The sequence below is a fragment of the Helobdella robusta genome, assembly GCF_000326865.2.
Source record: "Helobdella robusta unplaced genomic scaffold HELROscaffold_2, whole genome shotgun sequence".
Taxonomy (NCBI): Eukaryota; Metazoa; Annelida; class Clitellata; order Rhynchobdellida; family Glossiphoniidae; genus Helobdella; species Helobdella robusta.
The window spans coordinates 4,876,596-4,948,684 of record NW_008704083.1 but is presented as its reverse complement, the minus strand read 5'-3'; the positions used below and the strand labels follow the sequence as shown (position 1 = coordinate 4,948,684).

Genomic DNA, 72,089 nt, shown 5'->3' with positions numbered 1-72,089 from the left:
AATCATGGAGCTTCGCAGGTAGCAATTAAGCCGGTGGGTCAAAATATCTGCATCAAGACCTGTTGTATAAACTATTGTTGTTGTGTTATGTTATGCTGTGTTGGGTAATGTTACGTTACGTTACGTTATGTTATAAACTAAATAATGATTTATAAAAATAATTTTATCCTTCATCTTTATGATTATTATTAATATGATTATAATTATGATTATTATTATAATTATTATGATTGTTGTTGTTGTTGCGCGAGTATTACGCAGGAAAGAGAACTTCCTGCTTATAAGCATTGCGATCACGAATTGACTGAAAACATCGGCAATAACGTCCCGCTGATCAAACGCGCGCTTCCACCATCATCACTACAAACTCATCATACTTTCAGTTATCATCGTCATCGGTATCTTCATCTTCTCATTGCTTACAGTCATCGTCAGTGTCATCATCTTCTTCATCTTATTATTTACTGTATCGTTCCATCTTTAATTCTCCTCGACGACATCACTATCACCATTTGAACTGTTATTACAATCGTCATCATTAACATTTTCAAAATTAATAATTTTACCAGAAACCTATTAAATAAAAAATTTAATTTAACCAATTTTTTGTAAAAAATATTTGGTACTTAACCAATTCTATAAAGTTATAAGCAGTGCTGTAAAATAATTCAGCAAACATTCTTCCACATAGAAGCGACACTTACACAAACTTGTCTTGAATACACAAAAGTGATTAAACATGCCCATTGCACACGTACACACACACACACACACACACACACACACATACACACACACAGACCACATACTTCACACGCACATGTACACACGCTAAATTTCTGGGTAATGGTCAATTTAAGAAATTGTTGGTTCCCATCACATAGTTAAGTGCATTCAGCCAACATGATGAACGTGAATTGCTCCTAATAAGCAACAAATAATCAACTGCTTGTTAAAAGTTCATAAACTAATATGAGTTAGGGACGCTTTCTCTGTGGCAAACTTCCAAGTAGATTGACACTATTTAAATTTATAAATAGCATAAAAAAATCGAAGAACTGACAATCGAGCTCAGCTACATATAAATAATCGAATGAGACGGTATACAAATTTCAACAAACTTCCATACAAAATTAAATACCAGAAAAATAATATAGTGTTGATATCACACTTTTGGTAGATTAGTAAATAATTTTTTAACCGAACAGACTAAACTACCAAACATACTTTTATCTTATGTATGTGTGTGTCAAACTGATCATTGGTTAGCATTCCAATACTTTTTCTGTTCCAGTGTTGAAGTTCTTAGCAATGATTTATTATTTGTTTAAATTTAAGAAATTTCTGCAAAATATTTTATTATTCTTTGTAGTTCAGACCTCAATTTCGTTTAGATTACTTACTCCATTTATATTTGTTAAAATTGCCAGTTACATCAGCTTCTGCGTATGAGCCTTTAGCTGCCCTTTTCTTTATATATTTATTAAGATGAAACTAAAACAACTACATAAAGTAATGAAAAAAGGCGAAAGCAACCCCGTATACCTCCGTGAAAGACGTTATTCCAATTTGCTACTGAAATTTGATCGTCTTTAACACACAAACACACACCAAAACACACACACACACAAACGCAAACAGACACATGCACAGCACACGCAACATTATCAGTGTAATATCCAAGCAAACAAACAAACCTGAAGGCAGAATATCGCTGTGCATGGAACTCGTGTTTGCACAGGCATATAACGTTACAAGTTTGTAAATAAACGCCCTATTAAATGTCTTCAAGATACAAAATAATAAATTATACACTTCATACGTTCAAATGTCTACCTGTGTGGCAAGCATAAGAAAAAAACGAATAGAAATGTTAAATTAGAATTATATAAAAATAAACATCTTCCATTCAATCAACAAGCATCATCATCCAGCCATGGTCACCGAGCTAGCTCAGTCGTAGAGGTGTCATGTCTCGCACTGCTATTACGCAAAAACATGGTTCGAATACTCTCTGTGCGAAACTCATATTCGCATGGTTCGGTGCTTGCGCGTGCAAAGTCCTGTGGCGTGGATAGTATTATTACAGCTTGGCACAAAAGTTTTTAATTACACGTGTTGAATAACATGTAAACAACTCAAATTTGACAGAGCTAGAGTTATAAAGAATAAAAATATCATCCAATTGTAAATGTCCTGTGGCGTGGATAGTACTATTACAGCTTGGCACAAAAGTTTTTAATTACACGTGTTGAATAACATGTAAGCAACTTGAATTTGACAGAGCTAGAGTAATGTAGAATAAAAATATCATCCAATTGTAAATGTTGTTTAAACTTCAAGATTGTACACTAATATCGTCGCTTCTATGGCCTTGTCAAATGAAGAGCTATGAACATACATTTGAGTTAATCAAGTTTTTTCAGTCAAAGAAACTTTTAAGTAACTTTGGATATAATTTTGCAATCCTGTGGAGCAAGATACAAAGGTAAGGAAAAACTAACTTTATTAAAGATGTGTTGATAGATCCATTGAGACCATTCAAATAACTTTTTGAAACCTACCTAATTGAACTGTTCATTATTTGTCTCTCCTTCTATATATACTGTGTATATATAGAAGGAGAGACAAATAATAAAGTGAAATAATGAAGACAAATAATGATTCCTACTAATACCTAATATCAATATTTGCCAAGTTCATCATTCATAAATGTTGCACCCCATCAAATGGTTCGTAAAGTTTTACAATTACTCACACACATATTCGTTTTCACACATTTCAGAGAGCATTAAATTTATAAACGCTAATTTTGTAAAAAAAAAACTATCTGTAAATAAATTTATGTGGAATATCTAAAACAGGTTAGAATAAATTATTTAAAACATTCAATCTGAACGCTTTCTAATTCCACACGTACGTACATTCGCACACGCTCATTGACACATTGTACAGCACGTCTAATTCAATTGAATTTAACGATATTGCCAAATAAAGAACGAACTACTTACTACGCGTTGCATCGAGTTGTTGTTGTTGTTGTTACTGGAGCGTGGAGATTGCACTTTTGCACCTATTTCCATCACTTTCATTATCTTGCTGGTTCACCGTAAGCGTGAATCGAATGTTTGCTCGATAATGACAGTACATAATGCAACTTGTGCCCAAGTATGTTATGCACTCAGTGGTGTCTGTTTGTGTGTGTATGTGGTGTGTGTGTGTGTGTGTGTGTGTGTGTGTGTGTGTGTGTGTGTGTGTGTGTGTGTGTGTGTGAGCATACAAAGAGCGTCGTGCGGGTTTAAAGCACTATGTATTGAACTTGTTGAGAGTTGGTTGTGGGTGGATGTTTGTAACACTAAGGCAAGCGCAAAATTACAAACTCTTTTCTTGTTGTGTTTTCGTTTGATTTCCTATTTGATATTTTGATATTTATTGATATTTGATACTTGATATTTTTATTTTGCCGAGAAATAAAAAAAACTGTCCCATTATTTTGAAAGCTTCATTGTTGTTAGTCTGAATTTCACATTTTTGTGCCACATTGTCTAACTTGTAAAATATCTCATCTTATGAGCACGTAATGATATTGACGTCTGCAAATAATTTTGTCGTAACTATGAAATATCGAAGTATTGATTTTCAAAAATGTCATCATATGCCATCTGTCATTGAACATAAAATTAATCGTTATAAATAAGAGAATTTTTTAAAATCAACAAATTACTTTCTCAGCTGTTGTGCAACTGTTTGGCCTGGTGTCCTTCATGATGACGGTCAACGAACTGTCCAACTATCTGCAAGAGCATCAGTCCTTCCCGACCTCACGCTACAAAATTCATTACGACCTTGGCTTCTACGCCGCCATACTTCTCTTCATCGCAACCAACATGGCTGCCGTTATTACGTCATTCAATTTGGATGGAGAGATCGGCAGAGATAGAGAGAATGGCTTATTTGAGTGAATGATTGATGTGATTATTGAGTAGTTAGTAACATTGTTGAGTAGTTGATTGATTGAGTGATTGATGTTGAATGCTGTGCAAGGGCGAAACTCCTGATAATGATAATCGTTTTTTTATAAATTATACAAATTAAAAATTAATATGGAGTAGAAAACAAGCATCAGCAACATGTACTTTCAAACACGACAGCCGATCAAACAGTTGAAATTCTCTAAACGATTGCCTATCTCCATCCAGCGAACGTTTTGAAAAACTTTTCGCATTTTCGAAGTTACTAATCAAAGCTTATTAAAACATTTTTAAAAATTTTTGAATGTTATTGAATTTTTTGTACTGAAATATTTTATTGCAATTGATTTATCACTAACGAGCTTCCTACCTTTCATCTCTACAGACAGTCATCTTCACGGTCTTGATAGACCTACAACTAACTGCGAGTTTTTATTTATTTTTAGACACATGTACTGTTTGAGTTGTAGGGTTAATGACATAAGCTGTTAAAATTGTCAAAATTTTTATTAAAAATATTTTAAACTACGAATAATCTAAAGATAATATGTAATCCAACAAGGAACATCAAATTCTTGAAAAAAAATTTTTTCAACGATGAAACAGAAACAGGTTGATCCCCCCGAAATGATTTCTTTCAGGGCTGGGCAAACAACGGCTCGCGATGTGGCCCACGAAGCCATTTTATGCGGCCCGCGAGGTCTTGTTTGCCAAAATAGGTCATCACAAGATATTATGACCAAAAAAAGGAGCCAAAAATTTAAAAAAAAATTCTCTCCCGGGTGGTCGAAAAAATTAGCTTTTTAAATACAAATGCGGTCCTTCAAACGTAAAATAGTTTTCAATGTGGCCCTCACAGCAAAAAGTTTGCCCACTCCTTGTCCACAATGATTAATTTCATTGTTAAAAGTCATTAACCATTACCTTTACAATGTTAAAATAATTGCAAAAATAATAACCTTTAATGTTTGAACTACATAAGTAATTATATATATATATATATATATATATATATATATATATATATATATATATATATATATATATATATATATATGTTGGTGATAGACCATAATTTTTACAATATTCTATAAATTCTACCGAATGTTTGGCGTTAATATGTTTGTAGTTCAAGAAGATATCAAGGAATTGTGACAAATTTTATTATCAATTAATGCACAAAAGCAATATCATCATATTTTTTATTTCAGGTATATTATTATGATTGTTTTTATTGTTAATATAACAATAATAATTATTATTATTTATCCTTAGTTATAGTTCGGTGTTGTGAGTGTAATAAATAACATCTGTCCTATGAAAAATGTTACCTTTTCAAATCATTTCTCATTTATTTGAAATAATTATTTAATAATTTAATAATAATAAAATATAATTTATTTGAAATAATTGAATTGAAATATCGTGTTTTTAAGTAACTTTTCATATGCATATATTTATGTTAAAATGCGCAATTTATATATATATATATATATTATTCAAAATTTATTAAATTATTATTTTTTTTTAATTTTATTACAAAATTGTAAAAGTTTGTTTTGCATTGATGTTATTTTGCAAATTTTATAAGCATTTATATTTAAAGGTAGAAAGCAATAAAGAATGCACTGAACAGTGCTTGAAATTACATAAAATTCCTCGTTTTAACTGACTACAAGAAGTAGTGTTTATTTATTTTATATTCGTGATTTTACAGTTGATGAATTAAACACGTTCAGTATATTTGCAATTGGTTTTTGATCAAAATGTAATAACATCATTTTTGACACAGCATAAAAAATATAGCATAACTTCAAACTAAACAATTTATTTAATTATTCTAGCTAGCTTGATTGATCTTTGTTGCCAGTGTTATTATTATTATTGTTGTTATTATTATTATTACTGTTTTTGTTGTTATTATTATTATTGTTATCGTTAATGCAAAGAAAGTTACTAAACAATCGTGATAATATTGAATAGAGCAACATCAACACATTTAACAAACAGACGCCTCACATCTTTCACCCGCCATCATTATTTTCGGAAGCATGAAGCAAACCAGAAACTCAAAAGTTGAGAAAATGAAGTGTATGAAATGAAAATGAAGCTATGTGTCGGGCTTCCTTTTTAATCGAACTACGTTTTATAATAATGAATAAAAAAACAATCAGACCATCGCTGTAAAAACAGAGATAAATTAGCAAGAAAGGCATGAGTTGAAAAAGAAATTATTGAGGATATGTAGTGGACGGCTGTTGATCTGATTCTCTACAGAAGCAATTTATATTTTCTATAAATTTGTAATTTAAACGGTATTTTATAAGTTCAATTAATGATAATAATTTATATATCTCAATAACACTTATCCGTTCAATCGAGAATACGAAAGATTAAAACATCATCAAAGTCAAATGACAGAATAGAAAATTAGACATTCGTTCGTAGTCTGCTGCAATTAAAATCATTTTAAACCACTTGGTCCTTTTTGCTGAATTGAAAACTATGATATTAAAGTATCTGTGTTTAAACGTTTCGAGGAGAAAATTTATTCAAACATTTATTTGAGCTTTTGCAAGATAACCTATGGGAAACAGAGCAACTTTCATTCAAAATTAGATTTGAATTTCAACGGGTCGAGGAGTTTCTAATGGTTGTCCTTTTGCGATTTGATCTTATTTTAAATATTCTAATTTAAATGACTAATTGCATAATGTTTTCAGGTAACATTTTAAAGGAAAAAAGTTACGCGTTTTATTTTGCACAAGTTCAATTTATTCTTTGAAATCGTTTACATAACGTTAATGAATTCTTGAGAAACATGACTAAGCTTTTACCTTTATTTTCGGAACAAGTGGTTGCAAATCTGTCAAAAACTTGTGTTTGTGAATGCAATGGCGAAACCTCTTTTGTGCGTTATATGAGTTTGAATGGTATAATTATTATACGTCGAATTGATACAATACATTATACAACAACCTTACACCCAACTGTCGTAATAATATGGTTCTAAACAAATATCCCAACTAATTAATTTCAATATTTTTATTTCCACATGTTAATTTACATAAAAAAATGTAATACATACGAAATATGTGACTTTCTATGCAAATGAATAATAATAATGAGATCTTCAGAGAAAGAGAGAGTCACAAGCTGATAAATAAGATGACGCGCCTCATGCATACAACAGCTTGCAACACTATGATCTTTACGCTGTTTAAATAAGCTCAATCTATATTTCTACGCTTGTAATGAACATGTACAGCACATGTGTTATAGAAGCTTATATTTGCCGATGAACTGTATGTAACAGTTAGTGAATAGAATTATATGTATTTATAATTATTTATGTTTGATACTTATCCAGCAATCATGAATATGTATTAGTCTTATTATGTACTTACTATTAAATTGAAGTCTGCATACATTTATTTATTTATTATAATTAACCAAGTGCATGTGTATATGTCCCTAACATTTTTTGGTTCGAAACAATGAAAGCTTCAACGAGGTTTCAACATGAATGTGAATGCGATAGTTCAGTAACGACAAAAATTATTTAATTCACTTACTTGTTTGTTTTTCATAAGTATTAACGTGTGTCAGGGTATAGACGTTTATTCAACTTACTTTGAATAATTTAAAATGAATTGTTGAAGGTTTTTTTTAATTAGTTAAACATGGATAGTGGTAAGTAAATACCAAATAAAATAAATTTACAAATGTAATCTTGTTCACGCGTAGTCGTACATTCAAAACTGCTGATACTTAATTCAGTGGTATAATAATATAGAAGTATGTTATAATGTAACGTCAGTTCATGTTTGCTATTGAATAATTTGAATACTTGGACTCCAACTTAAACCGAATTATTATATTTTTTTAAATGTTAATTAGTTTTGAAAACGTTTCCTCGCGAAGGAATGAATGTAACTTTTGAATGAATGTTAACATTTGTTATCATGCGTGAAGTAGTATTTAAAAGATAAATAGTTATAATAAACACTATTGGAGACTAAAAGTCAAATAACACACAACATCCCAACAACAACTCAACTTTTTTGTGACAACGTAAATCAAAAGAACCAATAAACTTAGCCATGGATAAACTAGTGGGTTTAATAAAAAAAGCGCCAAAATCACGTGACTACAATGACGATGACGTAATAGATCGATTGAGTTCCAGGTACACGGTTGTCATGTTGATTTGTTTCTCGTTGCTCGTTAGCATGAACCAGTACGTGAGGAATCCAATAACATGCATGATACCCTCCTCTCTTAAAGGTTTGTTGTTTGCTCATCGCAATTCAATGTTTTAAAACGATTTACCTGAACACGCAATGTACGTGAATTCGCGTTATATCTAGCACGCTTTACATTTCCGCAGTCAAACCCAGCCACTGGGAAGCGGAACCAAATGTCTTCTACTTTGGATGCCTTGACTGATTGTAGATTAGGTTGTTGATCATTAAAGGATTATTGGATTACACTTGCCTTTTATAAAAATCAACAATTTTAAGAATATTTCTTCTTCTTATTATTATTATTATTATTATTACATTATAAGTAGTCTAATTTTTTAAATGTTGTTAATAATAACTGCAATACTAACTGCTCTGACAACACTAACGCAACATGTTTCTTAAAATAACTGCAACAAACAACCTGCGAAGTAACTTAACAAAGAACGCTTTATTGCTTAGGTGGGCAAGTACATGGCCTAGTTCTTAATTTATGAAGTCCGCATTTATTAAATTACTTGAATAATTTGCTCAATTTGAGTGTATGCAAATAATAAGCTACGTGAAATTAAAGTGAGAATGAATTTTTTTCATCTTTAAGTGGAAGTATTTTAAGAACAAGTGTTTCAATGAAACCATCTCAATATGTTAACTTGCCGTTGTTTGCCTTAAAAATAAAGTAAAATAAACTTACAGCTAATACGGTTAAAATTAGAGAGTAAAAAAGACTTTAATATTTCATATCTTATATGAAAAATTTATAATTTTTATATTGAGAAATAATCACCTTGTCATCATTGATAATTAATTTGAATTATTTTCAAAACAAACCAATGTAGATAACTAATTTAAAACAAGCACCTTCTTAAACGTATCACCTTTACAGCAAGCACTTCTTAAACGTTTAAACGTTCACCTTTACAGCAACCACTTCAACTACTGATTATTTTAGATATTAAACAACCATGAAGTGCGATTATTGTCTTGTTCGAGGTTTCAGTTTTAAGAAGAAATGTCTTGATTTGAGTGGGTGTGCAAGCGAATTTGTATTACGTAACTCGCTGAATTTAACAGCAAATGCTTTGTTTTTGCTGGTTGAATAATAAAATTAATTGCTTAACTGCTTCCAACTGATCACCAGCTAATCAAATCACATAAATGTTGCTATGGTGTCAATGTAATGATTGCTGTGATGGTGGCAGATGGCAAACTACTACGGGAACATGCCACACTTAACAACGACAACAATTTGTTGTAAGATTTTTTCCTTATCATGATGAGTGTAAGGGTTCAACAGCTGTTCCCAACAATAACAATTATAATCGTTCCCGAAATGTAGCGATGACTGCGAATGTGGACACCGGCTGTCACGTTGTTTTCGGAGCTTCTGGCGGAGGCCTCGTTGACTGCCGACGTGTTGTCACTTCACCGCTGTTGAAATGCCGCGTCGTTTGTTGAGCACACTGTCAATTCACGTTTGCTGAATTGGTGTGTATCTTTTTGAATGTGTTGTCAACTCACGTTACTGAACTGACGTATCGTTTGTCGCTTCACGCCTGCTGAAGTGACAGGTAGGCTGTCGAACGCGTTGTCAACTCACGTTTGCTGAATTGACGTGTCGTTCGTTATCAGGTTTGCCCTGACTACTGTGGAATTTAATAACCACCGACGTAACTGCTTCTGCCAACTGTACCAACCACCGACGTAACTGCTTCTGCCAACTGTACCAACCACCGACGTAACTGCTTCTGCTAACTGTACCAACCACCAACGTAACTGCTTCCGTCAATTGTACCAACCACCGACGTAACTGCTTCCACTAACTGCACGAACTACCAGCGTAACTTCGAGAGTTTTTTAGTTTACCACCAATTACTACCGACCAGCTTTCGCCAACACCAACCGAACTATATTTTTTCTCTCTTTTCTTTCAAACTTCCCGGGCCTACTTATTTAAACAACTCTGTACACCCCGCGGATTGGCTGCTATTTTTACCTGCTTTCTTGCCATTCGTCTATCACCACTATCACAATGTATTCATACCCTTTGCATATTAATTTACCGGTCGCAACTAAAACCCTGACATACCTTTCCCCCAAAAATTTGAATATTCTACGAGGTGGAATATTCACTCCCATCCTACCGACATTCCTCATCAGCCACCTCTTCGGTCATCATCATCCTTGTAAGTATATCCGCGATGTTTTTACTTCCCGCCCGGTATTTGATATGTAGATCACACTCCTGCAAGGCTAGCACCCATCTCATCAATTTCGAACTTTTTGAAGCAGTTTCTGTCAAATATGTCAACGGATTAGGATGCGTATAAACATAGATCGGGAACAAACAAATCCAACTTCGGAATTTTGTATTGTCCACAGTATGGCATATGCATCCTTCTCAATGGTTGACCAACGTCTTTGCACATCTGAAAACTTCCTGCTTGCGAACGCAACAGGTCTTTCTTTCGCCATGTCATCTTGTTGTACTAGGCAACAACCAATAGTATGATCGCTAGCATCAGTAATCAGACCAAAAGGACGTGTGTAATCGATAGTGTATAAGCTGGTGGCGTTCCTTAATGGTTGTGTAACTTCGTCCAGTCTCTTTTGATGTTCTACCGTCCATCGTATCGTACTACTTGCTCGGCTTTTAGTCAAATCAGTAATGCTAGAAAGTCTTTTGGCGAGCTGTGGTATAAATCGCTGGAAATAGTTAAAAAATCCCAAAATCTTTCGTACCTCCCTCTTCGTAGTAGGCGATCGGATATTGTGCAGCTTTTGTAGCTTCTTGGGATCTATGTCAATTTTTCCTGATCCCACCACATGTCCCAAGGATGGTATCTTCTCTTCTGCAATTCGACATTTTTTTATATCGAACGTTAATCCTGCTTTGTTCACTACAGCAAAAAAAATCTGTAGATGCTGTATGTGTTCGTCCCAAGTCTAAGAGAAAACTGCCACATCATCAATGTATGCCTCAGTAAATTCCAGAGAAAAGGGTCAGAAAAAGCAAACGCAGATTTAATATAAGATTGTTCAACAAGAGTTAAGAAGATGATGTGAGAACGAGAAGATGATCTTAAACCGGAGCCTCATATTGGCTACATAGTTTTCAAATTATCAATAAATTACATTTCTCGTTGCAAAGACCTTTCTATCAAAATAATAGTTGTGTTGAAAATTTATGATATAATTTTGTGTTCTTCATGCAATAAATGACTAAATATTAATTATGATCGTGCAAACTACAACTAGAGTTTTTTTTAGAATATTGATGATACAAAAACCTAATGTTTGTGCAATTAAAAGTAATTGAATTCAAATTTTTAAAATCTTGCTTTCTTCATATGCTCATTTAAAATGTTACATGTTAACACGAACGAACGTCTCCACGAATGTTTGTAAAGTTGAGACATGGTTATAACCAAATAAGCTACCGAATTGCCGTTTTTGCAGTCCTTCTTATTGTTTACTTTTTTACATATATTAAAAACATTTGAAATAAAAATTATTTAAAATTATTTAATAAAGGTAACGAGAAGTTTGCGACGAGTTTCTGCTGGATTCGAAACACTTACTACATAACGTGGGATACAATACTGGAGCAGGCTGGTCGCAATTCAAACAAACAAACCGTTGCTTATTATCAATGGATACCTTTTGTTCTCGTTGCTCAGGTTGAGGTTTTTTATTTAAAAATTAATTAATATCTCAAAATTGACAAATATGCAAAAACTTTTGAAGTGACATCTAACTAGCTAATTCAAGTTGGTACAAGAATTAACTATTCTCGAAAGTGTATGGTTAATTTTTATTGAATATTCTCCAGGCAGTTTTATTCTACCTTCCATCAGTCATATGGCACAGTTTGAACAGCAGGTCCGGTGTCGATGCTGACAACATTCTAGCAGCCGCCCACACATTTTCATTAACTGATAAAGTGGAGACGAGAGATCGAACGATGAAAATGCTTGTTCAGCAGATACACAGATTTCTTAAAAGCCACACGGTCGATCATAAAAAGAAAAGAAAGAAAAATTGTTGCGGTTGCAAGGGGAGGCAGTGCGTTGGCACGAGGTAAAACTTCAATTCCTCATATAAATTGATCAATTTAAATAGTTAATATTGATTTGATAGATTAACGTTTTTTTACCAAATTTTTATAAAAGTTTATAAAATTCTTTCAGAATTGGCAATTACTTGGTAATCATCTTCATAATATCCAAAATCTTCTATCTGCTAAATATATTCGCCCAGTTATATTTCCTCGGAAGACTCATGTCGACCAACTTCTTCCAATTTGGATTTCATCTCTTTTCCCAGATTATTGACAAGATCGATTGGACCATTGAGGAGGAAGTTGTTTTCCCAAGGGAAACTTATTGCGATATCAATGTATGTGCTTTTCTTAATACAATCGTATTTAAATTTTTTATAAATTGTTATGTAATAACTTCAACCTGCAAATTACAAAACAAACAAAAAGATAATAGGCCTAGATGCGGGGAATCGTCAGAACTTCACACTTCAATGCGTGCTGCCGGTGAACGCGTACAACGAGAAGATCTATTTGTTCCTCTGGTGCTGGATGATGTTCCTCGCCGTCGCGACCTCCTGCTGCTTGCTCATGTGGCTGCTCAGAAGTCTCTGCACTGCAGACAGGGAGAGGTTTGTTAAGAATCATGTCCTGGATGCCACTGGATTGAAACAAGAACAAAAAAATTTAGAACAACAACCGGCCTCAAAACAACCGAAATCTACATACGGTAGATTTGTATAACCTCTCTGTGTGATTAACTGCTATATTATGATAATGAAAAGAGTACTTTGTTAGGCGATTTACTATATAAAAGTATATAGTTGTAATTAAATTGTTTAATGGTCTTGTATTCTTGTACGTCGTAATTATATATAACAGACATGAAATATAATTGGAAATCATAACATTTGAGCGTTTGTTCGTACACTGCACAGACACAGTTGTATCACAAGAGAGATCCGGGAAACTATCCATAGAGAAACTATCAAATGCCAATGATAAATCCTACACACATGGACAACCCAATCCAATTAGAGGGTAACATGATAGTCACATGATATTTGTTTCACATCTAATTAATAAATAATTCTTACTTCATTAGTGAAATGTAGATCAGCGTTATTATAACGATTTTAAAATATTTCCTGCTAAGATGTTTTCGAAGTTCACTTTAATGCTGCCGTTTATAAGAACATGGCTTATACTATTGAATGCTGTTTTTAAATTTATTGTTGTCGTCGAGACAACTGGTTAGTTATTAATGCAATGCAACCACGTGTTGTGTTATATTTCTAAAATACGTACGAATCGTCATGAATGTAAGAGGAAAATAAGGAAGCATACAACTGACTATTATTAATATGAAATTATCATTGGAAACATTCAGGGCAGATTACATTGTCTTGATAGCAAGCGAGGATGTGCACGAATTCAACCGCAACATAAAAAGGTTTTGCCGGAAGTATCTCATGCAAGATGGCGAACTACTCCTGAGACTGATAGCTCACAATACAGATCACGTGACCACCACAGAAGTCATTTACGAGGTGTGGAAAAATTGGCTAGACGTGGAGAAAAGTATGGATAAAAAATGGAGCGTCAGCGGTGAATCGAAGAGAGAGAAGAAGAAAGGCGAGGAAAAGTTGGAAAAGACGAACAACACAGATGCAGCGGGACATCTTTTCAAGGGGTTCATGAAGAATAAAAATAACAAAAATATTTCAAACGTTTGATTGGTTGAATTTGTTAGTAGTATGTAAAAATTTTCACGAACAGATTTTTTTAATATCGAATATTGTTGAATACTTCAATAATAATAATATTTAATTTACAGTATTTATATCAATATTTTTTCTATTAAGAATAAAATGATACCTATTTTGAGAAATTGATTCAATTAACGACTTAATTCGTTTTATTATTTGGAGAATAGGATGATTTTTTTTGTACTGAAATATAAATGAAATCTGGAGAAATTTTTCGTAAGAAGAAAGTTCAGTCCAATGTCACAAAATGTTAAGTTAGTTTAGAAGCATGTCTGCATCGTTAACAAAATTAGCTGGATCGATATGCTTGCAGTTGCAAGCTAAGCTTAGAAAATAGTGGCATTACTTTTTGTTGCTGTTATCACTACTGCTTATACTTTGTTACGGGATGATACATACGACTCATGTCTCATGTATTTGTTCTACGACAAAGTTATTAAGTCTCTAAACATTATGCTGTAATGATATTTTTTGTTATTAAAATATCAAACGTAATATTTAGTATATTTTAACATAAATATATGTATGAGTTTGTGCGTGTTGAGTGTGTGTGGTTGATATTATCGTATTTTGAAATCGAATCATTCACAAAAAATAATATGGAATTGTTTGTACGCTCACGTCAGCATTAAAAGGTTCATTCAAAAAAGTTCATGTCACTGAAGAACTTCAGGTAAGAAAGCCTGAGGAGTTATTGCAATGATATCGAGCTATCCATCAACTGAAGATTCATGGGGTTATTCGGAACAGACGTTTCAACATGCGAAGAAAATTCACATGAAAGACGTTATAAGGTTTGATTCAATCAAATTATTTGCTTGAGTCCATGTTTACGGGAGGATAGTACTATTTTGTGTTTAGTATTCATTCAATAAGAACATGAATTCAGTTTTACATATGAAAATCATTGTTAAATAACGAAAAACGAAAAAATCCTCATACAAATTAAAATGAAACAAATTTAATTTAATAGACATGATCGAACGTCAGATTCATAATTAGAATATTATAAATGAAGCATTTTGTTATTTTTAAATTATATACTTTTATTACAATTTCTATCCACAAGATGCTGCAACATGCAAAAACAAATACAATTATACCCGCTTATCGTTATCAAACCTGACAATCAAATGATTGCATGCATAATGCATATGAATGCGGTCACATACGAACGTACGAACGAACGCATAATGATTATTACACTCACTCACAAACACAAGTGGTCATTATATTTCTTTATCGCTATCTGGGTGGACAATTCAGTTAACCTCGTGACACATCAATATCCATCACACCAACAAATGTTTGATATTCGAGCGTCTCTTTTTCTGCCACTGAAAAAATTTCTGCACTGTGTCTTCCTGCTCGGTTTTAATGTGTTAACAAATTTTATCATTTAAAAAATGCTGTTTAAAAGTCAAATCACAGATTTTATAAAAAAATTATAAACGCAGTTTTGTATATACACAGACACACAGATATATATATATATATGTGTGTGTGTGTGTGTGTGTGTGTGTGTGTTTGTGTGTGTGTGTATATATTCATACATTATTGCACTGTATAAAATATGGTCTCCTTCCCATACTTACATTCAGGAAACAGATAGGTCAATTTACATTATAGTTATGATGACGACGAATCAAAATGTTCACAAGTTTCATAAAGATTATTTTCATATCCTACATAATTAATGAACATTATCAAAGATTAAATCCACTTTTTTTTACAAATATAATATTGCAAACACTCGCTTTTCATTGGCTGCTATTTCGACCAATTAGATTTTGTTTTTCGTTTCCCAATGACCAATGATCATTTTTCAGAACAAAGTAAACTGAATATAGTTGTTTTCCGTGATTAGTATTATTTATATTATTATCATTATTTTACAATTATCATTATTATTATTATTATTATTATTATTATTATTGTTGTTGTTGTTGTTGTTGTTGTTATCAATAATATTAGTATCAACAAAAATGATGTTTAATAAAGACAGCATTAAGAGGAACAAAGACGATACAACTTGTGGCACAAAATTTCATGTCACAACAAATATAGATCGGTAGATAAAATAGATAATTGTAAATGGTGAATAGATAGACGGATGGATAGATGAATGGACGGACGGATGGATGAATAGATAGATAGATAGATAGGCAGGTAGGTAGCAAGAGAGCAGGTAAGCAGTGTTGTCGTCCCAAATCAATTCAAATGCACATCAAACGTCAGAATGTTCTTTCTATTGAAACGACGCAACTTTTGTCTTAATGATTGACAGCAAGACAGTAAGTTTTTTTATTGTTCAACTTTTGTGGATAATCAGTCAGTCAGTATAGTAAATATAAAGTACGCCTGTTGATGGTAAAAACTATTAAACATTTGGTAAAAACTATTAAAAGCAAGTTGATACAAATCAGATGAATGAAAAGTTATTGATGAGCACACGAATTGCTCGGTGACTTGGTTCAAATTCATGATGAGACTGTTGTAAGCTTGTGAGTTTGAAGCTGTTGTAATTTATCATGGGACACGTATGGTGTGGTCAAATCAAACGTATATTTAACAACGGATACTGTTGAGCCTCTACGGAAGTTATAAGAAGAGGTGAAATACGCTTTTATAAATTGGATTGAAAATCAGTTTTCAACGAAACACGAGGGAATATTATAATGCATATAAAGCCATACATCATACATGGTATCATTGCTAAACTTTGCATAGAAACGTATAAATGATGCTGTGCTATTTACGCTTTCAAGAATTAAATGGAGTTTATCAGAGAGTTCAATTTAAAAATTCGTTGCTTGTTTTTAAATATAATTGTTTATTAAAGAAACGCTAATTAAAATATTAGAAAACACATTCGTTGACAAAAAAAGAAAATTGTACGAACTAGTACACCTAGTTAGCAAAGCAGCAAAGTATCTGAACAACAACCAAAAGAATCCATGGAAAGTCATAAATGTTTCAGGAACTTATATAATATAATATACATATATATTATTTCAATAAAAATCTCATTTATAAAAAATATAATGCTAAAAGTGGATATGTGAAAAAATTAAAAATTTACAGCCGGAATGTATGACACTGTTCCGTGGAAATATACTTTGTTTTATTTTAAAAAATGACAGTCTGTAATTTTAGAGCATTAACGAAATATGAACTCAGTGTAAAATAAAACATTAATTTTCAGTAGCAGAATTTTTTGAAAACATTAGTTTTAAAAGTTGTATCGATAGCGGATGCGTTTTTTGAAAGTTCGAATTGTCCCAATGTGCTAAATGTCGATATATTTCCGTCTCGACATCAAAAATTTCATTTGTAATCGTACGACGCACGCCGTCCACGTCAATATCGGAAGAACTTTTGAGTCATACGTTGAATGCGCGTATAATTGTTGCTGCTGAAGGTGGTGACGTTGTATAATTAAAATGTACATCAAAATTTAATATAAATTAAATTTAAAACGGAAAAAGTTGCAATACTAATCATTAATGAACATTATATTCTTGCTAGCTAATCTTGCGATGCTAAATTGGTAAATTATTAATTTTGTTTGAATAGGACCTGAAACACAAATGCACAGTGCCGCGTAAGAGGACGCACGCACACACACAGCGAGGTCTGCAGACAGGATGGACCGTGACATGAAACGCTTCCTACCCCCTCTTTAAACTTTTAAACCATGAAAGCTCTACAAAAGGCTTTATTAGATTTTAACAACTTCTGCTGCAGCGAGGCTTTTGTATGGAGTTAATAATCGAAAAAATCGTTGCACATTTTCATCGTTGTTGTTGCTCCAATGTTCTGCTATTCGTACAATGAGAGCTTTGCTGAATTCATCTACGATCAATAAACAAAAAGTTTTTTTTTGGAAATTCGAAATTTTGAATTTTTCACTTTTTTTTATTTGGCATTTTATTTTAACAAGCTGCGTTGCCTGTTGATGTACGTTATATCAAGTGTATAGCGAATAACTCTGAATGTATGTCAAGATTTTAGTGTGTGAGTATATAGCATTTACATACGTATCACAACTTTGATATACATAAAAAGATTAAAGTTATGTATCAATAATAATATATAAACATATATGTGAACATATGTAGAGTTAATATACAATATACATGCACAGTGTATGTATCGTGAAACGCCAATAAAATGAACGGTCGCCCGGTCCGTAGCGCTCGTAACAGGAAAACTCATCCCTGATTTGTTTGTTGTTCCTGAATGTTACATCGAATATCATGATGCCCAATGACCGCAAAGACAAAGAAGAATGGGAAATAATTAAAGAAGAAAACGAACTAAGCCACAAAACGGTTCGAAGATTTGATATTTTCATTCATTTTTTAAATAAAAAAGTTAATTAATTCATTTGACAACTTAATTGTTAATGCTATTAATTATAAAAAGCATCTCTCAACTTGCGCGATATTCATACACGTGACATACAAAGTCATGCGCTGTTTGTTTTTTAAATGTGAAAACATTTAAACCTACTCATTTTTAATGTCATCTATAACAAGATATAATTTAATAAGAACATTTTTTCTGTTAAGTACCACACTTCCCTTGTGTAATTCAACGATACAAGTCTATAATTAATACAAATAGATAGAATAAAAAACAGCAAACTTGTATTAAAACATCAAGCTTCAAACTTGTGATTAAAACGACAATTTTCTTCACAGTGACATTTTCTGCTCAAAGTGACATCACAAACAGCCGCTCCTAGTACCTTATTCTTCAGAACATTCTTTCAACCACATAAAATTTTTTTTAATTTATACAAGCTTCATTAAGAAAAATTAAACGAAATGAAAAACAAAAAAACTTCTCAACGATTTTTATTTGGAGTAGAATGCAAACGCGTACCGAAGTGTATGAAAAAAAGCAAAAAACGTTGCCGTCTGTGGGAAAAAAACCTTAGCTTGGAAACAATGCTGATTTGGGAACTTGCTTTTGAACATAAGGATGAAATGTGTTATTGCTCTGATAATCTGTCGTGAATAGGGCAAGATGCATTCACAAGCAGGTGACCTAATATACCAATCTAGAAGAAGTTTCTCCAAGCAGTTGACCGAAAGTGTCGTTGTCTTGCATCATTTTTATTGCGCGTTAACGTTAGTTAAACTGCTTTAAATGCTGTCTGACCATAACATAAAAATTATTTCACATATTTTAGTTATGGTGCGTACTGATGCCTACATGCATAATTGGTAGCCTATACGTCGTGAGTTGGATATTTCAAAGCGTTCGTGGTCCAAAGTCTAATTGCAACTAAGCTTTGTAAATGATGAAAAATGTACTATAATGAACATGCGTTTTATCCATAAATGTAAGATTATTTATAGTTAAGTTTTCAGACTGAAATTAAAATTTTTACTTTTTTTATTTTTTCAAAATTCCAAAGCTCATTACAGCTTCATAATAATTGAAACCATATATTTCCGACTCTAACACTGTTTACTTAAAGGCGACGGATAATTTTAAGGATTGGAACAGATACTAGCTTTATTTTTATTGTTCGTATTCGCAAATGAAAAAATGATATAAAAATGGAAATTGGTGACATTGCTTGAAAAAAACTCTGAAAAATATTGACTAATTATGCAATTTGTGTATGCTTATTTTTTTATATTTTACCTTTCAGTAGGTAAAATATTTTCGTGACTTTCTCGAACAGTCAATCTTTCCAGAACCAATCATATTTTGCTTCAAAATATATGTTCAAAAAAACAGTTTTCACAAATAGTTAACCGCAGTGGCAGCAGTTAAAAAATTGTGATAGCAAACTGCGCAAACAACTTTTCACGACCGATATTTCAGATTTTGAGCAAATTCACATTTACAGTCGGCGAGATCGGCAAGTTAGCTCAGTAGAAGTTCTATGTTTCAAGCTATTACGCGATGGCCTGGTTTGAATACTGTCAGTTCGAAATCCAACGATTATCAAACACCACGCGTATGATGCGGTATTTGAGTCTGCGTACATAAAGTGTTTGTACTATGCTCGATATGCGTAGTAAAGCTTTTGTGGCCCAGAAAACTAATTTATAAGTATAGAATGACATATAAACAGTTCTGCCTTCGACAGAGCTGCATAATAAATCTAAAAACTTTTTGTATTTTATACTGGTATTGCTCTATAGTATGGTAAATTTTACTAGATGCAGGAGTAGCAATGACGTCACAAATAGAATTGATGCAAAAAGATTTCAAGCAGTATAGGGTCGAACGACCGGTGAGAAGTAAAAGTAGAATATAACAACGCAAATGCTTCTATGTCAAAGTTGAAACAGAGTATTGTAGTGCATTTTAAATCATTTGTTTAGCTCCATTCCATGTAAGGACACCGTTAAAAAGAGATGACAACTATAGGATGATAACCAATTACATTAATTTATATTTTAGAACAATTAATTTCAACAGAAATATCTGGAACAAAGCCATACCGCCAGGCAATCGTTAATGAACTTTTACCAAAACTTCCCTGCAGTGAACTCAAGTGTCAAAAGACAACCATTCAATTATTTTCCTCCAACAATACCTAGCTGGCCAATTTTAGCCGCACCTTACATATTCACTCCTCATTTATTCAACATCTTCTTCAACCAGTACATTCCATCTCCTTTGTCATGTTACTATCATTCAATGCTAACAAGGGAATTGCAAAAAGAAACAAAACAAAAAGAAATTTTTGAACTAAATGGTTTCAACGACAGACTTATAAAACAAGGTTACATTACATTGTACAAAAAAGTTTGAAATAATTTTTAAATTCAACGAAACTCTTCAATCTAAAACAGACAAACGTCCAGAACAAAACGCCGCTATCAAAGAATATAAAAATGAAAAACTACAAGCGGATTCAAAAACTAAAGAGAGAGTGGAAGAACCTAACAAGTTAATTTTTAATAGAATGATAAGACGATCAACAGATTCAAGCATCGGCAGTTGTAGAGGTCATTATGCCACATCATCAACCAAGCTTAATGGGCAGCACATAAAAAGACCAATGAATGCATTTATGGTGTGGGCAAGAGATGAAAGAAAGAAGATATTGAAAGCCTATCCGGATATGCATAACTCAAATATCAGCAAAATACTGGGTATGATTTATTAATGTTCATGAAACTCTAACATTTATTTAAACAAGCATACTCCTAGAGCAGCATTTTTAGATAATAATTGATAAAACCGCATGTGTAAACATCGCAAGTTCACAATTTTTGTGCTTATAGTGATACATTAGTATCATGCATTACATATAAGCTTACATATGAGGTAACAAAAAACAAACGACCCAAAGTATGCACGATACTATTCAAGAAGCGGCGAAGATAGCACTGAATAGAAGAAATTCTTCAGTCAATTTGTGCTGTGGTTCTATAATTTGCAAAAAAATATTTAGGCCATTTAATTTTAACCGAGAGATATATATCAAGAACTGGCTTAAGATTGAAACTGTCTGTTAGCACTGTTATGTTACAATGCTGATGATGATCAAGCAAGATAATTAAAACACCTGTGAAAGAAATATCAAACAGATAATTACTGTATAATTGTTATTTTTAATTTTTTAAGTAACCTATGTAATTCGTACTGTACAGCCTTAAAAAAATAGAATCAACATCAGATAATTATACATATGTCAAAGTGCATGTGTACAAATATATATTTATTTCTCCATTTATTATAGTAAGTTTTTAAGATGCACAAAGCACAGTCTATCTTAAGTCTAACAAATTTATGTAAGTTGGAAGCTTGTTTTAGATTGATTTGCTATGATTAGTAATAATATACATTATTGATTACATTAAAAACAAGATATTGTAACATTCTTGAAAAAAAATTTACATTGTAAAATGTACAAAACATAAACAAGCTTGTTTTTAATAAGAACAATTTTACTTATCAAATGAAAAAGAAATAAAATTTACTTACATTTAATAGCATGAAATATCTAATGTGGCCAAAAAGTTTTTAATTAATTTTGATTAAAAAGGATTAAAATGGAAGTCAATGTCTAGCAATGAAAAGCAACCATTTTATGAAGAACAATGTCGCTTAAATAAATTACATATGGACATACATCCTGATTACAGATACAAGTAAGATTTAACAGTTAACTTGTAACATCATAATAAAAATAAATAGCTAATAAAATGGAATATTCAATCTTAGTTTTTATCTAAGTATAACTATAAACAAACACATACATACATAATTATTACTAATTATAAATTAAAAGGCCTAGGCCAAAAAGAACATGCATTGTCAATGGAAAAAGAATGAAGATATCAGAATACAAGCAACTTGTGAAGTTGCAGAAAATTAACAACTGTTGAATTTATCATGTGTAAAACAAAAACATTTTTTTTTATAAACACAATTTTTCTATTAATAAATATTGTTTAGCTTGCACTTTTTACCACAATTGTATTTATTTATTATTCATTATTATTTTATTATCAGTGGGGCTGAATAAACTTATCTGTTTTTGATTGGCTTTCTCCTTCCTGTTTGAAAATAAATAGTAATAAACATTCAAAATACAAGAATGAATTGAACAAATATGTAACAAATACTTTCAAACTTGAGACTTCACGTCTTAACTCTTGAACAACCAGCGCCAGAGCTTCTGCATTGACACCTGCTTCGCACAGGCGCACACAAATCGATAACGTTTCCGCATCCAATCCGGTATTCAGAAGATTTGATATTTCCAGCAAAACTGAAACATGATTTCACGTAATTGAATTTAAAAAACGAATAAATAAATAAATACAAATTGTAAAATTGTTTTAACTTACTGTCCAATGCCTCTTTTGAAGCACTTATTTTTTCCGCCATTTTAAAAATTGTAAACAATTGACATTTATCGTTGTTGCGTTAAAATTCCCAGGTTTAGAAACTCAGTTTCTGTATCTATGGTTCAATTTGAGAAAGATTTGTTGCTCATTTAAAATAATGAAATTTTCATAAGTTTAAAAGTTAAAATTGCTTCCTTTTTGAATTATCAATATAATAGTATCAAAACGTTGTTCTTTATTTAATTTACGTAAAGTTGTTTTTATTTACAAAGCGTTTTGAAGAATGGCGTCTGCGTCTGCTGGAGTCGCAGCTGGCGACGCAAAAGTTAATGCGAAAAATAATACAAAATCATTATTAGGAAGTAACGTTTGGGTTTTTGAAATATCTTGGGAAGTAGCAAGGCAAAGTAATTGTTCTATTTCTAATATTAATTAATAAATTAGTTGTTTTTTTATCAAATTTTAATTTATTTAATTTAATATGGATTATTTATTAAAAGATAAAAACTTCAATACAATCGTAATTTCAATTTTAGTTGGAGGAATTCATACAGTTATCAAATCAAAGGCCGCTATTTCAACTGAAGAGTTGGGAGATAATTATTGTCTAATTGGACCTCTCATTGAATCACAAACCTGGTCAGAAATAGAAGTTATTGAAGCGGAACAAAAATCAAATATTCAATATGCTCTTCATTGTCTGAGAAATTCTGGATACAGGGTTGTTACAAAATTATAAAATTGTTCCTAATCAAAATTACAATTATGAATTTTGTATAAAATTAAAATCTAAAACGTAAAATTTTTTAAAACGTTATTTTGAAAAATGTTTGTAATTGTACGTTTTTTCATCTCTCATGTTATTCAATAATAATTCAGCACATCATATACTATACGTTACAAAATTTATAAAGAAACATTGTTTTTCAGGAGAATTTTTTAAACAAAATTAATCAAAATTAATTTTTAAATTTCTTGAGGTTGTATATGGTAGATGGCTGATAGAGGGTTATCCAAAGGTCATCTTAATGGACATATCTACAGCAATGAAGGAATTGGAAGAATTTAAAAAAGAAATATGGGATGAAGCAAATATTGGAATACCTTGGAATGACACAGGAGCAGCTGATGCAGTTGTATTTGGATTTATGACAGCATTGCTGCTTGAAAAAGTGAAATTAACTGTATTCTAATAATTATTATTTAATTATCAGTATAAACTAGCTATTTCATAATAAGTTTTGCAAAGATCTACCAGAAGATCATTCAGTAGTTGCTCAATTTCATGAATGGATGGCAGGAGTTGGACTTATTGTGAGCAGGGCTCGCAAATTAAAAGTTGCTACTATTTTCAGTACACATGCCACTGTGCTTGGGAGACATTTGTGTGCTAGTAGAGTTGATTTTTATAACAATATATCCAAGGTGGGCTATATGGTTTAATATTATTTGAATTGTTTCAGTCTTGAAAATTACATTGGAAATTATTGTCTTATTAAGCATACTGCAATTATTATTTTTCTAAGGTTTTATATTTTTGATTTAGGAAAGCACGAAGTCCTAAATTAAATTAGCCACTATTAGTTTTTTGTGCATGTTTTGTCGGTTATATTCAGTTTTCAAATCCATATAAATAGTTATTTTTTGGTCAACTCTGAATTGCCCAACTCTAGATTTTTTATTTTAAAATTTTGTATCTCTTTACTCATTCCTAATCTACCTATCTTTGCATATAACCAAATTGTCACAGTACTGAATCCTAGCTCTTCTGCTCTTTCTGGACATTTTTCTGCTAATACAAATCACTTAACCAGATATTTAGCCCAACATTCTAAAAGATTAAAATTTAATAAAAACAGTTCAGCTTGAACAAAGAAGCTGGGGATAGAAACATTTATCAAAGGTACTGCATAGAAAGAGCCAGTGCTCATGTTGCTCATGTTTTTACCACAATTTCAGACATTCTGAGTTTCGAAGTTGAACATCTTTTGGCCAAAAAACCAGGTCTTTCTTATTAACATTGATGTGGTTTTACTCTTTGAAAGTCTTACCATTACTTTCGACTACATTTCGCATAAAATTTATTTTAGATTTGGTACTTCCAAATGGTCTGAATGTGAAATCAGATTTTGTTCATGAGATTCAAAACCGACATTCTAATGCAAAACAGAAGCTTCATAATTTTGTCAGAGGGCACTTTTATGGGTTTGCAATCTTTTTATTGACATTTAATTTGTTTTATTAGTTTATATTTTATAGTATTTTTTTTAATTACACCAACTGACTAAAATGTTCATCTTATTATTTTTCTTTATTGTATGAATTTATTTATTATCCAACATTTTACTTACGTGTACAGACATTTCAATTTTGACTTGGAGAAGACGTTGTATTTCTTTAGTGCAGGAAGAAATGAGTTTTCCAACAAAGGTGTTGATATGTTTATTGAATCTCTTGCCAGACTTAATCATAGATTAAAGGTCCGTCTTGGAGTTTTTCATAAAAATATTCGTTTAAAAAATAATTTCAATTAATTTTTAAATATTTGTTAATGCTGATATTTGTTCATTATATTTTTATAGTGTCTGTCTGGATCATAACAATTTTCATTTAAACATTCAGATATCAAATTCTGATATGACTGTTGTTGCTTTTCTAATATTCCCGACGGAATGCAACAACTTCAATGTTGAATCGTTGAGGGGCCAGGCAGTGTCCATGCAGTTGAAAGAAGTGGTCAACCAGATGCAAAAAGATATTGGCAAAAGAATTTTAGATTCCTGTCTTAGGCATCCTATTTTATATTAATTACTATGAGCCCTCCGAAATATTGATTATTGGCGTAATTTTTTTGTTTTCTTTTCCGTGCAAATATTTTGTTTTAAATGGTGAAAGAGAAAAAACTTTTTTATTCTCAACAAAAATGAAATTGACTGTTACAGCATGCTAAGCATAAAAATTGCACAAAAAGATTAAAATGATAGTATAGGATAATGCGAATAAAAGGTGAAAATAACTAAAAAATCTCTTGTTTTCTCGTAACCCTGTCATCTGTTTTCCAGTCCGTAGTTTTTTTTTATCATCCATGAGCTTATTTGTAGAGATTACAATATTACAATATATTATTATATATGGTCACAAATGCATGCTTTTTTTAATCACGTAATTTTATTATATATTTATTTATTTATTTTTATTTTATTATATATGGTCACAAATGCATGCTTTTTTTAATCACGTAATTTTCTCCAGTTGAGCATTATTTTTGTGGTTTACAATTTGACTGTTCTACATTTGATTAATTGAAAAGATGAAGTCGTTGGTTGTTGCAATGTAAGGTACGAACTGAAGCTCATTGTTCTAATTTATTCAGAGGTCATGTTCCCGATATTGACACATTGCTGACAGAAAAAGATATTGTTCAACTGAAAAGATGCATTATGTCAGCTCAGGTATTGAAAAATTTGTTGATTCATCCTTGTGATAATTCAGTGAGATATCAAAAGATAATCATAGTTTGATTGTGTATGAGGTGTTTTTTATATTATTATTATTATTATTCGTATGAATATTTTAATTATTATCGACAATTGTGGCCATTTGACCGTTTAAAGATGAAAGCTTAAAGATGCTTTTTTATGAATGACAAATTTGTTTATTTGATATTTAATTTTTGATAAGAGAAAAACCCTTCCACCGATATGTACGCATAACGTCACAAATGATGTTAGTGACCCGATTCTATGTGCTTTAAGAAGCTGTAGGCTCTTCAATGACACGTCAGATAGAGTTAAAGTGCGTCTAACCTTTTCACATTTATTTTTAATACATTAATCATTTTGAAGTTTCATGCCATGTTAGTGAGTTCAATAAAAAAATAGCAATATAGTGAAGCCGCTCAGTGCATAACAACCAAAAAAATCTAACCGAACTGTATCCTAGGAATTAGCACATTTGCAAATATATGAAAATTTAATTTTAAATGCAGAAGTTGAACAAACTGTTGACAATTGTCCTTGAGTTAAAAATTAGTATTAATTAGTAGATTGTAAAATAAATTCATGAATAGACAAATTAAATGTATGCGTGATGTGTTGGTAATTCTTCCCAAAGTGTAGGATTCACATTGTATGAATGAAAATATATCATAATATTACGTTATGAATGTTAGCCTAGCAAGAACAATTTCATTTTGAATAATTCTATTTTATTATTGCTGTTCTATTATAATCAACATTATTTTATGTTCCATTGTCTTCCAGGTAATATTCCATCCAGAGTTTCTTCATTCAAATAATCCATTGTTTGGATTGGACTATGAAGATTTTGCATCTGGATGTCATCTCGGAGTTTTTCCCTCTTATTATGAACCATGGGGATATACTCCAGGTGTCTTATAAATGATTTTATCATCGCCATCATTTAAATTTTTTAAGAAAACTAGAATTATCAATAGTTCCTTGTAATTAATTTGTGATAGAATACAAAAATAAAAAAGTGCTCATTGTTGAGCCTGTCAATCTTAGTTAGAATTTTTATTACCGTGATGATGAAGGATGCACCTTTTTCGCTTTATATGCATATAAGCTAATGTATTCAAAATGATTTTAGTTTGAGTAGGTTCGTCCTGTATTTCCGCTGCGTTCTCTCTTCTCTTACCTCCATCAACAAGAAGACCGTCTATCTTCTCAGCTTACTTCTCAAATCTTTATATTTCCGCGTCGTTTTATTTCTTTCACCTAAGACAAACTATCTTTTCATAACAGCTCCTTTGTTTTAACATACTTTACAAATTTCTTGAGCATCTAGATTTTTGCAACTTTCTTATGTTTACCATGTTTATGTTTTCTATTGCAAATAAAATTTGTACTATTTTATAGGAAACCCATTTTTTGACTACGTTTATTAGTTTTTCTTTTTTGTTTGTGAATGACTTTGGTTGGTTTTTGCTTGGCTCTTTACCTCCTCTTCTTTATTCTTAAATGCTATTATTTCATCACTGAATGTGAATGAATCGATTTAACTTTTGGATAAATTTGTTATTGTTATCCAGCTGAATGCACAATAATGGGAGTTCCTAGCATAACAACCAATTTGTCTGGGTTTGGGTGTTTCATACAGCAGCATACTACAGACCCCGCAGCTTACGGTGTCTACATTGTTGACAGAAGGTACAAAAGCGTTGAAGAGTCTATTGAGCAACTAACTGGAGTATGGTTATTGTTAATGTCACCATCTAGTTAAAATTTGTGTTTACCGTTTACAATTTCTCTCCGTGCTTATACCGTGCTTTTATTACAGGTGTCGTATTTGGTTCGCTGCTTCTATTGTAGAATTTGCTGTAATACAAAATAATGCTAGAAAGACGTTTATTTGATAATGAATTCTTTTTGATTCCGTCATAATATCTGATTACGTCTCTTTTTCATTGATTCAAAATGTTTAGTCCTGTCACGTTTGCAACATCAACTTTTTATGATACAAAAACGATTCTTGAATTCATTAATAGATGGTAACGAATTATTTCATTTATTATTTAGTATATGATGGATTTCTGCCAGCAGACAAGAAGGCAACGCATTATACAGCGTAATAGAACAGAACGTTTGAGTGAATTGTTGGATTGGAAGCATCTAAGTATTGTAAGAAATTTTATCTCGCAATGCTTATTTTTAACGTTTCATAATACAAAGCATTTGTAAACAAATAATATAGTTCTACAAAAATGCACGCTTGTTAGCACTTCAGAGACTGGAAACTTACAATGTTTCTGATACCAAGGTGATGTGTTATTTTTGTGTGTCAACCTTTTCTAAATTTCGTAATGAAAATGTAATTGATTGCCAAAATAAATAATCATAGGTGGCTTTTGTTTTGCAATCATGCATGCAAATTCAAATGCAAGTTTTTTGCTCAGCACTTATCTTGGAACGAATTTCAAGTTATGTTCGGGTCGTGGATGAACTTTGCTAGCGTCTGTCCTTTTGAGATAGACTAAACATTAAAAGGCGTTAAATGAATGTTAATGACTAAATTATGCATGTTTAAAAAATGTTAAACTAGGACACTACTGGAACTGGACACAAGATTAATGAACCAGTGTTTACAAACAACTCCTTACACAGGGATGCCAAATTAGTCAGTAAACCATCCATGAAAAATAAACTAGCCCCTTCGTTGTTTCTTTCTCCTAGACACAAATAGCTTATTTGATTTTATTTACGATTATTGCTTCCTAATGTACGATATCTTTTAGATCGAAAAAAAGATCGAGTATATTATCTCACTGCAGTGTAGCTTAACGCTGCCGATAAAAGTTTATTACATTTTAATTTTAATTACAGGATTAAATTTAAATTGTGTGTGTAGGTCGCTTTATTATTTTTTAGACATTTTTTACAATATTCTATAAATTCTACCGAATGTTTGGCGTTAATATGTTTGTAGTTCGTTATCTAAACGAACTACAATATTGCATATATGTATTGTATATATGTATATATATATGTATATATATATATATATATAACATCACAAACCTGTTTAATTAACGCACGCATGAATTCAATCAGATTAATATGTGCATATGCGTATTCGTGGAAATGCTTTTTACTCCTGCTTTTTAAATTATATTTTTCTAAATTCATTTGTTATTTGGCTATTGTAAAATGATAATGATTTATTTACAATAAGTTGACGCAAATATTTATTGATATATTGTTTGAATTATATTCATACCATATATAAATTATTACATTATTCTATATATATTATTCAAGTTCAAAAAGAACGAAGATTGAGCGTGATCGTAAATACCCCATTTAAATAATTTCAAATGCACTGACCATGTATGTAATTTTTGCCCGTTTGGCATTCAGTAACTTTTTTTATAATTACTCTCAACAAAGCGAAGTTGTTTCAAATTGTATTTATTCAAAATGTGTATATGTTATAGTTCAATTTCTATCATTAAATCGCTGTTAAAATTTACAAAATCTAAATTAACTTTTAAAAATTATTTTCAATTCGACGGCTTGGAGACTAAATAAACACGATATAGAAATTTTTTTTATTTTAGGACATGATTATTTAAAATTTTGTAGAAATCAACTTTTAGATATTAATGAAATGTTTCATTTCCTTTTATAATAATGGAGTCGATTTGTGATTTAAAATTGGAATCTATAAAAGAAAGTTCTTGGATAAGACTTGTCCAAGTGAAATTTACTCAGGTGTTGATTTTAAAAATTTAAATTAAATTTTTATTAAAAAAGTAATCAATTTAATAAAATATTATACTATATTTTTAATTTAAAAAAATGGAGAGTACAATATTATAAATATTGAATAACAATATAATCACGTACAGTGAAAGGTGAATTTATGAGTCCCACAGGTTAAAGAATAATAAGATCACCAGGGAGTAGCTCAGTCGTATACAATACAAATACATGCATGATGTCATAAGTTATATTATAACTTGTGATGTTATGATCAGATTGATTAATTGGCTGATTAGATTAGCATAAAAAATAAATATATGATATATAAATAAAATCATAAATAATGATGTGTTATAATTTATTTATTTATTTTTTTTATAAAAATAAATAATGAATAAAATTTATAAGCAAAACTACAGACATTTTACATATTGATTTATATATCAGTATTTTCTTTTTTAAGTAGTGGTGATACTACATTATAATTAAAAATCATGAATCATGTAATTGTCTGAATATATCTCTATCTTCTCTATTATATGCCACATGCATGACATTGTCAATATAGAAAGATAATAATAAAACTGAAACGAAATGAAAACTGCACCAAAATATTATGTGCACACAATTTATGGTATTTTTAATTCATGTATTAAAAATTTGTACAGTTTTAAACATATCATTAATAATATAGATATCTACCTATGCAAATAACTTTACATTATTGTTTGTCAGTGAATATTTTAACATTTTTTTATAGAATTTTGGTTCATATATATATGCATTACATATATTATATGCAGTCGGTCTTAATGCCTTATTCTAAATTTTAGCTAATTTTGTTTAACAAAATTATTTTTTATTATTTTTTAAATTTGAAAGTGTGAAGTTGAAAGTAAACGTGATGTGACACATTCCCATAACAGTTGTGGTATTCTATTGCACAATATCACTAGGAACGTGTTTGTGTTTGTCAGACAATTTAGACCAGGTTAACAAACTGTTACTAATATAAATGTACCCCCAAGTTTATTCAATTTAGATTAAATTTTCAGCCGTTTTGATGCACGATGTTGGCATGAAACTGCTCTCTGTCAATGGAGAAACATGCGTAAATATTGAACATGATACACTGCAGAGAGGTTTCACTGTGGAATTATGTGCTGGAATTATTGATAAGAAAGATAAATCAGTAGAGGAAACTGCTGCATTAGAAGTTTTGGAGGAATGTGGATACAGAATAAATTTTAAAGACCTTGAACCAATTTCATCAACAAGGTTGCCACTGAATCTGTTAATTTCATGTTTCATTTACTAACTTCTAATTGAAATGTTGTTATGACTTTAACTCCCAGAAATATCAACCATTTTAGTGGTACACTGCAAAGTATGTTTTACATTAAAGTTACAGATGACATGAAAGTAGATGGGTATGGAGGAGGAAATGAAGAGGAGGGCGAGTTAATACAAGTTGTTGAAGTCAAAGTCGAAGATGTGTTAAAATCTGTATTTGATGATCAATTACCTAGACCTGTTGGCTGGACGTTTGCCATTGTGTGGTTTTGCTATACTAAAGCTCTGCCATCAACTGCTTTTGCCTTGTTTCCATCTCTGAAGTATCACTTCGGATCCTCGCAAGAACTAATTCAAAAAAGAAACAGCATGCTTAATGATAGCAAGACAGAATCAAACAGCAATGGTAATAACCATAAAACTTCGGCAAATAAAAGATCTCCAAGTCCAAATGATGATAGCAGCATTGTTAAAAAGCTTAGAAATGGTGAAGATTGTTATGATGGGTTGATTAAAAATATAACTGTAACAAGCACAAACAAGAGTGATGAACTGCAACTATACAGACTTCATTACACACAGGTACCTGTATGCTACCTGTATGATAGTTATTACTCTCTCCCTCTCTCTCCCTGTATGTATGTGTGTGTATGTATGTATGTATGTACGTACGTATGTATGTAGAAACTCGAACATAACGAGCGTTCAGCGAGGCCACATCCAATGATCAATTGGATGTCTCTCGCTGAGCAAACAATTTGTCTCGTTTCCGTCAACGAGTGTTTCGGCCCTTCAACTTCCTGACATTCGAGAAACAGGCCACATCCAATGATCAATTGGATGTCTTTCGCTGAGCAAACAATTTGTCTCGCTTTGAAATCACCTCCTTAAAGTTCATATATCGGCATATTACAATGTGAGTTATATCGACGAGCCAAGTAACACGTTGAGCCGAATCTGGGATTGATGAATAATCGGAAGCTTTACGCGCAAACAAGCTCGTCTGTTAACTATTTAAACTCGCATTCCTTTTTCTTCCTACATAACCATATCCGTTAAGACGCTTGTTCGGCTGTGAGTCCAAGGTTTTTCAGACAATTCGATCGTCTTTTACACGCCAAACCCACATCCTTTAAAAAACTGTACACTGAACAACTAACAACATCAACAACACCTCTTGCACCAGCCTCAGCCCACGTTGTTTTATCTCACTAACAAGTTCTTCATACTTGGCTGTTTTTATAGCGTGACTTGCTGCTATATTAGCCTCATATGGTACAGTCAGTTCGACCAGAACAACAATTTCTGCCGGCACCGACTGCACCACCACGTCGGGTTTCGCTCCTGTATCCTTTATGAACGATGGGTAGTTTTTCATGCCATCCATATCTGCCATGACCTTCCAATCTCTGCCATTATCAAAAATACTTCTTCCGTTGCATACTTCATTTCTCGTGGTTTGATCCAATTCACCCTTTCTTAGGAAATGGATTTTTCTTAGTTTACCCGATGGCCTTGAATTTACCTCGTCACAAACATTGAAAACGAGTTCCACTAGTGCTTCCAATACTTTGTTGTGCCACCACGTATAACGTCCATGACTGAGTGCGTTCTTGCAAGAAGCCATTACGTGGGCCACCTTTCATCTAGCAAGATTCGCTCCTGATGGTAACTGATCATACATGGCTTTTATAATAAACGCCAGTCTTAATGGAGCCATGTTCCACATATCATTCCACGTTAAACTTCTCTGTAGCACACTCTCCTACGTTGTTCATCTGCCTTGTTAATTTTGTTATACGGCTGTCAACACTCGTTCCATGTCATATTCTTTCCTTCTTTCGTTTACAATCATCTGTCCCCTCAATTTAGTCGATGCCTTTGACCACCACGTATTTGAAAACCAGCCCACCCAATGTCCTGTACTTTGAACGGCTCCCACAATCTCTTTAAACTTTAGGGAAGTTTAAAGAGCTGGTTTTCAAATACGCGGTGTTCAAAGGCATCGATGTATGTATATATGTATGTATTTATGTATGAAGGTAGGTATGTATGTATTTATGTATAAACAAACAGGTATAGCGTTTTATGTCATCTTGCTTCCGTTTCTGTGTTTGTTATAACTACCCTTAAATCATTTACAGAATAAAAAGAAGAAGGCATGGGACTTCTTTCACATTAACTCAACGTATGTTTTGTTAGATGCTATTAGTATTTTTATATTTGCAAGATGTTTATTATTATTATTAAATGAGCATTTATAAAAAGCCTTCAATAACATCCCAAAAGTAAAACAGTACACGCGCTCTATTATTAAATTTTGAATAAAATGTTATGTACATGATCAAAATGTTAGCCAAAAAGATGAACTTTCAACTGTTGTCAAAACTGAAAAAGCGATATTCCAGGTGAGCAAAGAATTAGGATCAGCCACTTGAAAATTTTTTTATCAGTCACCAAACAAGTCTGGAAAAGTCACCAGATCACAGACTCAATCCCAAACGCTCAGAAGATACTGTTTTTACAAAAATTATTCGGGTGCATGTCCATTTAAAATTTTAAACATCTATTCTGCAATCACTGTAGACCTTAGGCTGTTCTAATTTAGTTCCTTGTGCAGTTCATCTGTTTAGAAATATCATTTGATGGTATATTTCCAGAGTCGAAGTGCCTTTTGTTTTTTTCTATTCACCATATTGTTTATTCGTATTGAAATGCTTTAATTTGAATTTGACAGTTGTGCTACGTTGGTGCACAATATATCAAGAAACGTTTTCGTGTTTGTTAGAAAATTCAGCCCTGGTTTGTGTAATAATTTACTTTGATCGGCAAGTTTGTTTTATTTTCACGTTGAAATTTATTCATGTATAAAAATTTCAAATTGTAGCTGTGTATGCAAATGTCTATCTTAATGAGGTCACGAGTAACGGAGTTACAGGAAAGAATATGAAGATTGCACCAGCCTGCCTCACCCAACTTTGTTCAGTCTTCTATTCTTCCCCTGAACAGCCATGCACTGCTGCTTCTGATAATGTTTTTAGGACATTAGGCTACAAAGTGTGCAGTAAGAACTTCCAAAAAATTTTGCATTGCAGGTTATAGTCAGCAGATTTCATTTTATAAATCAACAATAATATGAATTTTGTTTAATATTGAAAAAATAACACTTTGCCGCAAATTTTGAAATATAAAGGAGCAACATTGGATTATCCGGTGCACTGCTGACCCTTTTGTACGTTAAGGTAACAGATGACATGTTGGTCAGAACAAGCGTTGACAACCATACCAAACTATCACCCTCTAAATCAACTCCCCGACCCTCTGAAGATATCATGGATGTTATTGAAGTACCGGTGCTCAAAAGTACACAAAATAATGACAAATCTCAACACGTCGATGGACTGACAATGGCCATGGCAAATGAAAACCCGTTGTCATTATCGCTAGCTCTATTGTGGTTTTACTTGCAACAACATTCAAAACCTATTGGTGCGGCCTGAGGCTTCGTAAGCTGCCCGCGTATATGTGCCTACGTAACTAGCCATAAATCTGATGAATGTTAAACTGAATTGAACAATCGACAATTAGGCACAGAAACGTAAAATCTGGATGCACAATTATTTTTTTTATCTAAGCAACTATTATCTACCTATATTGAATTATTAACAGGCATTCTATGATAGAATTTAACACAATTTTTAATATTCAAAATTTATTTTTTATTGAAATATAAATCATTTTACATACGTACTCAGCGAAGACGTCAATTAAAGATTATTAAAACGCCTCGACGTTTAAAAAACTACCAACATGACAAAAATTATAACAACATTGAAGAAAAATTAGTGTTCATGTAGAAAGTAAGTGTCAAACACGATACCTGTGAAAATGCATGTTCAGTAGTCAATTAGAAAGATTCAATTTAAAGAATTTTAATTTGAGAGCCTTTAATTTTGTAAGATAATACATGCAACAAGGTTTATTAATATAAATTCCTAAAACAAACTGATGGATTGAATAACGTGAAAAAGTAATTAAAATTAACCTCAATGTCAGACCCGTTTCGTAAATAAGTGGAAGAATTTTGGATGATTATTTGCTTATCAACATAGACAGGTTTCTTGGAAAGATTCGTTAATTTAAACTTAAGTCCAACACCTTGTGCATTTTTTTTGTCCTCGCCACTACTGGCTGGTATAGTTTTAATTAAGAAATGTCTTCTAGATATTTTGTGAGCAGGACCTTCCAGTGACAGGTCAACATCAACACTTTGCAGTTTGCTGTTTCTTCCAACCAATATCTGTTTTAATTAAAATTTTTGATGGATTAAAATAAATTTATTTTATGGGAAAGAGTAATTTTAACCTTATCTGAAAGCATCTCAAACTGAATGACTCTACCTTTAATTATAGCTCTGACATCTGACCTGAACTCCAAACAAGATATATCTTTAAATTTCATATGCATTACTTTTAAAAGTTGGCACAAAAGTTAAACGTCTTTTTTATTATATTCTCATTAAATGTAAGTTTGCAGAAACGAACTCGAAGTAATCCTTGAAATAATCTTGAAACACTTTCAAAAAACAAACTTTTATTGTGTTTAGAAAGAAAGTTTTCTATCTGTAAAACATCATATTTTAGTGCTGAAATTTCTTTTCTGTTCTCATTATCCCAAAAAAGAAGTTCTGACGGTATGTAATAAATTACTTAACAGTAAAAATATTCAAGCATTACAAATTTTGATGAATAAAATAAATAATCATAAATAAAGACAATGGCTGATTATGCAATAACAAAATACCTTTAACGAGTTCATGATTTTTTGGGTTTCTATGCAGAAATAAATAAACTTAATAGATTATTCAAATTTTATACGAAGAACTGTAAAAAAAAGTAATTACTTCGGTTGGCTACTTTTTACAGATTCCAACATCTCATGATAATTCATTGGCTTGCTATGCATATATGCTGAAAAATTGTAACATTTGTCAAGGTTATTCTAGTCGACCAAAGTTATACAAACATTCAAGTGGTATACTTGGTTGATGAATTAATTAAATGGTTGATATAATTTGTACAAATAATAGTCATTTAACATGAACCATGGACAGAATTCAATGTAGCCAAGCAAAGTTTACCTTCATTAACAGGTAACAAATCATATTCTTTCATTAATAGCCAATGGTTGTAAAGACACTTTGCGGTCCTGCCACAAAAGAAAACGTCTTGATTACTTTGCAAAAGTTTTTCAAATGATCCAATACTTGGGTTGGGATCCTTTGAATGAGCAAACAACACATTTGTTTAGTATAATAAGCTTTACAAAATAATAACTTGTTAATACACATCATAACTAATCAATTTTGCTTACACTTGGTATAGTACATAATAGTTTTTCTTCCGACTTTGTAAATAGAATGCTTCTCTGTATTTTAGTAACATGATTTGGGTGAAGTTCTTTAATTGCCTGAAGTGAAGATCTGAAGAAATATATGTATTGTATTAAAAAAATAATATTTAAGGGTTGTTGAAATATTATTTAAAAAGAACCTTGAAATTGATGAATTGTACAGTAAACTATACCACCTCTCTTTAATTTCATTTAAAGTGAAATATCTACTAAATTTCACCCCTATGTAGACAGTGTTCAGATCACATGTCTGCAAATGGTTTAACATTGTTCCTTTTCATTATTAATTTGTTTTCTTTATTAATTTTGAAGAGCAAATAAAAAGATTTCATTGCATTGCACTGTATTGTATATAATGACATTGAAAAAAATTAATCTACAGCAAACATTATTAACCTGGTGCACTGATAAAATAAGCAGTAAATCATCTTCTGGATCCCAGGACAATCCATGTTTGCCCTTTCATATTCAAAGGCAACAATGTAAAAGACATTATTAGAAATGTATTTTTATTTCAAATAGAAGATATGAAAGAAATGACTTACATTTGTTTTCTTAACCTTTTTGCAGCTAGGTGTTTTAAGCTCCTGCAAGTTTTTTAAAGTTTATTAGATATTCGCAAAACAGCTCTGCATGCTAGTAATAATATATTTTTTTATTTCTTACCTTAGACAAGAGATGCACTAAAATATAATTTTTTCTGTTAATTAATTTCATAAAAAAATTAAGTTAAATGACAGCAGATAGACTAAAAAGTTAAAATTGAAATATTATTTAATATTTTTATTTATAATAAAAAAATAAAGAAAAAAACACTTGTTTTTTAATAAGAATAAAATAAATTAAAATAAGCATTGCTATGGTTTTGCCAAAATGTTAAGTTAAATTAACTATTAATTAATTAAAACAACTGGACAACAAACTTTTGCAGAACTGTCTGTAACACTTTTCTGAGGTACTACTACTGCAGCTGCTGATACCGACTGATCTCTTTCAAATGAAAATGAAGGTTTTGAGTTTGTATCAACGAGACTTTGTTTGGATAGTGATAATTTAGAATTGACTAAAGAACAGCCAGAACTTTTAGATTCTAATTTCCCTTTCACTCGTTCGCTGTTCAAGCTACTTTCAACCAATTCGTCATCGAACTTTTTACGTTTAATAGGCCTGGTTGAAAGCCTACGGTTTGTCATGTCACTTGAAAAATTTTTTACATTTTCATTATTAATATTACTACTAGGTACAAATTCTTTGTCGCTATGTCTATCCATATAAATCTAATAATTGAAATATATAAATTAAATTAAATTAAAACCGAGAACAGACTCTGTAGTCTATCTATAGTTACCACCTTCAACCCACTCTAAAAACTAACGCCCGGTATTTTGCTTAACTACACCTGCATAACCTTATATTATCGCTAACTTGAAGAAAATAAATACAAAGAAGAATTAGGCAAATGCAGATGTGTTTTAAAGTACCATACGCTTTACAATAGCCTTCGATCACATTAAATAATAAATACATGTATATGTGTGTGTGTGTGTGTGTGTGTGTGTGTGTGTGTGTGTGTGTGTGTGTGTGTGTGTGTGTGTGTGTGTGTGTGTGTGTAATGGATATAATAACAAGACCTTTTTTTTATTATTCTTTAAAAATCAGGATCTGACTGACGCAGAAACTGTAACAACATGCAAGGCAGTGAAACAAAATTAAACAAATAAGTGAGAAAATAATACAAAAAGTGAGGAAGAGAAATGATTAAACATGAAGAATAAAATATGTTAGAATAAAATAAATAATAATAATAAGACAAATAAGAAAAAGTAATTGACGATGGAATAAAAAATGAAGTAACGGCAAATTGATAGACTAGATGATGACTTAGTGAGGTGATCGATAAATAAAGGCTAGGCCTGTGAGTGAAAAAGTTTTAATGAGTATTAATATATTTGATGACTTATTAATAGACTAAATGATGACTTAATGAGTTAGTGAGGTGATCGATAAAAGTGAGGTGATCAATAAGTAAAAACTAGTTCAGTAATGATGAAGTTTTCTTAAGTGCTAATATGTTTGAGGTGTCTTGTGATGAAGGTCTTTTCCTGGTATGTAGATTGGGCGACGACTTGATATTTATGTTTGCGCTGACGAAGGTTGTGTGTTGTAGTTTTGATTGGTGGTAGTAGAGGATGGATGACGTGGTTGTTGTTATTTTCTATTTTCTTGAACAGCCTTGAATCGAGTGTGTTGAATATCTGAGTGACGGTAGGATATGATGCAGGTAGGTAGTTGAAGCGAATTAATTTTTTGATGAGAGATTGTAGCTGCTGAAGTTGTTGTTGCGTGGCAAAACCAGACCAGGAGGGAGCTGCATATTTGATGCGTGAGATGATGAGTGATTCGGTGATGTCGAATAATTTGACGCCTCTGAGACCATGTGAACGGAGTGTTTTGAGTGCGTTTGAAAGCCTTTTGTGATGATGTAATTGATATGAGGTGCTATATTGAGTGTGGAGGTGAATGTGATGCCTAATATTTTTAGTTGATTTGTGCGAGTGATTGATGGGTGTTCAGGAGGTAATGTTATTTTTTTACGGCTATTGTGAATGATGAGTTCAAATGATTTATTGAGATTAAGTGAAAGATTACATCGTTTTGACCATTTTGACTTTCAAATACGAATCTAAGGAAGAACCAACCAACTATACAACACGGAAGGGATCAATCGACTACAACAGGATATAAATGCTCCCAAGAAAACAAACAGACACATCAAAACAAACACAAACAAAACAAAAAAAACATTACTTTCCTTAAACAAACCGAACCCCATACACACAGAACCGATAGACTACTCACGGAGACATGGCCAAGTTCTACAGAATTGTTGGCAATAATCAATTTAAAGTTCGTCTTTTCAATTTTCCTTACAAGAATTTTATGGAAAGTGTTCAATTTATTAAAAATAGAATTATTATCTAAATTTATCCTACAGATAGGTTTATTTCGAGTTTTTCACAAATTATTTTCAGTGCAGCTTTGGTTTATATAGCTTCTTTGACAAAGGAAATGTAGTAAATTAATTGGTGTCATTTTCTTCATCTTCTTTGTTGTCGTCACTTTCTTGTTCCTCATTGTTATTGGGGTAAGTCTTAAGGCGTCAAATTGGTAATGATCAATCAATCAATCAACCATTCAATTAAATTAGTTTGCTATTTACGCAATGTTCCTTTGTGGTTATTGGTGTGTACTAATTAGTTAGGACAGCTTCTGAAATTTTTATGTTTATTGTGTTGGTGTTTTGATGAATTTTTTGTGTTATTGTCAAAAATTTGGCGAGTTATTGGAGTTGCTGTGTTGACTGTAAGTGAGATTTTTGTGTATGCTTTGTGAGACGTCTCGATAGTTAAAGTTGTCGTCTCGTAACACCAATATACGAATCTCGTTGACACGCACAGTCGTCATTTGATTTCGTATATTATACGATTATGCTTCAATGTAGAATCGTCTTTAAGAGTTTTTTTTAGAACCATGTGGTATCTTACAGTTGTAGTATATCCTGAGTTTTGGTTGATTGGTGTAACGTTTCTTTTTATGATTTGTTTGAAGATGATTTCGTCTATTTTATGTGTCGTTGACATGATTCCTGTAACATAGGATTATGTCGTTGTCATTGTTGTTTTTGAGTATAATGTTATCATCCTGCTCTAGTCTTTGTTGAATGGTGCTTTCAATGGATGATGTTTTGTAACCATTGCTTACTATTAGTAATCTCCATCAATTGAATCGCCAAGTAGCCTACAGCATTCTTGCATATCTATTTTATCATATATCATATATACATTGTCGCCAAACACCTCCTTCGACGTATACATGACTGCTTTTTTTACTGTAGTTCAACATTACAACTTATCATCAATTTTGTCTACCAGGCAGTATAAGGTCTCAATTTTAGACCCGTTAGACACAGATTTATTCATTTTAACAATAAGCTTATCGTTTGTTGAGTAATCTCGCCTTCATGTTTTCATTTTTTCCCATATGTTATTTCATAATTACTCCATGATTATTCTATGTATATTACTTCCAACAATTGACTTGCTCTACAATAGCTTCATTTCTTGTTGCGTTATTTTTTATTTTGGTTGCGTGATGGCTTAGTGGTTAAGGTTGCACGTGCGGGGGCCGGGTTCGACAAAAATATGACAAAAAGATCCCCCCGTCAATCACATGCTTCGTGTGTGATGCGTCATTTAGCATGTATATACGATTTTTGTGCGTGTCGTTGATTTCTCTGAACCTAGGAAGAGTCTAACAGACTATTTTTTAATTTCTTCCTAAACAGATGTGGAATTCTAGACTGGAACTTGCCATGTTATGATTTTTCTATTACTCAGATGAAAAAAGTAACACTGACGTCACACATTCATGCTTTATGCAGGAAATCATCAAGTAGCAGATAAGAATTGATTGGGGTTATTATATCACTCAATTAGTCAATCAATCAATCAATCAATCAATCAATCAATCAATCAATCAATCAAAGCGCTATTTCCGCGATGTCCAACAGCGCTCCTCTGTGAATTTTGAAAACACATGGGTATTGAAATCCGCTCTTAACTTCGTAAGTAATGGAGAAGTAGTAAGAGAAGGAAGTAGAGAAGGAATTAGAGAGTTCCAGAGAAAAGGGCCAGAAAAACAAATGCAGATTTATCAAAAGAGTGTTTAACACAAGTTAAGAAAAAGTGCGAACAAGAGGACGATTGTAAACCGAGGTGTTTAGGTTCAATTAATATAATGAGGCCAGAGCAGAATGCTTCCTTCTCAACAATATAGCTTGGGGTATAGTTCAATTCCATAATGAGAGATTTCTCTGAAGTATATTGAGTTTTTGTCTATCTTTTGGGCATACAATTTAATTAATAAAATGATCTAATTTAAAGTATTCTTGTTACCAAAATTTGATTAATTCAATTTGAAAGTAAGGTATGCTGTTGATTACCCTAGTTACTTTGACATTGTATTTTATTATAAATTATTCTGAGCGTAAATTGAATTTATGTTTTTTAAATCAGAATAAATGAAGCATTTACTTATATACTTATAATGAAGTAAATGAAGTACGAAAAAAATTAGTTGATTTGTTCTTTGTCCGAGTATATGCACATCGAGCTAATATTGAAGCTGCGTACGCGGGTTTGCTCATTAAATTTTTCTCGGTTATCAACGTATCTTTTAAAAAATGGTTAGCCGTTTTTTTCGTCTGAATTTTTGCCTGATTGTTTATTTTTTAACTTTAATTTTTTGTTTCCCATTTTGTTTGTAAATTTAGAAGAGGAATGTGTCATTCTTGATTTTATTCTGATTCAGAACTTGCCTGAATTTAGAATTTGGAATTTAGTAGTTTTTCAGTTTTTCTTTTTGAAGTCGAAAATTCTGTCCTTTTGAACGTTTGCACTGCAGTCCACGTCGTCTTCTTCAACATTGCAGCGTTTCATTATCGTCCAGTTCATCTTCTTTAGGTTTCAACTTAAACTGGTTACTTACACTGAGTTGAGATATCATCATTCTGATCATTATATATATATATATATATAAGCTATAAATATATATTAAAAGCATTTTTCAAATATGCAAAATAAAAAGATGTCTATACATGTAGAATTTTAAATTATAAAAAATAAAATAAATATAACATGGCTAGCTATGCTAGTTGTTGTCATAAAAGCTTTTGAATTGTTAAATTAAAAGTTAAAACTTCAACTTGGACTTCCTATGTCTATGAGAAACATTTACTTTAATTAACAACATTAAATGTGTAAAAATTTATTTTATGGTGGATTAAGTTACTTGCTAATAGGCATTATAACAAGATTTTTGCAAGTTCTTTGTTTTATTTTGCTCAATCTTTTGGGTCACACTCGAGTTTATATCTTGCTCTTAGCTTGTCCCAGTCTCTTAGCGTTAAATAAATTTTTTGTCATCATGTGATGATAAAAAATTTTATATATCATATAAGAAATGTATACATTTTTTCAATTTGTATCAAATGAGAAATTGAATGTCAATGTATATTTATTATTTTTATGATTTTGCATTAATTAATTGATGAGTTTTTCATTTTTATGAGTATTAATTTATTAATTCAAATGTAAAGTATTTGTATAAATTGACTTATTATTTAAAAATAAACTAAATTAGTTTCTACTTTTTTCTATTTTTATGAAATATGAAATTTGGTTTTTTATTTAAAATTTTTATTTGCATTTCAATTTGTTTGCAAGATATTTTTGATAGAGAATTCTAATTAATAGAAAAATTCATATTACTTAATGTTAATTATTTAACTTATTGAATTTGAAAATTGAAAATTTTATTGAAGACCGTTAAAATTGAAATGGACTATTTGTTTGAAAACAAATTATATGTCATTGCAGGGGAATGAAGCTTCACTACCTATGGAATTATGCTCCACATGTGAGTTTAAAGATGGGCTTCCACTTTTTTTAACATATATACTTGAATGTTGATGTGAGAGGCTGAACGTTATTTCATCTCTGTATGTGTTAATGAATCATGTTTGTTAACAATACACAGAATCTTTTGTAGGTATTTTGATATGAATATATTGAAAATGCAGTATATTTCTTGATATTTTCTAGTTTATCACTGAAAGGATGATTATTCAATCTATCTTACATCTAGCAAATAGAACAGCTGATACTCCTTTTTATGTTTTGTTGTTATTATCATCAAATCCTCTTCATTTTACTGGTTATGTATTGTTCTGCTTTTTAAATGGTTTTCAATTGTTTAAATTAACATTGATTTCTTCTATGTTGTCTATGTATGTCTTTTGTTGCAAGATCTTATCAACAAAAGCCTTTTTTGATTCAACATGTTGAAACTTCATTAATAATTTTTTCAACAAGATTGCATCATTTGAAGTAAACATTTACTTCATCTGTTTATGTTGCATGTTTACCACCCTCTTTTTCATCTTCATTCAGTCATTTGTTGCAGGCCAACTGCATATTGCCTGGTGTTATTGTAGTTGATCATTTATTATTCAGTAGACATAATGGTTGCTGAATGCTGATGTTAAGCATGTAATTGCTATGTTCTGCTGTTTATCTCTTCAGTGCCTATCTACCACTTCACTATTTTAATGCTCATTCTACAACAGTCCAGCACTTTAATTTTTCTGTTTTGTTAGCTGCTTTAAAACGTTTTTGTAACATATTTAATTAATTCAAATATGACCATAAAGATGTATAATTGCTTCAAAATCTTAAACACATTTGAATTTTGTTTATTTGGTTTTCAGTCTCATATGAGTAGCTATCAGTTTGTTAGGAAGTTCTGGATAAGTTCTCACCTAAATTAAAAAACTGGGTGATGAATTCATCACACACACACATGCATTCTCCTAGTTTTGTATATCATAAATAGAATATGACTTAAACCAGTTAGATCATTTTTCATTGATTCATTTATTTAATTTATGAGTATTTTTATGGCTATAATTTAAAAATTCAAATTAATATATTTATCATAAAGTCCAAAACTATTTATTTAATTGAGATATCATAATTAATTATATAATTTTTTAAATTTTATGATTAGCCCAATGCATATCCTTTTATGGCAGCCGATATTCTTCTGTATAATCATAATCTAAAAAATTTAGTTGGGAGTTTATTATTGTTTATTAATTCCCAATAACCACTTTCAAACGCAAACACCACCCATCTTCTAAATATTTTTCAATATTGCCTCGTGCACTTGATATCTTGATTCTATGTTGCAACTTTATTATGCTCTGGAGTAGTTTTAATGATATGAGAGCTGTTTGTTTAACATATAACACTAAATGATGAATGCGCCTGTTTGCATATTGACTCAAGTGAATGCTTCATATCTTCTATTGGTTCATACTGATCAGTGATCACCAACTGTTTTAAGAATATATAACTTAACAAATTTAACTCTCCAAGGAGATTTTTTTTGTTTTGCCCTTATTTTAGTTGCAATGTAGTAACACATAGTACATAGTAACACCGAAAAATGATTGCTAATATTTGTGCAGCATAAACGTGTGTGTATGTATTTATGTACTTGTGTATTTATATGTATATATGTAGAATTACCTATGTACTTTATTTATGGATTAATATATGGGTCTGATACATTGGTTCTTGCAAAATAATTTGAATAGTGTAGATAACATTTGCCAATTGTGTTTGTATGTTAGATGGGGGTTATGAGGAGATTTAAGGGTTGATCAGATGTATTCATTGGTGTTTGTTAGATTCAGTAAATATCTGTTAGTCATGCTTGTTACTTGTTATGTTGCAGGAGGTGTTATGAGACTTTAAATATTGAGGAGTGCTTGCTCATTTGGAGATTTGAAGTGCTTTGCCAGATTAAACTGACAGTAAATTTAGAAATGTTGTTCTATTTTTTTTAATTCTTTTAAAGAGTGATAATTTTTCTATATGTTCATCATATATATATATATATATATATATATATATATATATATATATATATATATATATATATTGTAAACTTTTGATTGATATAGATTTTATTTACACCTTAAGCAATTATAATTAAAGGTTTATATACACACATAAGTCAAGCAGGCAATTTCATGTTGTCTTGTGTTAAATATTTATCAATATTATTTCTCCTTTGAAAGCGCAGTAAATATTTCTTTTTTTGGTGGGCTAATTGCCTTTTAATGTTTTTAGGATGTTTTTATCCTCTTTTGTTTTTATTACTATTGTTGAAGCAACTGTTGTTGTGACTTAACATTAATTAACTTTTGAATTTATCTACTTTCTTGGCTACAATAGATATATATATAAGCACAGGCAGCAGTTTGTTAGATTGCTGCATTGATTGGATGTCAGACGGTTCTGATGTCTGCAGATTCAATTTCTATTTATGGCCCCATTTCCAGTCCTGATAGTTACTTTGGGCATTCTCCCCACCAAGCTGATGGTGGTCATTATAACGGGGCTGACTTGATGATGATGTCACTACGTAGGCCTGGTTAAGTTGTGGCTAGCTCTGTGCTCATGTGCTGAAATCTTAATTTTTGCTTGTAGTAATTTTATTGAGACCAAAATTAAACTAGTTTGTAAAAAATATTTGATAATACACATGAAAGTCTTAAAATTATTAATAATGATAATAATATGAAACTTGGTGATAGATTGATGTGAATATATCATTTTATCATTAAATGACTATTTGTTTCAAGAAATAAGAGAAATATGTTTATGAGGAAAGTGTTTCCAAAACTTTTTAATTGTTTCATAACCAAAAAATGTATATACATACATACATATACATTTCATAATGCTTGCACAAGGTATTATTATACGTTGATTACTAAGGAGTACAAGATAAAGCAGCATTATATATAATGGATAAGTAAATTTTCAACATTAGAAAATATTTTGAAATGAAATGAAAATGCAATGGAAAGAAATAAAATGTTAACTTTGAAAAGGAGCAAGATGCAAATAATTCTTTGAATTTGAAAGAACAAATGAAAATTATGCAAAACTTGAATGGAATATAAATATAATTTACTCATTTATTTACATTATCATTGTACTTTCTATCATTAAATATACATTTGACAGGTCACATTAGTTTTTAATAACCAGTGGACACTGATGTTTGTACATGCTTCTTAATGACAGCTAATTGCAGGGTGACAAACTTTGATATAAATACTCTGTTTTTTTTTATTTTAAAAGCTGAAATTTTATGTATTTTGACTTTTATTTCACTAAAACGTTTAGATAAACTGACATGATCATGGGAGCAAAATACTAACACCTTTCTCTTTCTCTCTCACTTTCTTTCTCTTTTTCTCTCTCTCTTTCAGAAACAACCTTTTTAATGCTTTTTTTTTTTATTTTGAAAAATCAATTTGTGCAATGTTAAAACGTGATTCAGTTTCATTATCCAGTATGTTTGATAATAGCTATCAATTTCCATTAAATATTTGTATTGCATTATTTGTACATAAAACTCAACATTTGTCCAATCAACTTCCTTGCCTGTATTTTATTAAAGTTTACCAATGCTTTTTTGAAAGTATTCGTTTCTTCCATTTTGATTTAATGTTTAAGAGGTTTGGTGTTAATATTGATGGGTAGATATTTATTTAAGCCATTTTTATAATCAATTTCAAATTAATTTACAATTAAGTTTTTTATTTGTTATCTATTTTTCAATTAATTAATTTATTTATTTATTTATTTTCGATTTCAATTAATTAATGAAACAAAGGTTGTATTAATCATTTTTTTCTTTGCTTTAATAACACTGAACATGTTCATGGTTATGTTGAACTTAGTAATTATAAAATTATTAAGAAAACTGCAGAAAATGATAAGGATAATTTATGTTTTGAGATAAAGACTGTCTTGGTGGTAAGTATTTTTGATTATTTTCTTGGTAGTAATCTTCATGCATCTTTGATCTGGTGTGATCAAAACATCCAACAACAATGATGATGATGATGATGATGATGATGAGATTGATAAATACTCTTTAAGCAGCATGAAGTGTTTGTTATATATATCTATATGTACCCACTAGCAGCAAACCATTAAGAATATGACTCTTCACATTCACACATACTTGAATTTTACAAGGCATTAGTATCCACAAGTGCTCCTCTAATGATCATCTTTGTTTCCGTCTTCTAGGTGGTTGCAGTTTTCTGTTGTACCTCTAGGTAATATATTACTACTCACATAGACACAGACGCATGTGTTTTGGGGTATATGTATGTGTTTTTGTTCATGTTGGTGTTCATATGTATTAATAACGTTTTATAAACAATTTGTACACGTACGCATTGTGACTTTTTAAAATGTGCATAAATGGTTTTGTGTTGTTTTTGTTAAAAGTACTAAATAATTTAAATCAAGAAATTTTTTTTGTTTGGTTACATTTTTAATGGTTTTAAAATTGTAACATGAGGTACTTTTAAGAACCCAATAAACCATGTTATTTGAGTGGTAAATAAAATTTATGCTCAGTTTATGTGCCTGACTGTACATACGTATATGTATATTACAATTATTTATATATATATATATATATATATATACGCATTTGTGTAGGTGCGTACGTGCGTGCATGTGTGCATGCGTGTGTGTGAATGTGTATAAGGTGTATCAAAATTGTATAAAATTATTTTAACTAATCTTTTTCGTTTATAAATATCAATTGATTTGATAGATACATATTTACAGGATAGATACATATTTGCACATATTTGCTCGTGACCTAAAAAAAAATTAAACACATTTAATTTATTGAGCTTGCACATTTTTAATGTCATATTTTTTTATATTTCTGAATTAGCAATGTATTGTTAATACAGGCATCTAACTTGAACAAACTACCGTTCTGCTGTTTTCATCATGTAATGTGGTGTAAAGTAGAAATGCATGTACTATTTATTGTGCATGTGAATCCGGCCAACATGCAATCACCTAATTCCGTTAATCATTTCGATTGCACAGATTCAATGTATATATGAGGTATTTGATTGAGGATAAATGCTGTACTAGTTTTTTCAGCTTCATATTGGCTGTTGCTACCCTTGTTGTTGGATTTTCGCAATTAATCTTACTTCTACAAAATGTTATTATTTTTTGTGACATTCAGAATTGTCTTCTGAGAATCAAATTATTTTTATTTGTATTAAATTTATTGTTATTAATAACATAACTGGAACAGAAGCCAGTTGTAAATATTTTAAACTCCACATTTTATATCAAGAGTTGTTCTTGATGTGACTGTCACTTTTATGGTGCAATAATTGTTTCAAATAGGAGTAGGAATGGAAGGATGTGCTTGTGGCCTGCCAGGGAGATGATGAAGATGACCATAGAATATTACATTTGATAATGATGATGATGATGATATGTTCAAATCATGCAACTCATCCGTCATTATGTTTACTTATTATGATTTGAATATTTATTCCTCATTATGATTTGAATTTTTATTGCTCTCTATTAGCATGGCTGTACTTTGATGTAAAAGGATTCTCATCTAACTGAATTTCTTATATGATGTTGGTGAAAAACATGACGATGAATGATAATATAATTTTGTTAACGTCCCAACAACAAATGTTATTGATATAAATCACAAATACTCACCACCATTAACAGACCAGCTTTCATGGCCATCATTCATTGTTGGCTATATTGACTGGCCGTTTGTTTTTAAATGTTTTTTAGAATGTCATTTTTCATTCCTAATGTCTAAACAGGTATAAAAATGTATTGTCATTGTAATCACTGAAACGATGAACTATCCAGTGCACAGTTGCACACAGTGTTGTTGTTGTTGCTGTTGTTGTTGTGATAGTACTGTTGTGTTTGTACTCTCAGGCTAATTGTTGCTCCTGTTCACTATACTATTTCATACTATATTCAGTCATTCTTTTATGATACATTTATGTATACAAAATATTGGATCGTCATCATCGTTACAATTATAGTTTTCATAAATTTTGTATTTAGTAGATATTTCTTAATTATATCCCAGCATGATTGCTGCAGTAAGCCAATGAACCACATTAGAACCAATTAGTTATGTTATCATTGGTGCTGTTTCAATACTAAGTTGGGATCATGGTTGCAAACATCTGCTTTTGCACAATGCCTTTTCTGCCCTTCTAATTTAGTAGTATATTTTGGCTATCTGGATATGTACATTGTTACATTGTACATGTGTAACCATTTTTTCCATTTTTGCTTTGAATAATTATTCTACAATTATCACGAGACGAATAATATAGTCTTGAAAAATGAAAGTATTTCATTGTAAATATATTTTTATTAAAGTTATTAATTATTAGCTATTTAATAATTCAAATCAATGTGTTTTATTGTTGAGTTAATGAAAGCTACTGTCGTCTTCTTCAAATTTTGTTTGTACTAAAACTTATGATAAAAACAAAATTAGAAAGAACTAGTGTTTAATAATTTTGTATTTATTAATTTTAGATAAAATTTTTTGTTACCAAATTAAATATTTCTGCAAAGGTTTGTTAGATTATTCACATAAATTAAAACCAAATGATTTAATGTTTAGTATCCTGCTGGTTCGTCTGTTATTGTGCATGTGTTTAGTCTATTAATTACATTTTCATCTATTCTTATCTCTACATTCAAGTTATTTATTTCAATATTCTTTTCTATTTTCTAATAACAATGTGTTTGTGTACAGTCTCACATCACTCTTTCTCTTTTTCACACTCTCACTCTCACACACACACACACACACACACACAGTAGTGGATCAACAAATTCTTACCCCTGTACATTTATACTAACGTACTAGTGGATACAAGTCAACTATATATATATATATATATATATATATATATATATATATATATATATTCGTTCCTTGTTTTCATTTCATTCCATGGAACCTGTCTGCACTACAAATGTTTACTTGACAACAGCAATAAAATTTCATAATTTTCAATGTTGCTTTTTAATTGCATGTTTGTTTCAGGTGGCAGTTGGTTTTATGCTTTGTTTCGTTCTGTTTCTTTTTTTTCTGTTACTCTTCCTCTCTGATGTTACTTCATTTTCGTATCACTCACATGTTACATATTTAATCTGGAATAAGTATAGACTCGTTGATCAAATTATATTTGTTATCAAAATTTTTTTTTTTTGTCAACACAGTTTTTTTAAAACAATTTAATTTAACTACATCGTAATTATTTCCGTTATATTCTGCTAAACTGCCTCTTCAAAATTTTGATTCGTAATTTTCTACATTAAAATTTAATATTAACTTTTTATAACCTTGCACTGTTAGCAACATTTAGTTAAATGATTCATCATGTTTTTGGTCCCCAACCTCAATTTTGACATTATATGAAGGTGTTTTTTTCTATGATACTCTTGTTTGAATTTCTTGTGTAATTTCATGGTTACATAAGGTGTAAAGTATTGCTTACTTAAATTGTTTTTAAGAGAATCTAGCTAACTTTGGCTAATTTTGAATCATATTGATTTCTTATCTGAGAATACTTTGCTATTGTGTATTTATTATATTCAGACCCATCGCGCTTACAGTAACTGAGAATAAAATCAATTATAATATGTATGATTTATAAGATGTTTGGAATGAGGTGGCCAACTTTTATGTGCCAACAAATTATTCTCCAATAATAAGTACACTCTATGTCAGAACAACTGCAGTTGGGATGGTTTGGAAATAAGTAGGTACATTTTCGTCGTTCACTTCACACACACTCACGCATACACATTATTTGAAAAATTAGGTTTGCACGTTCGTTTTGTTGTATTCTTTAATTAGTAAACAAATTTTTGAATATTATATCTTTCAGATAACTTTAGCCAATATTTTTTAAACTACTTTGCTGTATTTATTTCAGAGTAGCTATTCATTTATAGTTTTGAATGTGAAGGCTTGCCATTACAAAATGTTTAACATTAAAGGGTCATCAAAAATTACATAGAGGTGCAACATTTGTTGGAAATGGTGAATTGCCCAGGCTCAAATCTTCTTGATGCCCCTCTTAGTGAGACATGCCTACCCACCCACTGATGAATAACATCAATGGGTGGGTAGGCATGAAAGTAAGATGACTGCCACATTATACATTCTGTGATAATTATTATTAACCTACCTTACAGCCAGTCTTTTTTTTGTTTCCATGCAAACTATCTAAGTTTTTAGCACTTCTAATGCTATCTCTCATCACACATGACACAGTTTCTCCCTACTACTGTTTAGTTAGTTCACTTTTAGTTTTTGTTAATTAATGCAAACCAACAACAAGTGTTTATAGCAGCTTCAATCATCATTATCATTGAAGGCATTATCAACATTTATTTGATAATCCTGCTAGACAGATGTGTGTTTTTCTGTACATTAAATTGTTAATAGTTCACCTTAGACCGATAACAAAATCTACAGTAAAGACATTAGTGTTGTGGAAGCATCGTACATATTTGATAATACTTTATATGTTAATTAAGATTTATAACGAGTCTTTTTTTTATATTTTTCCATCTTTATTGCTCATAAAGCATCGCAGACTATGCAAAAACCACAAAAAAACATTTATGCAATATAAACGAAGTTGTTTCTGTATTGCAGAAAAGTTACACGAATGTAAAAACTTGTTATAACTGCTCGAATTGTGCATAACTTTGAACACTGCCACGTTACATGCCTGATGCTGTTTTTCTAACATAAAAGTGGACTCGACAATTGCTTCCTTCGTATGATGTACAAAAATGATGCGGTTATGTAACTATAACAATGCCCAGATCTGAGATGGACTCACATTGCTCTCTCTCGTTCAGTTAGGAAAACGTTATAATTAATTCTGCATTATTAAACATAGAATAGCATTGCATTGGTTCTTGCATGTCTGTCCCTTCTTTGATGTTTTTTTTTCGTTTTTTAATTGTGTTGCATGTCTTTGCAGGTGCACATTACAAAGATATCTGGTTGGATTAATGATTTTTTTTCCAGGCAATTACGTGCCATAGCCACATGAGCTTGTAAATTTTTAAATACTTTGAAATATTTCTGTCAGCTGATAATTTGAAAAATTGTGGCATTCTTTAGACTGTTTTGATTAATTTCGCTTATTCATAAACCATGTCATAGACTTTTATTACATATGTGGTTGCCCTTATATACAGTTACAGCTTGGTAGTTTTTATTTATCTGTTCACACATTCTTGTTTTCCCATGTAAAAATTGATATATTTTTTCTGAAAAATCAATAAAGAAATAATTTTTCAGGTTGGCACGATAAGAACTGCTCAGCCTCTGCATAACAAATCACAAACACATCTTGCCTCATCAGTCTACATGGGACTTCTTCGTGCAGGATAATTTCACTCCTCTGAACATATAATTTTAACAATTTGTTAAGGTCACTGCAATGCATAATTGAGTCATATTTATTTGAAAGTTCCTTACAGGCTCACAAATTACTTTTCAAATTTCGCTTTTTGTTTTTTGTCTAAAATTATCATTCACGCGCATTTCTGCGTTCATTCATATCGTTAAAATTTCTTATTGAAAAAATATTTCTGGAAAAATAATGATGATGCGATTCATTCCAAACCACTTGCTTAGATTCACTTGTCTCTTGAGTCTATCTCTGACTGAGGTTTCCTACCTGGTTATTTCCTTCTGTAAATCTTATCTCTGCCGAGCACTCTAAAGTTAGGAGGTTTAAAACCAGCTCAGATGTTAAAAAGATGTCCCATAATACGGTGGATATTGCAAATATATTATGGTGGAGATCTGATCATTTTGTTTTCTTATGCTCAGTTCGTTGCCTGCTGCTGTCATGTTTTGGTTAATAATGTCTAATAATGATAACAATATTTCTTCTTGAAAACATGACAGAGGAGAAAGAAGAGTGATGAGTGATGATAATGACGTGAGCCGAATACATTAACAAAATATTCCAGCATATTAAATGACAGATGTGAAAGGGCATGCAGTATTTAGTTGCATCCATTTCAAACATTTCTCTGTTTTTCCTTTCATTATTTTTCCAACGTTATTTTTTCAATGCTTCAAAATTGTAAAAGTATTTTGAAAATAAAAGAGGAAGAGAATTCAAATATCAAAATATTGTTTTGGTGTAGTTAATTATTAGTTGTTAATAGAATGTAGTGGAAAATATGTAAAATTATTATTAATAAATAAACACAATTTAGCTGATTTCTTGAAGTTTACATTTAAACTCATAGTTAATGAAAACATTTTTAAACATTTGCACCTTCATTATTTAATATATATATATATATATATATATATATATATATATATATATATATATGTGTGTGTGTGTGTGTGTGTGTGTGTGTGCGTGCGCGTGCGTGTGTGTTTATTCATTTGTGTAATAATTAATTTTTATCTGTGAATCCATAAATATTTGACCTGTGTAAGGGAAGTTATTGATTACGTATAACTAAGTCATTAATTGGCTGGCATGCTTTTCTTGTTCTGTTTTTAATGAATACTCTTATCACAATTCCCTGCAACGTGATGTTTTAGTAGACTTTACATGCTTCTGAAATCTGATTTAATCTCATTTTATATTGTCGTCTGTCCATGAAAAAATTGATACAGCCATTGATTCGTAGCTTCCCGCGTTTATTGGTATCGCAGAAATTTTGTTATTATTCGTTAAGGCTACTTGCATCAATTAATGGAGGATTGTATTGGTAAATTTCAGCAAGGCAAATAATACCATGCACTGGCTGACGTGTGTGTAACGAGTGGTTTGTACGTGGTGTATGTAGGTGTGTATGGTAGGTACACACTTATGTATGCGAGTTTGTAGGTACGTCTTCACATACAAACTATATCTAGTATGCCACTGTATACGCTTATGCGTGAGAAACTGTTTATTAAATGAAATATTTTTTATGTATAATGGTTGGTTATATTTACTTATTAGTTTTTCTATGTAATTTATAATCATTGGTTTATTGGCTTATTCATTCATTTATCCATCATTAGAATAAAATGATCATCATGTTTGTATAGCATGTCATCTGCCTACTCACCACCCACGTTGCATGTCGTGCAATTAAAACTATTGAATAGGGAGCGTATGCATTTTCCTGTTATTGTTATTGAAAGGCATTGTTCCCTTGTTTATACTGTCTCTTTCTTTATCACATCCATTCATATTTAGGTTGCTGATGCTACATGTGGCGTATGTTGTAATGATAATTATGATGATAGTGATAACAATAATAATGGTGATGATGTTTTCATGCTTGCTTATGTCTAGAATCATTTGACTAAAAATTCGAAAATTTTTATGAAAATTTTTATGAAAATTTTTTAGTAATTTCACAAATTATTTTAATTCAAAGTATCATTTGCATTGTTTTAATCTGTGATGATCTTAAAAATAATAACAATTATTATCAATGTTACTATTATTATTTTCCAACTAAAGTTGGTCGATGAATTTGTTTGCAGTCGATGTGGAAGAGATTAAACGACTCGGCAAGAGGTTCCGGAAGTTGGACTTGGATGGTTCAGGCTCCTTGAGCATTGATGAGTTCATGAGTCTTCCTGAACTGAAACAGAACCCCCTAGTGCAGCGTGTCATCGAAATATTTGACACCGATGGTAATGGCGAGGTCGACTTCAAAGGTAGAGTTCAACTGTCTAACAGATTCTAGTTCATTAATCTAACCAAAACATTTTCATGTAAATTTTAAATTGTCCATGTTTCATCAGTTTGTGTAATCTTACAAACGCGGCTCCATTAATTTTTAAATAAATTTGTCACTACAGAATTCATCGAAGGAGTTTCACTGTTCAGTGTGAAGGGTGACAAATTATCCAAGCTCAAATGTCAGTTTATTATTATTTCACTTTCATGGCTTTTCATTCATTTCAGCATTCATGTGGTGTATGTCTTTAAACTTGAACATCATGTGATTGATGTTAACAGTGGTGGAATCATGGAATACACATTTTATTATTGCATTGTGTTGAAAATATTCAAACTCTTGCTGCTGTTATGAGTCCACTGCGTGTGGATCCTCTTTTGCTGCCATGTTTAAAATTGCAATCAGATGTGAACTTTCTGTTACTTAAATAATTTTGTTACAATTGCATCAATAATTCTTTTTTCTGTAACATCATTAATTTTGTTAAAATTATTCTAATAAATACTTGTATTTGCTTCACTTACGACAAAACTCTGCAAAAGTTTTCCTTTTTTGCTTACGTGCAAGTTTATGATGCTAATAAACAATTTTTTGCTATTTAAAAATGGTTGTAGGCCAGCGAACTGCTGCAAACATAAGTGAGGTTGTTATTCTTGTGTGTAGCAAGTATAACAGCATTGATATTTAGAAGAAAAAAGAGTAGTAGTAGATATGAACGCACAGACAATAATGAAATGAAATCTGCAGTTGCATTTAAGATATACGATATCGACCGAGATGGCTTCATATCGAATGGAGAACTCTTCCAAGTCCTGAAAATGATGGTTGGCAACAATCTGAAGGATAGCCAGTTACAACAAATTGTCGACAAGACAATTATCAATGCTGACAAAGATGGAGATGGAAAAATCTCTTTTGATGAATTTTGTGCTGTTAGTAGTATCCACTAAAATTTATTTTTCAATTAACATTAGTTTGGCTGAAACGAATTCTATGATTTGGCTTTTGAGAAATTCATTTTATACTCACATAATAATAATAATATAATGATAATTTTATAATTTTGTAAGATTTTAGATTTAAATTGCTACTCAAGAATAGATCAATGTGATTTTAAACTAATATACAAACGTTTAAATTTGAAAACGTAGGTCGTAGGCAACATGGATGTTCATAAAAAGATGGTTGTAGACGTATGAGGATGTCGTCACCTTCTTCAACCTGCTACTCATCGCCCAACAAGCATCATCATCGTCATCATCATACCATTCTCATCATTTTCACAATTAATTATTATTATTATTTATTATTATTATTATTAATTTCTATTGATATACGAGAAAAATATCTGATACTCTCATAAATTGGTTTCACGTGTCCAAATCTTCATCACTGATACCATTCATGTATAGCGTTATGATAGTCAATAATAACATCATCTCGATCTTGATGCATCCTCTTATAAAGTACTGCTACAAATACTACTGTTTTTTTTATTACTACCACTACCACTGTTACTACTACTACTACTAATAATAATAATAATTATTATTATATAATAATAATAATTATAATTAATCATACAAAACCACTCCCGTCATTGAGACTGCTTATGAACATTATGCATTTATTATCGTTATGAGTTTTCTTTCATTTCAATTTCGTTTTTTTTTCTCGTCCGACGTTTTTTTTATATTTAGTGACAGCAAAAATGCCAGTAAAAATGTGAAAATGATGTTTATTAATTAATTAATTAGTTTATTTATTTATTCCTTTCATTAATTTTTTTTGTAACCTCCTTTGTGACATTTATTTTTATTGGTTCACTATACTTACTGCCCGGGAGTGACTGAGAAAGATATATCATGTTTTTTTTTGTTTTTTTTTTTTTTTATCTTTGCTAAATTCGTTATTTATTTATTGATATGTTTTCAATCCATGTTTGATGAAGAAATTGGAGTTAAAAATTGTTATTTTTGTGGTTCATCTTTATGAATCGTGTACTTCTTTTCATTGAGATAGGGGTTTTCTGGGTTGAAAGTTGATGCCATCGTCGTTTGTTACGAAAATGTACAGAGTAGAATTAGTTGGTAACACGCTATTGAGTTATCATGCACGTTGGAATCTCTATTGATTTGTTGCGTTGATATGTGCGCTTGTAATTGAAATTGGGACTCGAGTGGCATTTTTTAATGAAAAAAATGAACAAAACGTTTTTTGCTCACTTTGTTGTTTTACAGTTTACCCAAACTTATATATTTTAAAAATAAAATATCTTGGAATATCATGCTATTTTTTTATCTTCATCCTGTATGTTCTGCTACTTCATTCAAATTTTAAATTTTTCAGATTAATATTTTTCAAGATCATTTTCAATATCATTATTAAACTTTTGTCTTTGAATTATGCTTTGTATGTTTTTTTTCTGTTTAAAACGTAAAGCATATTTGTTTCTTCTCTTTCGATTTATTTGTTATCATCTTGTGATAAATAGTTTTCAATTTTGAACTCTTATTTTTTATTTAATTTTTCAGCAGTTTGCTCGAATATATAAATAATAGTAGAATATTTATATTTGATTCTTTATAAAATATATCGGACATTATAAATATAGTTTTTTTTATTCTTTTAAAGTCTTTTATGATGCATAGAGTTTTCCACTATTTCTCCTTTTGCAATTTTTTCATATTTGTGAATGTGCATTGTATAATTTTTGAATAAAATTTGTCACTATTATTTGTATTATTAATTTTCATCGTTATCACATGTTTTGTTTTTGTTATTATTATTATTGTCATAGTAATTATTTCGATAATTAATGCTGGTGATGATAATAATAATAATAACGGAACGATTTTTTATTTTCAAGTTGTTTTAGATTTTGAAGTTTTCACTCATGAACATTTTCTTCGATACTTTTTTTTTGTTTACTAATCTTTGGATTGTTAGTGAAATTTCACAATAGTTCAACTATGAATAATAAAATATTTATAAATTACTTTAAAAAATATCAATTAGATCATATTGCAAATAGTTCACGAAATATTACAAATGAATTATATTAATAACTCTTATGTAATATCACCTCAAACATTATTGATTGATAAAATGTTAAATCGAATAGCCATTTGTGAATTGGCATCGCATCATTCAAGTTTGTTTTTAGCTTCTGTTGCAAACTGTTTTCATTGAAAGTTGAAGTCATCCATATATTAAATTTCTTCAATTATATATTTTCAATTTTACAACGGTATATTTGCTAAATATCGAGTTTCATATATCAAAGTTTATCTTGTTATTAATAAGAAAAATGTTTTTTCATCCATTTCGTTAATTAAATATGTAATTATATTTATCAGAAATGATTTTAATAAAGATTAACTTTACTTTATATGCAGACTGTTTGCTTACTCACGCATAATCTAAATTTTGTGTTCGGTTTCGACCCGAACAGTCACTCAACCAATCAACCGCTCTGCCAATTGTTTATCAGTCTCCCATTGACTGGAAGAGTCACTGTTTTCGTTCCAGCTAATACAGCAGTTATAGAAAACTTCATATCACGAACAAGATAACTCGATAAGGATGTACAGAATTCAATAAAATGTGATGGAGTGCGACGTTTTTGTCATTAATTATAAAACGTTCAATTTCGTTTTTTATTGAGAATTAACCACCTGTGGAATTTTAGAACTTAAAATTTTCCGTTGCAAGCTTTACTGACAGCTAAAAACAGCTTAGACGTTCTAATTAGTGCGTGCAAGGAACTTCCGTGAAATAGCATGAAATGGTTGGATAGCTCGCATATAATACCTACAATTTTTTAGGTAGATGAGAATTTGATGTTAGTAAACGTGCTCGTAAAAAAGCCTTTTTTCAAACGATCTGTGATAACATTTATCTTTGCATAAAACTTAATAAAAAATTGAGAATGTAATTTTCACGTTTTATAATTTCTGTAGCCTACTTCTCGTGATAAATTGACTTCAGGTTAGGGGTGAAATGTTTGTCACGTGAAAACTTGAAGAGTAACTTTTAGCGTGCGAATACTACAAAAGCTAAGAGTGGATAAGTACAAGTTCTATAGGAACATGCATTACTTAATGAATGAATAGGAAACATGAGCATTAAGAAACTTAAGATGAATTACAAATCCGGGTAGGTCGTTATGCTTCTATTTATAACATCTGAAAAATAACAAAAAATGTAGAATGAGTCCTACCTCAGGAAACTGGGTATCTGGACGCTAAACGAAGATTGATTGATTGAATGAGTGTCTCAAAGCAAATCTTTTAAAATTATGTAACAGTATGATTATAGTAAACGGGAATAGATGAAACGCCAAAATTAATGTTAAACTTGTGTAGCACCTCAGCACCCGATCAGTTTTTGTTGACGGAGATCACGTAATGAATAATTATTTTCATTTCATTTGAATGTTAAAATCCACACTTTACGTTTTTTCCATTTATTAAAAAACATCTAACAACATTATCTCATTTCCTACAATTTTAATTAATATGAATCATTTCAAAGTATAAGAACTTCTTGTTGAAATTTAACATCAACACAGAAAGCCTTTACATTTGTATATAGTTATTATTATGTTATTACATACATTTAAACTTTGCGTTATAAACTTTAGAAAAAGTTAGTTTACGCATTCCTATTTTGTAATAAGTACTGTGTGTGATTTATATCGATCATTCATGTAACTGTCCTTATGTGATGAGACAAATGGAAATCTCGTATGAGAAACAAAAGTTAACTTTAGTTATATTTGTCGACACAATACCAAACAATTTAAAAGAAATAATTTTATACTAATAAAACTATTGAATAAATTTACATTTCTTTACTACGATACAATGCAATACAACACAACACAACATGACTTTATTAGACCTCCAGAAGAACAAATCAAATGAGAGGTATAGGATAACTGTGAGGAGCCTTAAATTGACCCATCGAGCACAGCCACTTCACGAAAAAAACATCATAATAAACGAATTTAGCTAAATTTATCATAAGTATGTATCAACAAACAAAAAGAAAACGAAAATTCCCTGGTTACAAAAATGAAGCAAATTTGAATATGAACACTTGTTTCTTCATACACCCTCATGTATTCATTCATTGCAATTTAAACAAGTGTAACTGATAATTAAAAGCAACATAAGAAAAAGTAAACACACATCCATATCGTCATACGTTAATCTAATAGAAAATTGTTTTTTTAGTTTCTGGTCTATATCTAGCATAGAGAAGCATGTTGTGGTTGATGCCACATGATACCAACGTCTGTTCCAGTTCACTGTAGACACGTGTTGGATGTGTAGAAAATAGTTCGAAGTCATTAATTTTTCTCTTTACTTTTAACCTAAATTTAAATTGATGTATAATGCGACTCATATAAAGAAGCTAACGATATTTAAACCTAATCAAAAAGTGGGGTAAAAAATTATCATCAACAATATCTTGAATTTATTTTCATACAAAATTTTACTAAGCAAATTGGTAACATTACTCGGATGAAATCCAAGCTGTGTGAAAAAAAAACTAACAATTCCTCTCTAATTATTGTCATAACACTTTCTATCGTATCACGCACATTCACGTGCAACATGTACGTTTGACAACCAGTGGTGAAACGAATTTTTAGACAAATACCGCTAGATTCGCAATAATTATCATCTTGTATGACTTTAAATAAAATTTCCTCGTCCTATTGAAAATGTTAATATTACAAAGTTAGTAAAATAACATTGAATAACCTTTATTGTTTTCTGTCATAAATAACTAACCTGGACGAAAGATTTAGCACCGCTTCTAATGTAGTTAATATCTCCGTTTCTTATAAATAGAGGAGGAAATTTATTTAAATAATGATTTGTTTTGCTTGATTCAGCTTGAATATCATTTTGAAAATCTTGGAAAGCGCTTTTATTGGTCTTGGAAGAGAAGTGATTGTTTTTGTTGCTAATAAGATACAGTTTGTTTCTTCTATCATCCACCTAAATGGAATTTATTCAAAGTAAGCTTGGTTTTAAAATTTTAAAAGTTTTTATATCATTATTTTATGGATTATTTTTTGACTCATGTTATAAAAATATTTTTGCTAAGCAAAAATGCAATATTTTCAAACAACTTATTATCGTTTTATGAAACACTAACAAGCATTTCAATATTATACAGTCTCCAACTTGCTATCATTAATTTATACACACTTCAGAGAGCAACTCAGTATAATATACTACAGCGATGGCATAAACAAATCAAATTTTACGCAAAACTATTTTAAAACAAAATTTTTCAAATTTCAAGATGATTTAAGGCAATTTAAAATAAATAATTCAACAAAATAAACAAGTGTTAGGCAAATGTGTCCAACACCCTAAAATTCAACAATTTATCATCCCAGTTTATCCAACTCTTCGTTATTCTTCCCTACGAATTATAGCGAGATAGTGTAATGGCTGAAGCGCCTTTTTTTATTATTCTTTAAAAGTGCAAATTCTTTAAAAATCAGGATCTGACAGACGCAGAAACTGTAACAACATGCAAGGCAGTAAAACAAAATTAAACAAATAAGTGAGAAAATAAATACAAAAAGTGAGGAAGAGAAATGATAAAACACGAAAAATAAAATATGTTAGAATAAAATAAATAATAATAATAATCTGTGTTAATAATCTATGTCTGCTGTGGCAGTAAATAGGACCAAAAGCAAAGAGATCCACGCCAATCAGACGCGATGTGATGCGTTTATTCAAGAGTGATAATCATATTTCATATATATTGAACATAAATTAAAATTTAATTCTTTGTTATAAAGCAATCTAAATAATCTCTTAAGTTGTTTGAATCAAAGATTAAGTTAAACTGTTAAATAGGTTGAAATGAAGTAATGTTAATTAACGACACACCTGCAATGGAACTCCGTCGGGATAATCAGACTGCAGTTGTGATGGAAAGTATCCATCATTTATATCTTGAATGAAGTCCTTTTAATGACATTTATTTAATGTTAATAACAATTTTAATCTATAATTTTAGATGCAAAAGATTAAATGCTACAAAGCGACATGTATTGTATAAAAATTATTTATTTTAATATATAAGGTCTAAGCTGATAAATAGAGCCTTGTACATATAAGACGCTAAAAGGTACACGTGGAAGAAAAGCACACATAAAAATCATACGTATATAATGAAAAGATTCGCGATTCACACATGTTAACGTATTTAGGAAAACAACTTTCTCAATCAATTACCGTCTGGTAATTTAAAAGTAATTAAGATATAATTAGGATAAATATATCAATCAGATGGTCCAATTTTTTTTAGCTTTTATACGCTATACCTTTGCTAAACTTTCGTGCCCCAAAGGATGTACTACCCACGCCGCACGATGTACATCCATATTATGTATGCACGCATCATACACGCAGGGCATATAAGCCGGAGTTCCGGATAGACAGTGTTTGAACTAGGCCAACGCGTAATTAAACAAGAAGAGACACTTCTACCGAATGAGCTAACTCGCCGACAATCGTAATTCTTCTCGCTTTAAATTTATTCCAGGAGATAATAAAAAAATATGAAAAATTTTAATCTGAAAATTTCTATTAATTTTGCCAATTCAATTATGTGGGCGGTTTTTATAAAAATAAATATTAGGAACGCAACATTTGCGAAGCTTTATTTTTTTTCCCGCAATCTCGTGGTTTAAACCATACTAAAACTACATGCATGGTGGCGAGGAAGAATGAACAGATTTTGCTAAACGGTTATTTTGTTGGTTGTTAGAAATTATTGACAACCTGAACTTCGTTTTCTTCATACCGTTTGAACGAGCCTGCAGTATGAGACATGCCGTTCATTTAAAATGTCAACACAACAGGCGCCATCGACTGAAAATATTTTACAAACTTTCAAAAACTGTTTTTTATTAAAAAGTGGTGAAACAAAAAATAGATGATGTATATGTGTGCGACTGCGTTTACTTTGAAAGTGGCTCCGGTAGCTGTTGGGCATATTTGTGGTTGTCCATAACCGACCAATTTATTCAACTCATTTATACATTTCATCATTCGCCGGAAAGCATTGTTTGAAAGAATAAGCAGTTTATCGATAGTCGTAGGATTGTTGTTCATCTTTGATGAGTCGGCAGTCGCGATTGAATTTGTTAGCGTCCTTGTATCGGTCAGCGCTGCATCTAACCTTAACGTCGTTGTGGAAGTTGAAACTGGTATTTTGTTGTTCATTTTCGTAGGTAGTGAACGATCAGATGATGTTGAATCAATACGAGAATCATCAAGTTTCAGTAACCTAACTTTGTATAAGCAAGACCCGTCTCTTTGTGATTGATTAATGTCACCAATACTGTTATCATTATTGATGTCCTTTATACCATTATTATTATTATTATAATTATTATCATTATTATTATTATTATTTTTGTTATTGTTGATTTTGTTGCTGTTGTTATCACCAACCGATTTTTGAGAAAGAAGAAAGGAATTACCTTTCTTTAAAAAATTATAAATAAGATAAATAAGATAAATTTTAATTCGACACACATTTGAAAAAACATACCTTCTGATATCTTCTAATTGCTGAATATCTTTTTACTTCTGTGTGAGGCTTAGGTTTTTCTAAGTAGATTACAAATATTTCATAATTAAAGGGATAAAATAAGTAAGATTACAAATATTTCATAATTAAAGGGATAAAATAATATTTTAAAAAATAATTAAAACAAAGGGCGCAATTAATAATATATTCAAAATTAAAAAAATAAATTGATATGAACTACACCTATGAACAAAAGCCAATTTTCACTTTCCTTGCTACATTCCTATTAATAATAAACACCGACCTTGATCTCACGGTTTTTAAATTAACGTGAACTTGACAAAAAAAAATCATTTTCATAATAGTAGGTCAACCTATAATATTTTCCAGTATTTTCATTCGTTTTTTCAACTTTTCAATGCAGTTTTGCTGAATTAATTTGATAAATTATACATCAATTTTTAAAGGTTTTTTTTGTAGCACTGAAAAACCCTTCTTGGGCTGCCATTTTACATTCTTGCTTGCTAACTGTAGCATTAAGTTTATCAATTTCTTCCATTAAAATCATGAACAACTCCATGTTTGATGGAGAATCTGAAAATTTAAAATAAAACAAAAATTTGTAGAAGGAAAAACTATATAATGCAAATTTCTACAATAAAAAAATGGTTAAAATGTTTTCCTTATATGATTGTCAACATACTGTATGTAAACATTTAAAAAAAATCTTGAAGACGAATTTGAAATGGTAACAGTGCAAAATTTTGATAAAACATTTTCAAAAAAGATACAATTCAAGAGCAACCTTTAAAATTTTTCATAATTAGTTTCATATTTTCATTAGCTATTGAGTTTGTTATCTCTTCAAATAACTGCTTATCACTCTTCAAACAATAACCATCGTCTGAAAAATGAAGAATGATTAATAAAATGTATTTTTTCCAAGTAAGCGGTTTATCATTATTAAATAAATAAATAATATTAATATAACCACAAAAAATCTCATCAAAAATACCATCACTTGATCCCCTGCTATTAAATGAATGCTTTATTAATCTGTTACGAGTTACAGTATTTCTTGAAATTGCTGGCAATCTGTTTATAAAATAAAATGATTAATATTCACACCAGAATGCTGTGACAGTATAAAATAAAAGAATAAACTTCAAAAAATTCCTTCAAATTATCATCAAATAACAGTGAATAAATGTTGTTACTTTATAACTTTAATTTAAATTATAAAGATTCTAGAATGACTGCTAATTAAAGTCAGTTTACCATTTTTCAAATCATCTACTCAAGTTTATGCAGGCACACCTGAGATCAATTTTTTAAACAGTTTTTATTTGATTAAATTAAATCTGATTCAAAACTCTAAATTCTGAATTTGTTTTTTAAGGCTTTGACCTTGTAAGATATTCTGCCACTGACTTATATGATAATAATAGTAACAATAATAATATTAGCATAACATAATCTATGTGATTGCAGTTTTAATAAAATTTAATGAAATTATAGAAAAACAAAATTAACATAAAATGCAGTTAGAGGTTAAGGTTAATGAGAAAATCACCATATTCTTTCTTGAAGTTACTTGGTGTACATTGCAAAAAAATTTGTTGCTTTAGCACAATGTTTAGAATAAAATTTCAATTTCAAAAAATAGAGACATATTGATATTTGTCTTGTTTGGGCATTTGCATTATTGCCATTATTATAATCATATAATGCCAATGCTCAAATAGGCAAATATCAATATGTATGTATATATATTCTTATATGTCTTCAACTTTCATGACACCAAAAAGTTTTAAACATGATTTAATTTTTAATACATAATGGCGAAAAAAACACATTTTTTAAATTTAAAACTGTAGTCAGGAATAGAATGACAAAAGAAAGTAGAGGAAGAAGATGAACTGATGACATTTTTCAATTTTTGGAAACTACAAAAAACAGCTTTATTTTACTTTACTTACATATCTTATTTATAAAAGATAGAAAATATTGAAAAAAATAATTTGTAACCTTTTATGCCTTTTATATTTACTCAAGCAATCAGTAGAACCCGACATGCTAGATGCAAAATGAAAAAAAAAACATTAACGCGACACCAGCTCGTTTTGTTGTATCAGATCATTTGTACAGATTTATTTATAGAATAATATATGTATATATGCCCTTTGCGTTTACAAAAAAAGCAGTCGCATGGCATCTAGCAATTGTGCTACGGCTAAGGTGTAGTAATTAGCATATGTGTTGCTACGGGGTTATTAGCATATTTTCTGTGTATAAATAATTAGCATATGTGCAGTAATGGATTATTAGCATATCATTAACATCATAATGTTCCGTTAAGCTATCGGACTCCTTCATAAATACACCGCCCCTTGAATCAGATGATGAAGTTGCTTAGCAACGAATGAAGCAATAAGCAGAAGTTAATTTATGTTCTTATTATTTTAACAAAATACTCAACTAAAAATTATTTGTAAAGAATGTGAGAATATCGAACAATGCGTGTGATTATCATCCGTGTTAGCCCTCTAGGAAATTTATTTATTTAATTAGAATGACACATCAACCAATTAACTGAAGCTGTCAGAACATGCCTGAAATGCTGTAAGCAAAATTGAAACGTGAACATACATGCGTCAAACAGACAAGCTTTAAGCTAATGATGGGGTTGTTAAACATTTTAAAAAGTTATTAAACTAAAGGTTAAATAATTTAACTAAACATTTGATCAGTTTTCAAATTACATGAATGTTTACGCTTCTATTTTGTAGAAGAGGATTGCAAGTTTATTTTTTCGTATATGAGCAATTCCATGTGTTTCTCAAAAATTATTTAAATCATTAAAAAAAGAATTCAAATAATGACACAAATGATTGTAGACCAGGATAGTGGGTTACACTACATCAAAGGAAAATTCCTTGGAAAGGTCTATTAAATAAAATTACCGTTACATATTTTTATTACATATAAATAATATTTAATATAGATATTGTGTTTTATGTCATGTTACAACTTTTAATTTTGATCTGCAATGTTATCATATTATCACCATTAACATCTTCTTATGCTGTACGTTACAACATAACGTCGTTGCATGACCAATGTAATTTGTAAATTTTAACAATGAATAAAATTAAGGGTGGCTTCGCTGAATGTTATGAAATTATAAACTGCAAAACCAACGAAACAGTTGCTGCAAAAATTATATCAAAACACTTGCTGATGAAAGATGATCTGAAAGAAAAGGTTTTTAAATCAAATTATTATGGTGAATCATTTAATTGTACTGGATTTATTTGATTAACATTGATTTAAAAGATTTCTCAAGAAATAGCAATTCACAAGACCTTGGACCACAAGAATATTGTTAAATTCCGTTATTACTTTGAGGACGATGAAAACATTTATATTTTGTTGGAGCTCTGTGAAAACAAAGTAACATTCCATCATTTTTAAAAAACGCAATTTTTAATTTACAAAATTTATATGGCTGCGTGAAAAACAGCAATAATCATTTAAATCAGTCTCTAGTTGAACTGCAAAAAGAAAAAAAACGCATAACTGAGAGTCAATGTCGTATAATCATGAGACAAATAGTTGATGCCGTGAAATACCTTCATAAAAATGGCATCATACACAGAGATTTGAAACTATCAAACGTTTTGCTTGGCGAAAATTATGAAGTTAAAGTAAGCGATTTTGGCTTAGCAACTCTTGTGGACTTGGTCGGAGATAAAAAACGGTAGCACTTTAAAATAATCATATTTGCAAATAAAATATTATAAAAATGTTAATCTTACAAATTTTCAGAGCAATATGTGGCACTCCAAACTACATATCACCGGAAATGTTGAGCAAAAAAGGACATAGTTATGAAGTAGATGCGTGGTCTTTAGGATGCATAATGTCTGTTTTCAGTGTTACATTATTCAGTAGAGTATTCATAACATTTTGTGAATTATACCTATTTAATTCATTTCATCTTTGAAGGTATACATTGTTGGTTGGTTCTCCGCCATTTGAAACGTCAAGCATTGAACAAACTTATTCGAGAATTGCACGTAACGCCTATTGTTTGCCAACTGGTCTGTCAAGCAGTGCAAAGAATTTGATAACAAATCTTTTAAATCCGGACCCATCAAAAAGAATTAAAATAAAAAATATTGAAAAGCATGAATTTTTCACGAACGGTATAATAGTTTTATGCATTTTTAGGTGTCTAAAAGGCAACAAATATATTTAAAGTTAATATTGAATAGGTCGTGTTTATGAAAAAAATGAGAAGAGTGCGCTGACAACAAAACTCGATAACATTGATGTTAATGGAAATTCAATCGGCGTTACAGACGTCTTAAACCTAAATAAAGATTGGCGTCTTTTTGATAGGTATTTTAAAAAGTTATCCTCGATAGAATCGGACCTTCACAGCGCCCTTACATCATCATCTTCTTCATCGCAACTCTCTTCACTTACACAATTATCGTCGTCATCACTGCGTGCATCATTTTCACCTGATGTCTATTGCGTAGACAAATGGGTTGATTTTACTGAAAAATATGGCCTATCGTACGAGCTAAATAACAGTGTGGGTCTGTTATTCAACGATGACACGCGACTTATTTTTCTAAAACAAACAAGGTTTCTAGATTTTCATTTTATGAATTTGCGATAAATAAAAATTAAACTTTGATGAACAAAAAGAACGTTAGTATACATGGTAGACGGCAAAGATGGCCAAACGACAACGAGAACCATCTGCAACTTTGTACCAAATGACCTCAAAAAGAAGTTTTTCATTCTTCACTACTTCATGCAGTATATGAGAAAACATCTTTCCACAGTTTGTCGTTTAAATTATATAGTTATATATATATATATAATAAATTTTTTGAAAGTAAAACGTCAAGGGCAAAAACGTCAGGCAAATTTCATGTTAATTTTCTAAAATTAAAAAATTTAAGTGTACCTAAATTGTTCTTTAGGCTGGCCTATCAAATAAAAGTGTAGAGAAAAAAGAAATGAAGTCGTCATCTTTAGTGTTTGTGATCACCTGGTATAGATGCGAATCGTCTATTATTTTTTTACTAAGCAACAACAGCTTCCAGGTTAATGCGATATTTTAAACAATTGTAATTATTTTAAATTCATAAAGAAAGGGTAAGAGCAGCTGCTAGTACGCTTGTAAGAGTCAACGTGTAATTGAATGTGTTACTGTTTTAACTTTGTTTTAGGTTTTAACACTTTATCACGCAGATCAATTTTTTCTCCGACCATAGCAAATTAATAATTGACGGGAAATCGTGGTGCTACTTACTCTTCCACGGACAAACAAAGGAAATCGAAATATCGAAGCTCTCCTCAAATAAGCTTGATTGCCAGTCAGACTCCAGTAATTTTTTAGCTCATAAGATAACATACTGCAAAGTGTTGATTAGTAAAATATGCTCCTTAGATAATTATTAGGCATGTGGTTATTTCTAGGTATGCAGCGGATTGCAAAAGCACCAACGTCCTAACTTTCCTATTAAAAGATATAATACCTGAACATAGAAATCAACTAAGCAGAACAAATTTTACCCCAAAATCAAAAAAACTTTCCGCCAGCCCAATACCAGAAATTATTCAAATCGATAATAAATTAAAATTATTGGTAAAGTTACTTGAAATATTCTTGATTATTTTACTTTATGAATGTCATTTCTATTTTATTGTTATTTTAAATGCCTAATCAACGAATTGCGTGAGGACCTCTGCAATGGACAACCGATAAAAAATAAAGCATTCCAACAGTTTTTGACCATCGTTAATTGGCAGATCATTTTTATTATATTCATGTACCGCATTTGAAAACTATGAACTCAATGTTCAAATAAGATTTTGAATTTTATTTTATGACTATAGATTTGTTGGTGAAGCAGACATTTTAAAGTAATTTTCAACGCATTCCGCTGAGTAAAACGAAACTTATGATAGCGAAAACTTCCGCATTAACTTTTTAAAATTATTAACTTCATGTGCAAATTCAAATTTTGTGCCAAATCAAACGTTTACGTGCCTAGTATATTATTTGACAATTAATTCATGGCCAATGACTTAACTTTGCAATCGTGTTATTTATTATAAAAAATATTTTTTAATGACTAAATGTGATTCCCAGATGTCAGGATACGGAATATAATTAATAATAGCATAAATATATTGTTTTGTACCGTTTAATTGATGCTAATGATTTGAACAGTTGAATTTATTTTAATGAAATCACCACACTCATTGGGAAGCAACTATTTGTCGTTTTTATTTGTTACAGACTAATAAAATAAAATAATGAATATCGTTAGAAACAAGACAACAAATATATTATAACAAGTTGGACAGATGAGATGAAGATGATACGACACGAGTCTACTGAAAATTAAAACAAATAAAAATTATTATAGATTAAATTGACAGTTAGTTTATTTACGACTAACATATGCTAACATAGGAAAAGTGGCGACAAAAATAATAAGTGAAACAGTATTCGATAAAAATGAAATGTAGAAAAATAAAATAAAAATAGGGAAAGAAAAATCGAAATGAAACGTAAAAAAATGTTAAATATACATTACGATAGCAGTATAATTGTATAGGATTGTTTAAAATTATGTCACACAGAATGATTATAAGGTGAAAATAATAAATGCAAAGGTAGACAGATAAATATGCACAATGGTACTTTCGATACCAGGCCATTACAAAAATTCGATTCATTAAAAAAAAAGTCATGGCATGAAATAAATTACACTGCTAAAGTTTTTAAAAACAAAAAGGATTCGTTAAAACGTCACTGGTGAGTATTGATCGAATAATAAATTGATCACTACTAATGCTCACATCATCATGAGAATATAACGGACAAATTTAACAAATGCAAATATAAAGAGTTTTATGAGTAAGAAAGCAAGAACAATTCAATATAAAATTAACCAATTAGACCAGTTTCTGTGAGCTCAAATAGATGGAAACTTGTAAGGATGGATACAAAAGATTATTTCATCAAATATATACATTAAATATATGTATATATATATATATATATATCATTTGAGATATATATATATATATATATATATATAATATAAATATATTATGTCGCAGGATTCCAAAAAACATCGAAAACCCTTCCAAGAAACGTTGACATATATGCGCACACACACACATACACACACGCACACAAACACACACAGACAAAGATGAGAACAGCACACTACACATTGCTCACAAGGACACAGCATTGTAACAGACGTAAACTTTAGAATGCAAACACATCTATATAGAACGTGAATATGAATTACATCTGTATGGAGGGCTACATATCTACATCAATAGATTATCTTTGCATTTAAATCTATTTAAGCGATCTAACCATTCTGAGAAGTCTTGCAAGTGGACAACAATCGAGTTCATTTAAACCTCAAAATGTTTATCAATGCAATTATTACTATACTTATTAAAAAGTTAGGAAGGTTGTTGGCGGATGTACAAAAGAAGCAAATAAGCTAAACGCATGAACATGTTCTTCGAAAAATTCAAACAAACACTACATGGTCAGTTCACACGGACATATTAAGATGGAAAAAACTGTCATTGCTATATAAATGAACACAGAACAAAAAATAATCAAAATAATGAAACCATTTAATTAGATTAGTGTCCAAGAAAGAAGCACACGAAAAGTGAACACTGTATAATGGACGTACATAGGTAGAAAAAATATTAAGATACACTCAAGTAAATCCAATAAATAATTTTTTTGATTCTCTCAAATGATCAAGTAGTTTAATGATTAACAACCAAACAATACCCGCAAATTTCTCAAAAAGATTATGTTTAAGTGTAATATAACAATTTACAAATTGCACACACACAGACATATATATATATATATGGAAGCTATGTTGGGACTAGCTTTGAGATATTGTAAAAATAAATTAAAAAAATCGCGGTTGTCAATAAATTTTAAAAAATTTTAAAACAATACTGTAGTGCAACTAGTGAAGATGGCTTAAAAAAAGAAATATGAAAAGCATTGTAATATAGATACTACTAAGATAAGATCAACTTGTAATTGCAGCTATTTATTAATCACCATTTCTATTGAATTTTTCAGGCCGATTTCAAATTTAAAAAAAGATAAGTCAAACAAACATTCAGCAACAACATTAATACAATAAACAAACACAACAAACACAATAAACAACTAAAAATACGTCTGCAAAAAATAACTTTAAGGACAGAGTAGAGCCCTCATGAAAACAATAATATCAGTTTTATCAAATTGTAAAAAAAAACATTAACAGAACTAATACTAACAACGTCAATAATCATCAATAACAAATCTGCCACATAGCATCACGACACGTACGACCTCCATATCATTATTATTATTATTATTATAAAAGTAAAT

At 30.5% G+C, this 72,089-nt stretch overlaps 11 protein-coding genes across 11 annotated transcripts; 8 read left to right on the top strand and 3 right to left on the bottom strand.

Annotated features, from left to right (window-relative positions):
• Window positions 1–1,998: 1,998 nt before the first annotated feature.
• HELRODRAFT_160427 (hypothetical protein) lies at window positions 1,999–3,962 on the top strand (the record flags this gene model as incomplete). Its single annotated transcript, XM_009017387.1, has 2 exons — window positions 1,999–2,101; window positions 3,733–3,962. 2 exons carry the CDS (start codon window positions 1,999–2,001, stop codon window positions 3,960–3,962), a joined length of 333 nt encoding a protein of 110 aa, XP_009015635.1.
• Window positions 3,963–8,074: 4,112 nt separating this feature from the next.
• Window positions 8,075–14,174, top strand: HELRODRAFT_106068 (hypothetical protein; the record flags this gene model as incomplete). Its single annotated transcript, XM_009017386.1, has 7 exons — window positions 8,075–8,258; window positions 11,750–11,895; window positions 12,048–12,295; window positions 12,406–12,613; window positions 12,705–12,984; window positions 13,193–13,295; window positions 13,645–14,174. 7 exons carry the CDS (start codon window positions 8,075–8,077, stop codon window positions 13,988–13,990), a joined length of 1,515 nt encoding a protein of 504 aa, XP_009015634.1. The 3' UTR covers window positions 13,991–14,174.
• Window positions 14,175–21,023: 6,849 nt separating this feature from the next.
• Window positions 21,024–22,153, top strand: HELRODRAFT_153157 (hypothetical protein; the record flags this gene model as incomplete). The annotated part of the gene is made up of 2 exons (XM_009017385.1): window positions 21,024–21,150; window positions 22,047–22,153. Coding segments are annotated over 2 exons (234 nt in total), but the record flags the coding sequence as incomplete, so codon positions are not given.
• Window positions 22,154–22,629: 476 nt separating this feature from the next.
• Window positions 22,630–22,782, bottom strand: HELRODRAFT_138770 (hypothetical protein; the record flags this gene model as incomplete). Its single annotated transcript, XM_009017384.1, has 1 exon — window positions 22,630–22,782. A coding segment is annotated over one exon (153 nt), but the record flags the coding sequence as incomplete, so codon positions are not given.
• A 355-nt stretch (window positions 22,783–23,137) lies between these two features.
• Window positions 23,138–28,556, top strand: HELRODRAFT_64031 (hypothetical protein; the record flags this gene model as incomplete). The annotated part of the gene is made up of 13 exons (XM_009017383.1): window positions 23,138–23,261; window positions 23,391–23,578; window positions 23,835–24,026; window positions 24,094–24,279; window positions 24,714–24,858; window positions 24,945–25,059; window positions 25,214–25,334; window positions 25,477–25,636; window positions 26,206–26,306; window positions 26,536–26,649; window positions 27,117–27,243; window positions 27,908–28,065; window positions 28,395–28,556. The coding sequence occupies 13 exons, from the start codon at window positions 23,138–23,140 to the stop codon at window positions 28,554–28,556; spliced, it is 1,893 nt and encodes a 630-aa protein (XP_009015631.1).
• Window positions 28,557–30,980: 2,424 nt separating this feature from the next.
• HELRODRAFT_125444 (hypothetical protein) lies at window positions 30,981–31,652 on the top strand (the record flags this gene model as incomplete). Its single annotated transcript, XM_009017382.1, has 3 exons — window positions 30,981–31,068; window positions 31,133–31,370; window positions 31,451–31,652. Coding segments are annotated over 3 exons (528 nt in total), but the record flags the coding sequence as incomplete, so codon positions are not given.
• Window positions 31,653–33,704: 2,052 nt separating this feature from the next.
• On the top strand, window positions 33,705–34,870 carry HELRODRAFT_160421 (hypothetical protein; the record flags this gene model as incomplete). Its single annotated transcript, XM_009017381.1, has 4 exons — window positions 33,705–33,778; window positions 34,108–34,172; window positions 34,258–34,465; window positions 34,564–34,870. The coding sequence occupies 4 exons, from the start codon at window positions 33,705–33,707 to the stop codon at window positions 34,868–34,870; spliced, it is 654 nt and encodes a 217-aa protein (XP_009015629.1).
• A 512-nt stretch (window positions 34,871–35,382) lies between these two features.
• HELRODRAFT_131960 (hypothetical protein) lies at window positions 35,383–37,966 on the bottom strand (the record flags this gene model as incomplete). Its single annotated transcript, XM_009017380.1, has 8 exons — window positions 35,383–35,670; window positions 35,736–35,818; window positions 35,962–36,078; window positions 36,475–36,649; window positions 36,744–36,852; window positions 36,923–37,032; window positions 37,179–37,241; window positions 37,727–37,966. Coding segments are annotated over 8 exons (1,185 nt in total), but the record flags the coding sequence as incomplete, so codon positions are not given.
• Window positions 37,967–43,207: 5,241 nt separating this feature from the next.
• HELRODRAFT_65068 (hypothetical protein) lies at window positions 43,208–56,247 on the top strand (the record flags this gene model as incomplete). Its single annotated transcript, XM_009017379.1, has 5 exons — window positions 43,208–43,259; window positions 54,849–55,025; window positions 55,170–55,229; window positions 55,796–55,980; window positions 56,200–56,247. 5 exons carry the CDS (start codon window positions 43,208–43,210, stop codon window positions 56,245–56,247), a joined length of 522 nt encoding a protein of 173 aa, XP_009015627.1.
• A 4,018-nt stretch (window positions 56,248–60,265) lies between these two features.
• Window positions 60,266–62,471, bottom strand: HELRODRAFT_160418 (hypothetical protein; the record flags this gene model as incomplete). The annotated part of the gene is made up of 5 exons (XM_009017378.1): window positions 60,266–60,428; window positions 60,613–60,773; window positions 60,853–61,062; window positions 61,975–62,052; window positions 62,412–62,471. The coding sequence occupies 5 exons, from the start codon at window positions 62,469–62,471 to the stop codon at window positions 60,266–60,268; spliced, it is 672 nt and encodes a 223-aa protein (XP_009015626.1).
• A 4,032-nt stretch (window positions 62,472–66,503) lies between these two features.
• HELRODRAFT_64399 (hypothetical protein) lies at window positions 66,504–69,106 on the top strand (the record flags this gene model as incomplete). Its single annotated transcript, XM_009017377.1, has 10 exons — window positions 66,504–66,569; window positions 66,782–66,889; window positions 66,962–67,078; window positions 67,168–67,385; window positions 67,454–67,549; window positions 67,634–67,858; window positions 67,931–68,281; window positions 68,345–68,483; window positions 68,626–68,748; window positions 68,897–69,106. The coding sequence occupies 10 exons, from the start codon at window positions 66,504–66,506 to the stop codon at window positions 69,104–69,106; spliced, it is 1,653 nt and encodes a 550-aa protein (XP_009015625.1).
• Window positions 69,107–72,089: the final 2,983 nt, after the last annotated feature.